The 70,980-nt window shown below is 42.4% G+C and overlaps 3 protein-coding genes and 1 long non-coding RNA gene across 4 annotated transcripts; 2 read left to right on the top strand and 2 right to left on the bottom strand.

Moving 5' to 3' along the window:
* Positions 1 to 15,211: 15,211 nt before the first annotated feature.
* Positions 15,212 to 16,064, bottom strand: LOC128782403 (uncharacterized). The gene is made up of 2 exons (XR_008428765.1): positions 15,986 to 16,064; positions 15,212 to 15,465 (listed from the first exon to the last, which is right to left on the bottom strand). It is a non-coding gene; the product is annotated as an uncharacterized LOC128782403 (long non-coding RNA).
* Positions 16,065 to 16,643: 579 nt separating this feature from the next.
* On the top strand, positions 16,644 to 23,658 carry XPA (XPA, DNA damage recognition and repair factor). The gene is made up of 6 exons (XM_053932053.1): positions 16,644 to 16,905; positions 17,263 to 17,391; positions 19,472 to 19,577; positions 21,157 to 21,322; positions 21,960 to 22,077; positions 23,430 to 23,658. Exons 1-6 carry the CDS (start codon positions 16,734 to 16,736, stop codon positions 23,576 to 23,578), a joined length of 840 nt encoding a protein of 279 aa, XP_053788028.1. The 5' UTR covers positions 16,644 to 16,733; the 3' UTR covers positions 23,579 to 23,658.
* Positions 23,659 to 28,194: 4,536 nt separating this feature from the next.
* Positions 28,195 to 58,515, bottom strand: NCBP1 (nuclear cap binding protein subunit 1). Its single transcript, XM_053931810.1, has 23 exons — positions 58,188 to 58,515; positions 57,985 to 58,070; positions 57,194 to 57,294; positions 55,955 to 56,111; positions 54,809 to 54,916; positions 54,168 to 54,289; positions 53,607 to 53,676; positions 52,729 to 52,944; positions 52,073 to 52,170; positions 50,877 to 50,940; positions 48,589 to 48,699; positions 48,104 to 48,168; positions 47,256 to 47,318; positions 45,890 to 45,964; positions 44,672 to 44,775; positions 43,705 to 43,827; positions 42,435 to 42,537; positions 41,006 to 41,099; positions 38,431 to 38,534; positions 37,686 to 37,800; positions 32,029 to 32,172; positions 31,512 to 31,625; positions 28,195 to 30,624 (listed from the first exon to the last, which is right to left on the bottom strand). Exons 1-23 carry the CDS (start codon positions 58,219 to 58,221, stop codon positions 30,511 to 30,513), a joined length of 2,385 nt encoding a protein of 794 aa, XP_053787785.1. The 5' UTR covers positions 58,222 to 58,515; the 3' UTR covers positions 28,195 to 30,510.
* TSTD2 (thiosulfate sulfurtransferase like domain containing 2) lies at positions 58,474 to 70,100 on the top strand. Its single transcript, XM_053931811.1, has 9 exons — positions 58,474 to 58,580; positions 58,670 to 58,992; positions 59,848 to 59,956; positions 61,588 to 61,713; positions 63,730 to 63,835; positions 65,147 to 65,265; positions 65,887 to 66,045; positions 66,974 to 67,112; positions 68,458 to 70,100. The coding sequence occupies exons 1-9, from the start codon at positions 58,479 to 58,481 to the stop codon at positions 68,715 to 68,717; spliced, it is 1,443 nt and encodes a 480-aa protein (XP_053787786.1). The 5' UTR covers positions 58,474 to 58,478; the 3' UTR covers positions 68,718 to 70,100.
* The last annotated feature ends 880 nt before the right edge of the window (positions 70,101 to 70,980 follow it).

Below are 70,980 nucleotides of genomic sequence, written 5' to 3'. Positions count from 1 at the left end.
GATTGTTCTGAGTTTCCCAAAGGTGCTCCCAGACCTGGGTATTGTCTGGGAGTGTCTGTGCCAAAGCAGTGGCAAACACAGGGAGTGGACACCACACAGAAGCAGTGGTGGTGATATAGTCAGGCCAGAACCCAGGTCCTGCACTGCCTCACACTACACTGTAAAACACCTGTACCCTGCAAAGTGAGGCTGATTGTCCCTTCCTCCACCCCAGCAATCTCCACAGACTAAAAACGTGGCAGAACTGCTACCACACATGGTCAGATACATACTCATACAGTTGTAGAGGGTGCATTAATAGTATCTCCCTGTACCAGTCAGCTTTCCTCCAGCTCTGAGAGTCTGGGCCATCTACTGAGCCATCTACCCCAGTGTTTAATCTCATGGCATGTGTTTCAATTGTTGAAAGGAGAAGCAGCTTTGTCCTGCCATGACTTTGAGAGAAGGTTAATCTCCAATGACTCAGTGATCAAGAAAACAAATTGATTCCCCCAGTGGGCATGCATTTGCTACAAGGAATAACAAGGGAGCACAAAACCTCTGTCCATCCTTTGTGTTTGTTAAAACACTTCCTTTGATATGCAGCCACTGGAAGAAGCTCTCATATGTAGAGGATCCCCTGCAGGATTGGGGGAAAGTTAAAGGAAAGCACAGAGCTTGTATTTAGGTGAAGTTTTGGGTCAGAAAGCAAAACTGGGGGATGGGAAGGGACAGGTACTGGGGATTTAAGGCCAAAGCAGCATACCTGCAAGTCTTTTTTTATCACAGGTGAGGTATATCTATTTCACTACAGAATAGCCCTATTGTTGTATGTGTACCTAAAGTGTCACCATAATGGCTGCACCTTGAATTGTGGGGGTAACTCCTGGGCAAAGACACCAGAGAAAATGGTTTGAGAAAATTATTTACATAAAAATTTGCCCTTTGCTGCTTTCTGGGCTATTCTTAAAGCAGCGTTTTTCATTGCCAGCAGTATTTTATGACTTTGAAGGAGAAATTATTCCAACAGAAAGAAAGGATAATTCTGTAAAAAGCCCAGGACATCTTACTAGCATAACATTCCTAGTAGAAAATAACAGACTACTGCATCTGTTCTCCTCCTGCCCCCCTGAGTGCCCATGGCTTACTTTAGGACAGTAAGGTCTGCACAAAGAGCAGCTCTTGCCTTGAGTGCCACAAGCCCCACAAAATAAGCTTCTGAATTCTGGGCTGTGCCAGGAAAAATGGGGGCTGACTCCTAGTCAAGTCCAAAACCATGTATTTACAAATATTTAAGAAATGCTGAAAGGAGATAGAAAATCCTGCCAGCCTTCACCCATCTAAAAGTTGAGTGCTTTTCAGCCTGAGCTTAATTTTGACACTCTTCACCAAACATTGTGTCCCCCCCTCAGTGATTTCCTTTGCAGAAGACAGCTCAGTAAAATAGCTCCATTTCTTTCCAGGATGTCTGAGAAGCCATTTTCTAATAGTAAAACTGACAGATTCATATGCTTTAATAACTGTGGTATTACCTTGACCTGAATTGCTTTCAGGGCTTGAGGATTCTGCTGTGACCCTCATACATGAAACTGCTTGCAGAGGGAATGACTCCAGTGTTTGTTACCTGCTATGGGGCCTCCAGGGTCCATTGCAAGCTGCTGCAAGAACTCTCTTCTCCTGCCAGATGTTTCTGTAGCAGCCTTCACTTCATGGGTCACATCACCTCTAAAGGGCCTTTTCTACTTTCTAGTCTTACTAGTCCCACTGTAGAGTAGCTCTCATAGGTGCCCCTGCCTTAGGGGCCACCACCAAAATACCCTGAATCGTCTCCCCTCCCAATGGCAAATGAGTGAGTTTTCAGAAGCCATCTTCAGCAGTACCTCTTGACCATTTTAAGCAAGAAAGAAAAGAGGGAAATTAAATAAAAGGTGCAGTTTTTTTGTCAAAAGTGCTCTCATAATACAATTTCTCCTCCTTGGGGCAGGGGGAGGGTCTCTGTTTCCAAGTGCATCTCAGCAGGCAGAAAATCAGGCAACATGTAAATGGTCACAACACCACTGGGAACTTCACTGAAGATGCCTAAAGGACCATGGCCTGGACAAAGGATAAGCTGACAGTGGTGCTGGTAAAGTCTTTTCCAGGTCATCATTTTTGTCTACATCACTGAGAAATCTTCAGACAACCAGAGAAAACTTTACATAAACAATCAGCAAAGATCCAGTTCTCTCCTCCTTGCTAAAAGTATCTAAACACACTTTTAAATCTCTTCTTTCACATGCCTCTCACAATGCCAATGGAGTATTATTTAACCTTTATCTCCCTGGCCCAGAAAGGAGATGGAAGAACCAGAAAAGGACAGAAATATGTTGGGAGGATAATGAGAAGTAAGAAACAGCCAACTACATCAAGACATGTTGGTCTAGAAAAGATGACTAGCATGAAAACAGATCCCCTCAGCACTGAGAGGCAAGGAGAAGGTCAACAGCCAGTAAGTACTCGTGTGTCTCTCAGTACAAGAATAAAGAGGCAACAAATGAAACCAGCAGACGGCAGCTTCACATCAAGCCAGAGGATTAATTTCTTCTTCCCACACACAATCCAGCTGTGTGACCCATTATTGCTAGTTATTGTAGATCCAGTGGTCTTGCCTGGATTTATAACCCACAAGATAAATTCACAGAAAGAGATGGACAAAGTAACAAGAAAAGACAAAATCCACCAAAGCAAATATTGCTGTGATAAGGAGGATCCAGAAAACAGTAAGGAAGAGCATGAGACCCTCTCGTGGGCCAGCCAGCCACGGTGAACCATTCACTGAGAATTACACTTAGCTGGATTGTGTATTTAGCTTGTCTGCTGGTTTAATTTGTTTCCTCTTTATTCTTGTTGCCCCCCTTTATTATCCCTGTGCATTATTAATTACTGCCGTCACTGAAAACTGGCAATGGTAACTTCCAATCAGCACATTGCCTCGTGCCTTCTAAGGAAAATGTGTCTTGCCTTCACATCACCTGCTGACAGCTCCTGACTGGAGGCTTACTTACTCTTGATTGTGTTAAAGAGATGTTCTCGGCTCAGTCCATTCTGCAAAACATATTTTGCTTAGCATGGAAAGGAGACATCTGAGGAGGGGCCTAGTTACAGCTTCCCACTGCCTGTAGGGCATTACAGGGAGGGTAAATCCAGACTCTTTTCAGAGGTGACCAGTCACAGCATAGAGGGCCCTGCAGAAGGGGCACAACTTGCAAAAGGGTTTGGACGTGAGGAGAAAACTTTCCTTGAGAGCAGTGCAGCCCTGGGACAAGCTGCAGAAAGATGGTGGGAATCTCTGTCCTTGAAAGGACCAAGCACTCAACAGATGAGGGCCTGAGCTCCCTGATCTAGTGTAAGCCCTGTAGTGAGCCCTGCTGGGCACTTAGGCTTGTATTGAACACTTCCAGAAGATGTCTCCTGACACAAATCTCTGTCAGATTTTGGGAACCATATTCCATCCAGCATCACCAGCCTTGCAAGACAGAATTGGTCATCCATGCTTAATCAAAAACATAGGTGCTATTGACAAAAACAATGGTGCTATTGACAGGGGAACAACATTCTCCATGTGTGATCATGACAGCAATTCACAGACTTCATGGGTGGTTCAGTGCTTGGCCATCACCTCCATGACTCACACAGAACCTCTTCGCTGCTGCCTGGCTTGGAGTACAGGAAAGGATCTGCACAAGGGAGGAGCTGTACCTGGCACATATGCTGAAGTACCATCACAGACACTTTTCTGACTGTCTCATTGAAGAATTGTGTGTAGTAGTGATTCCCACAAATGTCACAGGGGTTGCCTGGTCCATGGTAAGGGCAGGAAGCCATTAAAAATCATCTGTGGGTTACTGTATGTAGCAGCCTTCATGTGGTGGCCTCTGGGGAATACTTTAAAGTTTTAAAGAAAACAGAAGCCATCTCTCTTGTGTCTAATTAAACAAAAGCATCACTACCAGTTCTCCACAAGCTCAGTGGGTACAGGTACACCAGACTGTACAGCATCATTTCCACTGCCCTGAGGAACTGTGGCCCAGACAACAGGCTGTTGTCCTACATGGAATCAGGTGGAAAGAAAATGGTTCACTTTACCCCTAAGGGAGAGAAACAGACAACTCCAGTGATTCAGCTCTTCCTAAGACACAAATCCAAATAATTTGTAGCAGACTCCCATGGACTCTGTGTAATAATCCCATGGACAGTTTAAAAGACCAGCTTTGATGAGAAGCCTGGATTTTTGCATGGCTGCAAGAAGTGAGCAAATTCATCACTTTAGAGAGATGCTTGTTGGAGCTAACAAGAGGTATGGTATGCTCATAAGACTCAGATCTGCAGCTTAGCTGAATCTCTTCATAAAATGTCCTCTACCTTCTCAGTAATAACAACAATATTACTTTTCCATCTCTCTTTCTCCCCCTTCTGTCTGTAATTTGCTCTTCCTGGTGGAAGAGAAAGGAAGTGTAAATTATTGCAACACTGACAAGTCCTGAACAGCATCTTCTGTCACTACCAGTAAACCTTAGGAAGTAGAACAGACCTCTGACAGGACTTTGAGGAATGTGGAGATGCCATCCATGTGCTTCTTTACCAACTGAAAACTGTAAGCATGAAAGCAATTCAAAACCTATCTGTCTTTTTCTGTCTTTCTTATTTCCCCAGTTTCTGGCATATCTCAGGTATTTACTAAACAAATTCACAATTCTTCAGCAATGAATGTACTGAGATGGGCCAGATCTAACTACTCAAGCAGGCACACTAAGGTACATTTGCTGTGTCCTTTAGCAACAAAGAAACTCAAATCACTTGCTCTTCCTGTGCAGCTGGAAGGCCCAGAAGTAATTCAAACTGATCTAGCAATGTGTAGACTACAGCCTCACAATGGTGGTCAAATGTTGTTATCTTGTGAAAGATTCTTTACATGGTTGTGGCTGGAGACAAAATGCCTCAAGCAGATATCTGACACAGGATTTTTTCATCCTCAATCGGACTCTTGGTTGGGAGTAATAACATAATAAACACTAACACTTTTTTATATGGCTCCCCTTTTTCTACCAGATGATGTCTCAACGCATTCATGTTGTGCAGCAGTTCCACAGCGAGCACTACATACACACCCTGGGTTTACTGAGCACACACAGGAAGATTTTACATGTGTGCCAAGAACACACAGGACTGTCTGAGCAGAAGCAGCTGACCCACAGCAATCATGAACCAAGGTTTTGCAGCTTCGAGGTAATTTTAGATTCACTGGTTGTACAAGAAAAAATAGGTCTGCATATGTCATGGTTGCCTTTCAGGATGCACGCATATTGACTGTGCCTTCAGAAATTATTGTTGCATTACACAGCACTACTCTTCCAACAGTCTACCAGACACTCACAAATCCTGGAAAAAACAGCCCAGATTCTGTTTTTTGGCCTGCACAAAATTTTTGCATGGGAAAAGGAGACTTGATCAGGGATCCTAGTTCTACAGACACTCTCCATATACTGAGGTCTCCAAAAAGGCTACATTTTAAACTCACATTAAACTCATACTGGGTGGTTGTCTGTGTCTCCTCATAAGCTGGACTACATACTGCTAATCGACCGAGCTGCTGTATGAAGAGAGACAAATGACACAGGACAATCCACCATGGAGCCACTTTCCCTAGAAGATGATAGAAGGTTGTGGTGTCTCCCTCACTGGAGATACTCAAGAACTGTGCAGATGTAATCCTGTGTCATGTGCTCTGGGATGACCCTGCCTGAGCAGGGATGTTGGACCAGACAAGGTTGCTTCCTTGCAACCTGACCCATTCTGTGGTTCTGTGATGTTAATGTAAGGATTACAAGTGCTTTAGGCTCCTGTGAACCAGCAGGAGGATACCCAGTTGAGGCTCTGTTTAACTGATTAGTTCCTTGTTTCTGACAGGTATCCAGAGATTTTTACTAGAACTGTGCCCCTAATCTTTTATGTGGTCTTGTACTGTCTTGCCAGCAGCTGTCTTCACTGGCTGTGTCAGACACTCCCAACACAGAAGTCACTGAAGAGAGATCACTGGCAGCTGGAGAACACTGAATTATGTGCCCATGACTTCTGCAAGTCTTCTGTGCTGACAAAGTTACAGAAGGATACACCTTACAAAGTTTTTTTTTACATTAAGATTACATTATTTGCCCTGTGGCATGCACAGAAAGGATGCATATTGTTCATCTGTTTGCCTACCTTTTTAAATGCCAGTAGGAAGGTCTGGGAAACATGCTTCAACAAACAAGAGCAAAAACAGACATAAATTACGGATCTGGATGAATGAATGGACATTTTGGAGGAGCATCAGGTCAGCAGAGCCATCTCTAATGTGGCAGAGTGACTCTGTGCTGACTATCCCTAGCCCAGCCATGGCCATAGGCACAGCATAGGTCCCAGCCCAGGTACTCTGACGCTGCTGGAAGTCCCCTGGTAAGCATGGGACAGAGCCTGCAATGCATTGCCATGCTGGGTGGCAGTTCTAAAGCACAGAGAAGCCATGGACTTCTGACTCCAGAGTGACATAGCTATGGTTTGGGTTAATTCAGCAGTGCAGCAGCTTTCACCTCAGTTGCTGTTCTCTCAGGGCTGACTCCTTTCAGTTTTATAGAAACAGAGGAAAGAAGCTGGCAGTCTCATTCAAAACTGCACAGTGTGACTTACAGCAGGAGTAAGCCTCATCAGTTTCAACTTCTGCAGAGGCAAAAATCTCTTCTTTTAGTCTTGATCTTTTGTCAGCAGCATGAACACACAGAAAACTCAACGTTGCTGCCATTATTTGAATCTATTGTTCTTTGAAGGCAGATTCTGATGAACAGGTTTTAAAAAGAAAAAGAAAGAAAGAAAAAAAAAAAAAAAAGAAAGAAAGGAAACAGCCCAAAGGTCTGTCAATTGTGCAAAATGCATTCCTGCACCGCAAGGTAGGTGGTCTGCTTGGAAGTTGTTAGGATTTCAGTACAAATTGCCACAAAAGATTAGTGATGTGTGCGTAAATACAGCAGTCTGATGGCCACATTTGAATCGCAGTGGCTTACCTGTGTATTGAATGATTAATACAAGTACTCCACTAACTGGCCGTCAAGTGGGAAGCGCCACTTCATTGAAAGTGGCACTCTAACATCGCATCCACTCTCTGTCAGGAATTTAAGTGGCATTTTAAAACTGAGGTGAATACGCTCTCATTTCCCACACACAGAAACAGGTGCATAAAGCTCACAAAAAAATTATATATTCTGGGAGTGGAAAACGAGGTGTCTTTCAAGACGGAGCAGCAAGTTAATTGTCCATCTTTAATGACTGAATTACTAACAAGATGTAAAACCAAATCAAGCCCTTTTTCAGTAGGTCGTTCAGTGCACAAACATGGCTGAAGTATTTGCAGTACCAAACATGGAAATTCCTTTTCTTTTTTGGAAAACAACTGGACATCACGAAAATGTCTTTTCATTTGGAAATTGACTTTTGTATCAAACACAAAACGTTTTACTATGTACTTTGTAGGTGTGAGAGTTATAACTAAAGTAAACAAAAATTCTCGCTATTCTTGCAGCTGTGTTAATGCAAAAAACACACATGAAAGGGAAGCTCAAGATCCTGTCTGGTTTAGCTTCCAGTTAGAGGAAAATGTATTTAGGTGGGGATTATATGACCAAGCATTATGGCTGGTTTCAAATAATTTAAGTAGATTCCACTTATGACTAATTCATTTGATTTTTTTGTGTTAAAATTAGTTGTCCCATTGGCTCTGAGAATTGAAGTCCAACAGCATTCACGGAACAGTAATTAAGAGCACCCTCTTGTGGTCATTATTACGGATGTTAATTAAACCTTTTATGATAAGCTGTTAATGTATCTGCTCTCTCATGCCAATACGCTACCCAGAAATAGTAAAATACGCACATGAATGTGCTGTACATGATTTTTTCTATATCCGCCCAAGAGATGCAACTGCAAGGTTTTATCTTGCTTATTCACCAAAAGTTGTATGCTTTTTAATAAAAATATTTTAACATTTCATGCAGCTTAGAGCACAGTAATTCCTTTATTTGTGATTTTCAAAACTGGCAAGGAAACTCCCAGAAAGGATACAAAAAATGATAGAGCAGTAACTTTGGTCTCCATTCCAGAGAACTTAGCAAAAACTATAACAGAGGATGGAATTAACGTACAGCTGCATGAAGACAATCTGTTGAGAAGGAAGCAATGTGGCTATTGTAAAAGTGAGTCATGATTGATTGATCTTTACAGAACTGTTGCAGTTCTCTGAAGCAATCATGGAACATGTAGACTTTCCATTTAATCATAACTTTTCTCAAGATGCCTAAGTATGGAATTTACTCTAATACAGAAATTAATGTCTGATAGCCATTAAACATAAAACACAGTCAGAACAAAAGTACTAGGTGGGAATATTTGAGCATATTATGGCGGCTACAGTCAAGTTAGCTTTGGTTAGACTATATGAGAACTATGACATAAGAAACTGTCAAAGGTAAGGGACAGATGGAAATAGTCTTTATGAAAGTGGATTAGGAAGAGAATCTTGAATCTCAAGTAGCCAGCAATCACGCTTCGTCTGCATTTAATTTTCAAGCACACCCCCTAGACATGGACTACACCTCAAGAATTTGCCATATAATATTAGTATTGTACTGGTCTTAATTTAATCATTATGTTGTATGATTAAATTAGTAACAAAAGTTCTTGCTACCTGCTACCATGACAGCTATTTACTATATGACCTGCTACCATGACATACTATTTACTGAGTGAGTCCTCTGGAATTTGTCACATAAACGTATGAGTCAAGAGAACTGATGTACCATATGAGGAAATTTGCAACCAGGATTCTGCCTCAGTTAAGACAATTTTATGTTGTAATAGATTACTGCAATGTGCAGTTCTGAGCAATCACTTTGGGGAAAGTAAGAAAGAGCAAGGAAGCAAGTTTCACGGTATGAAGTCAATTAACGGAATGATGAAACAAAGAAAGAAAGTATTCAAATTATCAGTGTATTAGAGAAGAAACAGAGGTTGTGCTACACAGCACTAAAATGTTCCATTTTCTTCCAAGAAGACTATTTCTATCGACACCAGGAGGCACACACGCAGAAAATAAAGGCATTGGGATTGCACATCCAAATACTTTTGAATATATTATGAGAAATTGCATTGCTCAGAGAAGAGATGGGGTGGCTAGTACAGACAAACAGTCCAAGACCATGGATGTTTGGAGTGATTTGTACAGGCACTTTCCGATTTTGGTAGACACCAAGGTAAAAGTTAATTAATCTGTGAAATGTTCCTGAGACTTCATCAACTCTGCTTTTCTTGCTTTCTCAGAAAAGTGAAGGAACAAAAAAAAAAAGCTGAAACTAATAAAAATATCTCAAACATAAGCTATGAAAATGTGCAACATTCAGAAGAAAAAATGCACCCCCAAAACTAGAAAAAGAAGTTAAAAATGGGATTTGAGGAAGATCCAAACCTTGACAGATGAAAATCCAAGCTGATTGAGTTTAACCATGCTGATACACCACAGAGAGACCTAGAGCAGCTGCAGACTCATGAACAAGTAACATATCCCTCTGGCATGGGCCTGTTATAAGTGGTACATCAGTTGCAGTGGCTAGCAGCTGAGTGTGTCAGGTCTTCAGTCAGGGAATAGTCAGGTGCTAGATAGGATGCTTTCCTAGACAGGTGAGGATGCTTCCACTCAGCAGTAAAGAATTTCATTGCCTCCACATTCAAAGAGGATGCTGAAAACTGGAAACTGTGACCACTGCTGTAAAGGAAACTCTCACTGAGCAAAAATCAACAAAGTGCAGTCTCTGGCAACAGAAGTGTCATGTCACTAGATCATTAACTACATTCCAAAATCACTTAACTAGATTCCAGATCTAGTCAGGAAGAGAAAAAACTCTTTCCCCCCCTCCTCTTATTTTTCATCACAAACGACTTCCCATGCTCTAGGCATATCATGGTCTTTCAAGGAAAATAAAAAAGAGGGTTACAGTAAATGGCAAAGCTCAGTGTACCTATGCTACAAAGAGAACAAATTCGAAAAAAAGTTTAATTTGCACAGCTTAGCCAGAAACATTTGGATAAAGTGGAAGTAACATAGGAAGGCAGTATATGCCAAACCTGTAAGAAAGAAGCGAGTGGCATCATGAATTCTTTTTATATTCTTTCACTCATAAACAGTTTCAATTTAATCAGAGATACTAAAATCTTTGGAATCCTTTCTTCCCTGTACCAAGAGAGAAATCAGTTAACATCACATGTTAAATTGCTATGGTCACTGCTCCTCTTTCTCGCAAGACAAAGCCAAGTTTTCACATTGAGGGGGGGAAAAAGCAATAAAGACTTAGACAACAAAATCAACCCACTGAATTAATCCAGGTAGCAAGACCCTGATCAGAAACTATTTTCTGATCATGTTGAGAAGATACATTCAGATTATGTTCAAGAATCAAATTCTGTGGATGGCACAGTCCCTCAGAAGCACCTCCCACTGGTCATGCACTCCTAGGGGGCTCAAGACATGTGTTGGCTTCATATTTCTCTCACAGGTAGGTTGGTATGAACCTAGAATGCAGAGTCACTAAGATCAATTCCACATTATCCTTCTCCTATCATGCTTCAAAGAGCTGAAATGGTCACAGCTCCTGGTAATGTCTGTCCTGAAAAGCAAGACTGGGGCCTGGAGGCACATATGGACAGCACTGTGAGATGAACTTATCATGTGTTTGCAGCTAACATTGATAAAACAAACTGGAGAGAGAGATCTGATCAAACCTGTGGACAATGGCATCAAAATGTTTTGCAGAGATTTGCAAGGACCGGAAAAGACACATCTGATTAAACCCTGGTAACTGCGACATGATTTTCTTGCTACAGCAGAATTTGTTAGCTGTTTTATGGTCTTCTATTCCAGGCACTCTGCACACAGGAACAAGTCAAGCTGACTTGGAGAAATAGTAAAAAAAATCTCTTTATATTATGGCTTGGGAAAAAAAAAAGGTATAATACACTGCACAATATAAAGTGGAAATTTTTAAGAATTTTAAATACTTACATTCCCCATCTCCTTAAATACTTCAGAAGGCCCGAATTTTGAACTTCTCTCCAGAACACTCAGCCTTTCATCATCAGTACCACTAAAGCTCATGTCTTTGAGACTATTATGTAGATGACGTACCTATTTTTTGTCTCAGAAATGCCCGAGATGCTCTTAATAGAACAAAAAAGTGATTAAAGCATTCAGCAAAGTTTCTTGATGTTTCTAAGTTGCAACAGGAAAGGTTCTTGCAAGGATTAGATAACTATCCATATAGAAATACTAGGTGGGAGAATAAATCTGTCAATACAGAGATCCCTTTTACATCATATGTGACTATTCCTTGTACACTTGGGAAAAAGGCCCCAAAACCTGAATAGCTCAACTTTATGACAGCTCAGACAGATCCTCAAACCCATTTCTATAAAATCTCCTCTGCCAGCCACTGGTGGAGCAAGAAAAATATCCTAATATCTTAGTTTCAGAAAAAAATACATGTTTTCCTACAGTTTTTTTTGTCCTTTGTATTGAAGATATCAAATCACCAAAGGCTGCCATACCACAGTTACAGAACTTGTTTGCTGTTTTGCTAGTTTCCCACTCTTTATGTGCATGGAAGAGAAAGATGGCTTTTTCTGGTAAGATACTGGAAGAGGATTTCTCTTTCTGGATTGCCAATCAATAGCAAAAGTGTGTAGTCAGCTTTGTAGCAATCTCTGAAACAGTAAACAGCAGTTTTTCATTGTGTGGCCATCAACATTTTCCTGTTCACAGATATGAAATTAACATTTTGTATTGCTATTAAAAGCCAACATATTAAAGTCCTATTCAGGAATAAAACAGAAAATTCTTGTACAATGCTAGCAAATAAAAGATATTTACATTGTAATTTCAAATTCTGTCATCTCCTCTAATGAGAAAATGATAACAAACTTGCATTAAGATCTCCTGTCAGAGAACAATCCCAATTTTTGTCTCTAAAGCACTTTGATTCTTGCCTGTTTGTTTCAGATGTGTTGCTTAGGCATTCAACACATTATATGTTTTCTCCATTACCTATCTCTTCAACCAAGATTGCATACATCAATTGGAGTATGATAAATGGAGCATGAAGACAGGCCACATTACTATGAAAATCCTCTCCTACAGGTAGTGAGCAAAGGAGAAAATCTCAGAGAGATGCCAAACCTAATTTACTCTGTATGTCCTATTCTGTCCAACATGATGATTCAGTGCGTATCCCTGATCCATGAGCTATGGCATAGGTGAATTCAGAAAGAAAGCATACAAATCCAAGCAGGTACACTATCTGGTTTTAACAAGTTTACTTTGCTTTTCACCAAGAAGCCAACAATATTTCTCTATTTATTTATTAAACATAAGAAATAGGTGTATCAAACTAAAACACAATGGAAACAAAATCACAAAAGGCATGGTATTTTTTGACCTACGTTCCTTAGGATGCAATTGAACTGTTCTCTCCCATTCAAAAAGCATTTGAATTCACTGGACAAAATCCAAAGCCTTAGTCATGCTCAGAGGCAGCAGCCCAACAACATGCGTGAATTGGCCAGTCAGCTTCTGGCTACTGAATTAGAATGTGTCTAAAATTGATGCCATCACATGAACCGTCAAACAGAGGGAAAGGGATAGGTGGGAGAGAAGTAAAGAGATTTTTGTTCACAGCTGCTCCTTCAAAAGATAAACTCATTGAAAAAGTAAGACTTAGGTCTGTTTCTCATGGAACCAGTATTTTCTACTAAGGAAGAACAAAAGGGTGGTTTGGTTGTAGGTATGCAACTGCAATGCAGCTGTCCTCAAAGATTTTGAGGACACACAGAAAGAAGTATATAATGAGGCAAAATAGAAATACATGCCCAGCAGCTGCTCCTTAAGTAACTCCTGGTCTAGATGAACGGTGAATTTGGTTAGAAAGACGTCATTGCACAGGCTTATTGCTATAATGTGGCTCAGTGTGATCCTCCATGAATACAGAGGAAGAGGTGTACTGCCTCGGATGAAGAATCCATTCAGTCCAACATCCTGTTTCCACCACAGGCCACAAGCAAACGTCAAAGGAAGAGGAAAAGCAAGGCAAATATATGATATCTTCTCTGCAACACTCCCACAGCTACCAACTGCTTTCAGCTCAGGGAATTTCCTGAGCATGAGGGGGTGTTCATTCATTAACTCTCAACACAGTCCTCTTCCAAATACTTGGTCCACCTTCCCTGCACCCTAGAGAAACAGCCTGTATTCAGCATGCCATTCAGAAAGGCACTGAATGAAGAACCATCTCCTCTTGCTTATTTAGCCTTGGGCTCCTGCTACTGCAAATCTGATGGTTTGTACTCAGAAAGTCAGCACGCACCCACCCTCTACAAGTTACATAGGATGTGATGGGCCTCATGCATCCTCCCTCTTTGGTGAGAACTCCAAACCTCAATTGCCCCTTTCAAGGGACACCAAGTCAGACAACCGATCATCCTTGTCATTCTTTTCTAGTTCCAACATTTTCTTTTTAAGAAGCAGGAAACACAACAGGGAACAGTACTCAAGGTGTGAACTCACCACAGATTTCTGGAGTGCTATAAATGTGTTCCTGGTTTTGTTCTCTGTCCCTTTTCTTTAAATGTGCCTTTCTTTTCCAAACACAATGATGGCATTCATGCAGGGCATACATACTTAAATCTCACTACTAAGTAGCAGCAACTAATTCAGGTATTCCTACCTTTTATGTAAAGATATGACTAGTTATGACATGACCTTACATTTATCTACTCTGTATTTAATCTACTTTTTCACTGCCTAATCACCCACAATTCCTTACAGATGACCCTCACCCCCTGCTAACTTAAAAAGGTTTTGCACAGTCAGAAAACATTCTTGTCTTGCCACTCACTGTTTCCTCCATGGGAGTGATGAATTGTGAAGCACTGCTCAGCTGCCTCCTTGCACTCAAATCCTCATTGATGACGGTCTCTGTGGCTATGAAATAATGCACATCTGCGCTTGACAATTAATGACAGCCTATCTTCTAATACATGGCTACCAGCAGCCAAGTACTTGATACTACTTGGCATACAGAACCTGAAAAACTGTTTAAAAGACAGATACCATTATAATTATTATCTCATGTGCACGCATTAAGCCACATGTGTTTAATATTAAGTACAAATATTACTGCATGACCAGAGCAAGGCATATGGGATAGTTTGTAGCTCCTTGCTAATATACAACTCTTAGTTTTATTACCTTCTCTTGGCGATGAAAATTAGGAGTATTGTATTCGATTCATTCTGGTCAGAAGCAGAGCTGGGAAGAATATTCTGCTTTGATTGCCCTGTCAGACTGCTTCTGAGAAAAAGCCAAACATCTCTAGTACATACTTCTAAAACAGTTTTACTTCATAATTAACACTTGCATAGATAGTTGTGGACCACAGCCAATTTTATTTGAACACCTTGCCTCTGAATTTGCTTTTGTTTATGTATTCTGATTTCCTTTTAATCCTAATTCCAGTTTGGTTGCATAACGATAATGTCCTTTTGCCCTTAAAACCCTTACACAGGATCTCAAATTTGGCTTTGCTTTAAGGCAGTTTTGGTTTATGAATGATACAGAACTATTGTTACCCCACAAGCACAACTCAGTTCACTCCTCCCTAAATGTCTGCTCCTACAAAACAAGGAAGAAGAGACACCAGAATAGCATAAGGAATCCAAACCTACGTGTGTTTGCTTTTCAAGCAAACATTTCCATTTCCAAGGCATCTAGTAAACACTTTTCCTCTATCTTTTTTTAATTTCACTTGTTTCTACTGTGTTTATTACTCTGTTTGGAACTCCACTGTCAGTAAGTCAGTCCAAACAAGGGAGTAATGAGGTTGGAGAAATGTATGCTCATACTGTATAATTGCATAAGCTGCTTCCTGTATGCTGGGGTTACAATTTGCATTTTCATCTATTAAATACCTTGTATTCTAGATCCTTCTCTCTGACTGTAAAAAGTATTTGGACATCTCCACTGTGGCACTCTTCCAACTTTATACAAACACTGGAAAGCAATCTCGCTGAAAGCAGACGGTTTAGTATGACTTGGTTATTAATTTTTAAGGAAGAGGTTCTGTGATCTGTGACAAGAGAAGTATTTTAATTGACGGGAGGAGCTACCTACCACTCATGCAAGTATTAGAACCACTTAAAATGTCTTCATCTGCATTTCTGTACATATGTGTATCTGTGTATATATATATGGAGATAGATATATATAAATATATATGGAGATATATATAAATTTCCCAGAAGCAGGATGTTCTTTTCTCAGCGTTCATAGCACACTCTGCTGGCTGTTGTCGAAAGTTAATGCCAAGCGAGGACGACAAGCTAGAAAGAAATAAAATATTTTAGGACACAGGAGAAACACAATCCATACAGGTAATTACCGCCAGCATTTGAACGGAGAGGCACAAGGGACATATTCTGGGATCAGCAAGGAAGGGTTGGCAGGAAACTAGTTTAGTTTCACGGAAGAAAGCAAGCTTTTCTTTTTTTTTTTTTTTGGGGGGGGGGGGGCTGTGTATGGGGGGGAGGGAAGGAAGGCTTCTCCCTGTGCTGAGGTCATCCCGTTTCAGCATGGAGGTAGGGAGCACGCATCTGTGCCGGTGCCTCCATTTCCGTTCCCTCAAGGACAGGGCAGGGAGTGCCTGACGGGCGGGCGAGGATCACTGGCTGCTCGGCGTTAAGTGGCTTTATATGAAAGTGGCTTAGAGCCACATTAGCATGACAAAGCCATTTGCGCGTCCCTCGTCAGTAAGGGAGGCTGCGGCCTCCATTTATCCTCCCTTGCATGGAACACGCGAAACCATTAAGGGCAGGACGGGGATTTTGTTAGGAAAGCGCTTACTGCCCGTGCCGAGCGAGGCTGGCACCACGACGGGCTGCGCACAGTAGGAGCAGGGAGTGCGGAGAGTGCTCCAGCAGTTTTCAGAGCAGAAAACGTGGCCGGGGCCGTTTCCGGCCAAGAACCAGCCTCGCGCAGGGCTGCGGCGGGGCCGGGCCGGGCGGACAAAAGGGGCATTGCTGGGTGACGCTGCTGAGGAATTCCTGCCGGGCAGGGCAAGATTTATGGCTTTTTTTTTTTTTTTTTTTTTTTCCACGGGGCCGCTCGGGCCCTAGGCGGGGGACGGTGCGGAAAGCGCAGGGTCATCGTCGGCTCCCCTCCCCCAGTCCGTCCCCTCCCCGGTCCCGCGGTCCCTGTCCCAGTCCTGGTCCCGGCACAGCCGCCCCCCCGGGCCGAAACCGGCCCCCACCCCGGCCCGCGCGCGCCCCCCGTCCCCCACCCCCCGCGCGCCACGCAGGCCGCGGGCCCCGCCCCGCCGCCAGGCCGCGCGCCCCCCCTTCCCCTCCCCCCCTCGCGCGCCCTCCCGGCGCGCCCCGCGCGGCGGCGGAGGGGCGGGGTCCCCGCCCTGGCGGCTCGCGGGGAGGGGCGGGGCGGTAGCTGCGCGCCTGCGCGGGCGGCCTCGCCCCTTCTGTGGCCACCCCCGCTCCCCGCCCTGCGCAGGCGCAGTGCGGCGGCGGCTCGGCGAGGGGAAGGGCGAGAGCGGCTGCCGGAGCGGGGGGGACCACTGGGCTCCGTCGCTCCCGCCGCCGCCATGGCGGGTGCGGCCCCGGCCCACGAGCAAGACCACGAACAGAAGGTTTCGGCAGCGGCGGGCGAGCGGCCGCACCTCTCAGCGGCGGCGCTGGTGAAGATCGAGCGGAACCGGCAGCGGGCGCTGGCACTGCGGCAGGCACGGCTGGCGGCCCGGCCCTACCCTGCCGCAGGTCGGATGGCGGCGACGGCGGAACGGGCGAGTCCCCGCGCCCTTTTTTCTTTTTTTTTAGGGGGGAGGTTTCGAGAGGGGAAAGATGTGGGGAAAGAGGGGCGCCGCCGGCCGTGGGGCGGAGGGGGGGGGTGCGGTAGGGTGGCTTGGAACGGGGTGGGGTTGGGGGGAGAATCCGCCGCGGCGCGCGAGGAGCCCCCCTCCCCCCACATGTGTGGGGGAGGGGGGGGCTCTCGCACGCGCGCGCTCTCCGCGCGGCCCCCCGCCTCGCGCGCGCGGCGCGGTGGGGGCCGCCGCGCGCGCCCCCTGCTGGCGGCGGCGCTTTAACGCAGCGCCCGCCTCGTTTGTGCTCCCGCAGGCGGCGGCGCGCGGGCGCGGGCCCTCCCCAAGGTCGTGGACACGGGAGGGGGATTCTTCCTGGAGGAGGAGGAGAAGAACGAGGAGAAGGAAGAGTGCGCCGCCGGCGAGAAGATCGTACACCCGCCCGGTAATTAAGAAAAAAAACCTGTAGGGAGCAGCGGGGGTTCAGCGGGGAGGCGGCGGGAGGAGGCGGCGCCGCGTGCGCGGGGCTGGCAGGGGAGGGCAGGAAGGCGCGGGGGCGACAGTGAGCCGGCTCCGGCCGCGCCAGCGGGGCGGGATGGATGGGCGCCTTTTTTTTTTTCTTTTTTTTTCCCGGGCTTTTTTTACTCTCCTTTCTTACCCTATTTTTCTTTCTTTTTTTCCTTTTTCTCTCTTTTTTTTTTCCTTTGTTTAATTGTTGCCACCCCTTTTCCTCCTTCATACGTTTTTCTGGATGTGCTCGATTAGTGGCGCGTCCGATTCTTTTCAGCATTAAATCGGCTATAGCAAATGCGCGGCAATTAAAAATGAAGAATTTTAAGCTGCGGAAGTGGGACACAGCCAGTGCCCTTGGGTATAGCGCATTTTAATTTTTTTTTCTCCCTATAAACGTTATTTTCATTATTTCTTTCGGGGAATTTAAATTTTAAGACCGACATGAGGGTAAATTTTCGCGGTTTCGTCGGTTGTGGGAATTTTGAGATATATGTGGTTTGTGCCAAGACCGGAGCGCTGCTGCAGTGCCAGCTTTTATCGTTATAAAACGTGCTGGCGCCAAGTTACTGATCGTTCGGTGGAGGATTTCAGCACATTGCCTTGCGATATTCTCCCCCCCCCCCCCCCCAAAAAAAAAGCAAATGGAGAAGTAAGGGTCCCAGAATAGATCGACTTTCTTCTCTGGGATTGTCTTTGTCTTGCTTTGTTCTGCGTGAATCAGCTGCGGGGCTGTTGGTGCAGTGTATCTCTTTGTTAGAAATGAGCACCAGATTTGATTAACAGTGTAAACAATTAGCAGCCCTACTTCTTTTGATGGGCTAATGTTTAACAATAAATTAAAGTAGATCTGGGATGCCTTTACACTGGGCGTATTTTTTGCTGTGTAATTCATAACGTCATTGTCTTAATAAAATGTCTTCGTGTTCGGGAGCACTGCCTTAAATGATGGAATGTGATGTAAGAGTATGAAATGACCGTGAAGTATTGAGCATCCGGCTGTCGCTAGTAGGACTGAATTTACATAAAATGTCGTCTTTGCTGGATCGGATCTGCTATAAATGCAAACGCAATTAAAATATATGGTGCTGCATGTTAACCATTAATCTTCTGCTTCAGGTGTTCCTGAAATTTCACAGCACTGCCTTGCTTTCAGATTTCAAAACTGTATAGAAATGTTAATTTTCTGATAAAATTCCAATGTTACCGTTCAAGGAATGTTCCATATAGCTGTTGTTCCCCAAATCGGTGTTTCTTGGTGTCCTATGGAACATAAAAGCAGATGGTGATGACGCTGGAGGTGATCCACCCATTGAGGATGCGGCCAGAAGCAGTGGCTGGCGCTGACATGAGTCTGGGCTTGGAGCAGTGCTGAGAGGGCTTGGGGAGAGGATTGTAGTGGAGCTCCATCCCCATTCCACTCCTAGCAGCTCTCTGGCCATCCACCTCCGTTTCTGCCAGCTGGAACGGACAAGAACCTTGCCAACTGCCCCAGGCTTCCACTGAGCTCGTTTAGGGAGAGGCAGGTGTGGCTGAGCTAAGGAGAAAACTGGAGCAGAGCTGAGAACACTATGATGCCAGCGCAGCTCCTGTAGTTTCCTGCTCTAGCCACCCTCTTCAAACGGAATCCCTTCTCTGCTTCCTCCTGCTTCTGTCTGCATGTCCTCTATAAATCAGGGCATATTTTGGGAGGGTCAGAACAGAGGAAGTGGAAGGAGAAGATTGAAGCTCTTTACGGGAGGAATGTGGAGAATTTTTTTAACAATGGCTAAGTTAAATATACATTTAAATGTTGAAGTACTTAATGCTGAACTTGAAGAGAAAATATTCCAACAGACATGGAATTGTGTGGTAACGGGTTTGAATTTGTACTGTATTGTTCTGAAAAGCTTTGATAGAGTGAAACTAGTTTGTAATGTCCTTATGTGAATTCTAGTAAAATTGCCTGTAATACCAAATTCTAGATGCTTGTTTTTATCATTGTAGTACCTTTAAAAAATATTTCTTCCCATTAGCACCCGTACTAGAATTTGACTATCTCATCTGTGGAGACTGTGGCAAAGAATTCATGGACTCCTACCTTATGCAGCACTTTGATTGGGCAACATGTGATAATTGCAGGTATTACAAATAATCAGAAGAGAGAAACACTATTTTACATAAAGATTGCTGTCTATAGTTCAATGAGTTACAGTCATTTAAAGAGACTGTCAGCAGAGAGACATATTTCAGTAACTTTGAAAAAATGTAAATGAAAGTTGACTGATACCCTGTGCAAGTTCCATTATGGAATTGAATCACAGATTGTCTCATAAGCCTGCCTTAGGATAGGGGACATAAGTGGATTTTCATACAACATTATGGAAATAGGATGTCATGAGAGCAGTTGGTGTGTTTGTCAGTGTGAAAATTTATGTCTGGCTGCAGACTAGAACCATTTGAAAACATGATGCAACACAACCGCTCTCTGAAATGGAGCAGGGGTTAGGAGAGTGTGGTCCTGGTGTTTTAACTCAAGTGAAGCTGGTACTTTGGTCAGCATGGGTGTGCTGGAAGCACAGCAGCCAAAGGGCAGAGCCCCCATGGGAGGTTACTGGTTGGCCTGCAAGCAGGAGTTTGACCTTGAGAGGAGAGCAAGCTCTTATCTTTTAACCCAGAAAACACTCCAAAAGCCATCAAGATAACAAGGGCAACGAAACCAACTGCAGCAGCCAGCTTCCCGTGTGTGTAAGAATGAATTGGGTGAATGAAAAAAAATAACCAGGAGTTTGTTCTGGGGGCCTACCCATTTGCAGCAGGGAGTGGTTAGGGGTGTGCACGTGGTGTAGGCAATTCGCAGTCATATTGGGAGCAAAGTTCTGTTTCAGAAGTTACAGCGGGTAGGAAAAGCATGTTACGGACAGGACATAAGAGTCTTTGGAATCTTGGGTCTAAGCTCTTGTAGCTGATAGCTGGAGTGTCCTTGGTGCATTAGCTGTAACTGAGCTTTGAATTCTAGTAAAGCTACATTTACAGCAGTACTTCCTTGATGGCTGTTGTTAGCACTTAGTGTTTGGCAGATAGTTTGGCTCAAATGATTCAAGTTGTACTTCAGTCAGGATTGTGTAAATGTAATTTTTTCCCTTAACTCATAAATGCTGCTGTGGTTACAGAGTTTTTCATTATCTATCTGGTAAAGGCTGCAGAGCCTTTATTTTATGGTTTTTCTGCCTACTATCTTGCATTATAGAAAGAAGTGGTCTGTGTTGCTAATCAGATTCTGAGATCTAGAAACATATGGAGTGTGTATATTCTCAGGTGATCTGACCTGTCTCACATTACACATTCTTTCTGCCTTGACCATGTGAGACTCATACTTCGGTCCTCTTGGACTGCATCTGAGTTAGGTGAATACCTGAAATTATTCATATTCATTTTAAGTTTCAAGTATTTCTTGTAAGAAAATAGAAGAAAAGCCTTTCTAGAAGAGCAGGCTTCTCAGTCTGTGTTTGCTGAAATGGGGGAAATTTTTAAACAATTTCAGTAAATCTAGTCTGGAGTTTAGTTAGGCTGTTGGAATCCAAAGTTATTTGCATGCATAAAAAACTGAGGGTGTTAGGGCTACCTGTATTTCAGGAATGTTAGAAGGGATGGGGACTTAGATGTTAATAACCTGTGGTTTTAGGGTGTAGCTTTCTCATCATTATTTTACATCTTGCAGAGATGTTGAAGATAAACATAAGCTTATTACAAGGACAGAAGCAAAAGAAGACTATCTGCTTAAAGACTGTGACTTAGACAAGAGGGAACCAGTACTCAGATTCATTGTGAAGAAAAACCCTCATAATTCACGATGGGGTGAAATGAAACTTTATTTAAAACTACAGGTATAGAAACTTAATCTGTTTCAGACCTTTTTTTACCTTCATACAGCTTTGGTCGTCAGTTGGTGCCTGAATGGTTTTGTCAAAGCTAAGTGTGTTATGTGTAGCTTGTTGTAGTTAAATGCTTGCAGTCCAAGTTGTGAAAATGGCTGGTTTTGAGAGCATTTTAAAGATGTTAATTGAGCAGAACTTTAGTGGGTTGCACAATTACAAGTCACAAAGCACATGGCCCTTCAGTTTTACTCTGAAGTGCATGGGGCAGCTGTAGCTGTGCGTGGTCCTTTGTAGCTGTGTTCACAGCTTTGCCTGCAGAGGTGGCAGGAAAGGCAAGTGGATTTCCCAGGGCTCTTGTTATTTCTTGTTTGATGCTTCTTGGGAATCATACTGCTGTAGTAAAATATGGGCAAAATTGGAGCTGGGTTTAAGTTTTCCTAAGTTGCATCCAGCTGATACTAATAACCAGTGTTGCCTCTTCTTGTGGAAGGAGTGCAGTCTTCTGAGTCAACAGCAGAGACAGGTGGGAGGTAGTGGAAGATTGGTTAGTTTATGTGTGTATAGAGAAAAATTAAATTTGTAAGTTAGAATAGTTCACTTTTATCATTTCAGGGAGGAAAAAAAGGCATTTATGTCCATCCTGTAGGTAATCAAGCGTTCACTTGAAGTCTGGGGTAGCGAAGAAGCATTGCAAGAAGCAAAGGTGCTCCGGCGTGATAGCAGAGAGAAGATGAAACAGAAGAAGTTTGACAAGAAAGTTAAAGGTAAAACATTAAAATTACATCAGTACCTAAAGGGAAGTACAGTTCTGTTTAAACCTCTGCATCTGAATAAATTACTAAGAAAATATTCAATGTGGTAAAATGGAGGTTTTCAAGACGGAGGGTGAGCCTGGAGCAGTCTAGTGTGACCTCATAGCTGACTATTTTGGGCAGTGTTGAACTGCAGGACTTGAGGTCCCTTCCAGCTTGAATTCCCCTGTTGTCCTCTGGACATGATGTGACAAATCAATTAGAATGGTTCATTATAATGCTCTTAAAATTTTTGGGTATGACCCAGAATGTGCCATGGGTTACTTTTGACTTGTGTAAGACAGGGATTTGTGTGGCAGTGGGTTATACTTCTGTGATAACCTTCAGTTGGAATGACTGTAATGAAAACGGGTTTTCCTGTTGTTCACAGTATTCTTAGAGGTTGTCTTTATTGCAAATTGCTCTATGGGTTTTTTCTCTAATAAATTAGTATTTAGAGGAGTATTTGACGGGTGGGAACCTTTTGTACCACCTATAGCATCCATACTTTGCTTGGGGGTAGTGTTTACAAGGGCGGAAAGCTCATGCTGGCTGTACTAGGGTTGTCTGCAGGAGGCAGAACTTGGGACTGCACAAATAACCCCTGTCTGGGCCATTGATGTTGTGCGCACAGAAGGACTGGCAGCAGACTGTAGCCAAGATGCCAGAGTTCAGTGCAAGTACAGGCCTTAACGTGACAAAGTTTGCAGCCTGAATGGCTTGGCTCAAAATGTGACCACATTTTGCTGTTCAGTATTCTCGCCACCTGCTTGCAACATCCGGATAGTATCTTGGGCCCTGCTGCCAGCTTGTGTGCTCTAGAGAACCTGCAGATTTCACTCCAGATGCTGCAGAGGCAACTCATATTATTGGGCATAAAGCTTAGAGAATGCCAAGTCATTTGGGAGGCTTACTGTGACCTGAATGAAAATTACTCTTTCTTGGCCATGTAAAATAAATGAGGTGTTCTATAAAAACATTTCCTTTACATTCCACTGACCCCTTTTGGATGCCTTTGGATGCCTTTGTGGATGTTTTGTGTGAAAAGGCAGCAAGCAATACATCCTTAGTCTAGATGGAAAAGCTTTGCCTATGAGTTCCCGTGACAGTGTAGTTCTTGGCCTTTAAAATACGCAAACAAGGTGAGGACTGCAAGGCAAGTCAGAGCTTGTTCTTGCAAGAGCAGATTCTTTCCCAGGCCTTGTGGAAGACAGGCAGCAAGCATGTTGTTATCTGTAGGCCTCAGGAAGCTGGTTAGCTTGAGTTTCATTGAACACTATTTAAAATTTATTAAAATCTTAGAATTTTCTTGTATTTTTTACCAGAACTACGCCGTGCCGTGAGGAGTAGCTTGTGGAAGAAAGAAGCCAGTATCCACGAACATGAATATGGACCAGAAGAAAATATTGATGAAGATACATATAAAAAGACATGCACTGTATGTGGCCATGAATTAACTTATGAGAAGATGTAGTGTTAACCTATTTTTAAATTTTACTTTGTTTTTAACAGTATTTTGTATTAAAGTCAAATAAATGCTAATTATAAACAAGCTGTTGCCAAATTCTATGAAGCATTGTATTTTTCAGTTGCAAGAAGCTCTGTGAAGAACACTAGGCTTTGGCCTTTAAGCTAGATCTGAGGGTAGAATATAGCAACAGTTCAACAACTGGTATCTTCTTGGTCAAAAGATAAGTTTGTATCATTGTACTTGATGCACTGAAAAATCAAGGTGAACTTCCCAGAGCTTTTCTGCATCCATCGGGAGGAAGGCTCCTTATTTTCTACCTAACTGTTGTCTCGTTTTCAGTTACCAGTTACCTGGTCATGGGCACACAGAGGGCTGATAGAGCACCATTTCTGGTGGTGGGAGGCCATATAATGAGGCAGGTTCTCCTTTCACTCAGATACACAACTCCGTAAAGGAGAATTCTCTTTTAAAAGGAAAGCTGCCTGCTTCCTTGAGAGGTTCTGACATATCTCTACTGTATTTTTCAGGATAGATCCTTAGGTGTATTCTCTACATCTTTTTTTTCTTTCTTTTTCTTGCCAACTTTTGAAGCAGAATCCAAGGCAAGGGTCAAGACCTGTCCTTGGGGCAAGAGTGAAGTGGTATTCCATGGCAGAGCTCTTTTAAATGCACTTGAATGATGTTTGCTTTCAGTAGAGTGAATTTACTTAAAAGTTTACATTTTAAATTCTCATTCTTGCAGCTGTTGGAGAATGCATGTGGCAATTATTGAAGTGAAGGAACATGTTTGAAGTAAAGGATCATGTGTGGTTCTACATTTATTTACCATTGTAAATATGACAGATTCCAGGGAAGTTTCTGGAGACTTCCTTTCTGAGCCTTGGACACTGTAGCTGTGCAGAACTAAAATTTTCAGTAGGAAAACTATGACATATTTGCTGGTCTGGAAATGTGTTGCGATGACTCCCATGGCTGGAGTGCTGCAATGATGGTCATAAGCTCTTCAGAAGGGACAGGCGGGCAGTGAGGTGGCTCTGTACATTAGGGAGAGTTTTGACTGTACAGAGCTCAAGGGCAGTGATTATAAGGTTGGGTGCCAGTGGGTAAAGATCAGGGAAAGGCCAACGAAGCAGACATCCCAGGGGGAGTCTGTTACAGACCACCCAGACAGGATAAAGGGGCAAATGAAATGTTCTATAAGAAGCTGACTGGTGTTTCACAACCACTAGCCCTTGTTCTTGTGGGACATTTTAATTTGTGCGATGTCTGCTGAAAACATCAGCAGGGGAGAGGTGGCAGTCTAGGAGGTTTCCTGGAGTGTTCAGAAGACAAAGGACAGCTGGCAAGTGAGCTGTTGCAGTAGCTAGGAAGGGTGTAACCCAGTTCAGGAAGTTACCCTGTAGTGCCTCACACCATACACAGGGGTGGGTGGCACAAGGGGGTCCTTTCTAGTCAGAGTAACACCAGGTTTCATGAGGTGGGCATTGGCATGTGAATTGATCATCTTTCCTGTGCACCATAAATATCAGTATTGATAGTGTTCACTTCTTACCTCACTGCTATTTCCAGTAAATTGTTCTTATCTCAATCCTTGATTTGTACCTTTTGTGCCTCTAATTCTCATCTACTTCCTACTGGGATGAGTTGAGCAAGTTGTGCATGGTTTGGAGTGTTTCAGTAGAAATGCTAAATTGGGGAACACCATTCCTAATCTACAACATGAGCATATCAGGGGCAGTGGCCTCGTAGATCTGCTGTTTGTGAACAGAGAAGGGCTGGTGTGAGATGTGGTTGGAGGCTGTCTTGGGCATAGTGACCATGAAATTATAGAGTTTTCAACCCTTGGTAAGTAAGGAACAGGGTCAACAAAACTTCTGCCTTGGCTTTCTGGAGGGTGGGCCTATTCAGAACACTGGTTCAGAGAGTCCCTTGGAAAACAGTCCTTAATAACAAAGGGGTCCCATGAAGACTGGCCATGCTTTAAAGAGGAAATCTTGAAAGGCAGAGGAGCAGACTGTCCCTATGTGTTGGATGATGAGCTGTCGTGGAGGAAGACCAACCTGGTCTTCCTGTTCCTCCTGGCTGAACAGGATGCTTCTGCTGTTACTCAGGGAAAAGAGGTTATGACCCTTAAAGAAGGGACAGACAACTCAAGAAGGGTACAAGGATGATGGTAGGTCATGTAGTGAGAAAATTATAAAGGTGAAAGCTCAGTTGGAACTCAATCTGGCCACCACTGTGAAATATAAAGTGTTTTTATAAATACTTTAACAAAAGGAGGGTCTAGGAGAATCTCCATTGGTTATTGGATGTGTGGGAGGCCATTGCTATTAAGGACAAGGAAAAGGTTGAGGTACTTGGGTTCTTTGCCTCAGCCTTTAACAGAAAGACCAGTTATCCTCAGAGCAGCCAGACCCTGAGCTGGTCTGGCTCAGGTATAGGGAGCAGCACTGACCTCCTGTAATCCAGGAGGAAGTAGTTAGTGACCTGTTAGTTAGTGACCCATTAGACCCAAGTCCATGGGCCCAGATGGGATTCACCCAAGGGCACTGAGGGAGCTGGCAGGAGAGCTCCCTAAGCTGCTCTGCATTGTTTGCATCAGTCCTGGATAACCAGGGAGGTCTGGGTTGAGTGGGTTAGCCAGTGTGATGCCCTTCTACAAGAACGGATGGAAGGAGGATCCAGGGATCTACAGGCCTGTCAGCCTCTGTAGTGGAATGGAATAGATCATCTTGAGTGTGATCACACAGCATATGCAGGAAAACCAGGGGATTGGGCCCAGCCAACACAGTTTTGGGAAAGGCAGGTCTTGCCTGACCAACCTGATGTCCTTTTATGACCAGGTGATCTCCCCAGAGGGTGAGGGAAAGGCTGTGGATGTTGTCTACCTAGAGCTGAGCAAAGCCTTTGACACCATCTCCCACAGCACACTCCTGGAAAAGCTGGCAGCCTATGGCTTGGACAGGAGCGCTCTTTGCTGGGTTAGAAACTGGCTGTACAGTCAGGCCCAGAGAATGGAGGTGAATGGTGTCACATCCAGCTGGGGGCTGGTCACTAGTGGTGTTCCTCAGGAATTAGTATTTGGCCCAATCCTGTTTAAAATCTTTATTGAAGATCTGTGTGAAATAGACTGTGCTCTCAGCATAATTCATTGATGACAGCAACCTGTGGGAATGTTGACCTGCTGGAGGGCAGGAAGGCTCTGCAGAGGGATCTGGACAGGCTGGATCAATGGGCCAAGGGCAAAGGAGTGAGGTTCAATAAGGCCAAGTGTCAGGTCCTGCCCCTGGGTTGCAACAACCCTTTGCAGGCTGGGGCGGGGTGGCTGTGAAGAGGCCCAGTGGAAAAGAGCCTACAGGTGCTGGCCAGCATCCATCTGGGAGTGTGCCCAGGTGTCCAAGAAGGCCAATGGTATCCTGGCCTGTATCAGCAATAGTGTGACCAGCCTGGCACTGGTGATGCCACACCTTGAGATTTGTGTCCTGTTCGGGGCTCCAATTCAGGAAGAACATTGAGGTGCTGGAGTGTGCCCAGAGATGATAGAGCTGGTGAAGAGCCCGGGAGCAGCTGAGGGAACAGGGCTTGCTCAGCCTGGAGAAAAGGAGGCTCAGGGGAGACCTTCTGCTGTCTACAACTCTCTGAAAGGGGGCTGTAGCCAGGTGGGGGTCAGTCTCTCCTCCCAGGCAACCAGTGACAGGACAAGAGGATATGTGGCCTCAAGCTGCACCAGGGGAGGCTTAAGTCAGATATCAGGAACATTTCTTTACAGGAGTGACTGGATATTGGAATAGGCTTCCCAGGGAGGTGGTGGAGTCACCATGCCTGGAAGTGTTCAAGGAAAGACTGGACGCTGCCATGCAATGGTCTAGCTGACCTGGTGATGTTGGGTAAGTTAGATTTGATGACCTCAGAGGTCTTTTCCAACCTAACTCTGTGGTCTTGTTAGAGGAGACAAGGTGCTCGGGAAGGGCACATGATGCTTCCAATAATAGGTCATCACTTCTTCAATGTCCTCCTCTGCAACTATGTGTAACCTGCCGGCCCACCAAGTAGAGAAGGATTTAAGGCCTTGCAAGACCTAAGAACATGGCATGGGGACTTGGCTAGAGGAGGGAGGGAGGTCCCAGCAGGGCTTTTGGAGGTAGTTCTCCTTGTCATGGTTTCACAACTCAGTGTTGTCTTGGGTTCTTAAACTCCTCTCCAAGGCAGATGGGGGTGGGTGGTCACTGACTACTGCCCTTCTGTGGGCATGCTGGAGCATCCACCCCACCCCACAGCAAGCACCAGCCCACACCCTCCTGACCTCCTGCAGCAGCACTTCCCCTTCCCAGAGGACCATGGAGAGGAAGAATTTATACATCAGCAGCTCCTTGCACCTAGTAGCACATATGCTTGCCTCTCATGGCTGCAGGTAGGGGAGCGTGTTAGACCAGCTATAGTTCAAGGAAGTGAAGGCTTGTGTGTTAAGTCAAGGTATCAGCACTGGGAAACCAAACTGCCAGGGTACCAGTGCTGGGAAACAAAAGTGCTTCACAGCCCTTTGCTTTAACACCAGCATAACTCAGCATGACTACTTTGCTTCAGTGTCCCCCAAAGAGATTGGACAAACACTCTCAGCAGCAACCTGCTTCACCTTCATTTATTTTTGTCTTTATGTGTGCATTTTTTTCCAACCACACCTCATTTCTACAGCATCTTTACACTATCCACCACTTCATATTTCAGCAGTTCCAAGTTTCTCCAGTTAGCTCCTGGTATCACTACATAAGCGTATCCAGCCCATTTCCCAGTCAAGTCAGGTGTACACCATTAGACCTAAAAGAAGGTGAAGGTGTCCAACAGACTCAAGAAATGCAATCAAATTCCATGCTCAAAGCTTGGCATGATTGGAAGTTAAATCAATTTTGAAAGACATTGCTATTTGGTTTTAAAACACAGGATTACACTCAAGCATTTGCAACTGTATCCCCAACATCAGTATTTGTCAAGGCTCAAAGGAAGTTACAGGTTTGCAAGTTCTAACTGCATTACCAGTTTTACAGAAGTCACATTTATAGTCAGAACCCTCGCCATTAGTTAATATCAGAACTTATACTGACCCAAGCCAGTGAAAAAATACTATTAAACTCCTATTAAAACCTTTAAAGTATTAAATGTGTCCTAAAAATAAAAAAAACTACAGGAAACCATATTTGATTACTCAAGAACATTAACATAGAAAGATCTGAAGCATAAGTCTGTGCAGGACTGACAAAATCCTTGCATAAAGCAAATTTACAACAAATAACAATACACCCTGAAAGAATGGTGGAGGTGGGAAATCAGTCAAGTCAGAAAGGGCAAGCAGAAAAAGTAAAGTAACAGATCTACATCTATGAGGATATATAGGATTGCTACAGGCCACACACAAAAATTAGATGAACAGTCAAAGCAAAATGTTCAATTTTTTACCCTCCTTGCTTAGTCAGGAGGTCACTGGTCAATGTACAGATGAAATGCATTTCTAGGTATAATACCTAAAAAATAATTTGTACAGGAACAAAATTACTCAAAGCATGTAATTTCCTAAGCTAAAACTAAACAGCACTGGGTATGAAATTCTTTAAAATATTCACCTGCAAAATGAAGAGACCAGCTTGGAAGCCCCCTGCACACTGACAGACCTGAGCACTTAAGGCGGCGTCTCTGCTGTTCACCGCTGCTCACTGTAGTACAGAACACTCTGGTTTGGCCCTTATGTACCTCACGTTACTGGCCTAACTCAAAACTAAGCCTGCTCTACTTTCAGTTGTGTTCTCCTCAGTCTAAGCCTCCTGTAATGTACCACTTAATTCGGCATTAAAACACTTCCTGAAGACATGGGAGCAACGTGCTGCTGTCACGTTTAAAAGTGAGGGAAGTGTAGCAGATGCAATAGTTGTTGCCAAGCCAGATGAGGGCAAGAGCACTTGGTTCATGCACTGTCACTAAGCAGAAAGATTTCTGACATTCTGCATCCCAGCGCAAATGCGACAGTCTAATGAGTTACAGGCTGAAAGAAAAAAACAAGCTCATCACTGTCTGGGGCATCTGGGGCTGGAGTTCCCAACACCCAGGTAAGGTTTGCAGCATGGAAGTCAGAAGTTTGTTCCACTCCAACTCTTGCTTACTGTCTCTATTTATCAGTGAAGATTCTACCAAGAGCAGTTCACGATTTCTTGACCACAATGCAAAAAGAATTGCATTCTTCAGAAGTGGTCCATTAAGTTTATCTACTGTTTATAGATACTGTAAGAAGACACTAGACAATACATTTAAAAAACATATTTCAATTGTATTTTATGTTCTTTTAAACTGTGAAAATCTATCTGGCTTGGTAATAAAACAGATTTGTATGCTCTATGCTACTTTGAAAACGTGTTTCACATGCCCAAAGTTAAGACAGTTTTCCTATGTCATATACTAAAGAACTTATCCCACTGCTCACTGAGAAGGTGCTTCCCCTTTCATACTCACAAAACACTACGAATTGATCCTCATTTCTGCAATTAATTTGATTTAAGGGACATGCAGAGGTAACAAATTCAATTGCTTGGGGTTGGCTTTTTTTGTTGTGAGGTTAGAAATATTTTGGGGGGAGGAGTGTGTCTGATTTTTATTTTTATATAGGCAAGAGGGGAGAAATAAAATTACTATAATGAAGAGTCAAACTAAATTAAAAGACAACAAAAAGAATACTTTACTTCACAAATATCCCCTATTAGTCATATCTTTTAAGGCTTACAATGCTTACACAGTTTGGTTTTTTAAGAACACTCTATTGTTTTATATAGGAGCACATGAAAGCCAGTTTTAGTAAAAAAAAATTCTTCCATCCCCATGTTAAGTTTTGCCATTAAAAAAAACCTAAGTATCACTAAAGTCCTGCAGACAAGACTCTGTCCACGGATGATCCCTCAGGCCTGCAGAGCACAGAACTGCTGAAACACAGCCAGAATGTGGTGGTCCAGTTCAGCTGTAAACAGGAGGTTCTCTAGCGTTACCATGTACTGCTGGATTATCTGGTGGTGCTGACAGATAAAAAAAAAACAAAAACAAACCTGATATGTTTACTGTTTTTACATTTATATCAGAATAGGCAGAGAAGTCAAGATATGTAAGAACCACAAATGTTCTCATCTGAATTGTTTAGCACATCTAACTTCCACAACGTAGCAGTCATGGATAAGAAAAACAATGTAGAGGCACTGCTGACTGCAAGAATGAAGCATGCGCTGAAATCCTGCCTCGTGCTTCCTGTAACTCCTCATTCATGGAACCTGAGTTGTGTGCAGGACACAATGCTACTGCAGGTATCTTAGGAGAATCATGGTATTTCCTTTCCTCTGAAGACACATCTACTACCAGGGAAGGATTCATCCCGAGGGAGAATTACACCACCACTCCCATTCTTCAACACATCTTGTGCTCACATAGGTATAACCTCTGATAACTAATCAGTTTCATCCAGCCATCTGTGCTTATTAACAGATTTAATACAGAGCCAAATATTCAAAAATCATGTTTAATAGATATTTACGCACCTAACTAAAAGGAATCCTGCAATATTTTAATTCACCTATTTAAAACATGTCTATTTTAGCATTTTTGTTTGTTCACAACTTTGCCCTTACTAAAAACACACAGTTAAGTGGAAGTCTGTGAAATTCATAACCACACCTTGAAATATTTTTGCAGTATGCTTACAGTGAGGATATTCTCCACTCAGGATCAGTCACTCCACCAGACTGTGGCAGAAATTTGGCCAGAGCCAGAGAGCTGTGACCTGGCCCCACACGAGCCTCTAGGGAAAATGTGCTGCTGCCACCTACTGCTACTCTCGTGGAGACTGAGCCCTCAGCTTTCCTAATTAAGCACGGCCTGTCAACACCCTTCCAAACTGAGAAATGAAACTTACCTGCAGGAAGATCTGCTGCAACCTCTCTATACAGCTCTTGTACCAGGGTGTAAATACATCAATTCCACCTGTCTCACAGCGCACTAAGTGCTCCGTTAACAACATAATGAAACGCTGTAGTAGAGGAGAAAAAACCCAAACTTATTCAGGCTCATAAAATTAAAGAAGAATCCTAACCTAAGGTAAGAGGATCTGGGTGTCAAAAGCTTTGAACAGCACTGTGAGAATAATTATTTGCTTGGCAAATACTGAATTTAGTATGAAAATAAACCAGTTACCTTCTGGTTGTTCAGGAAATTGTGTCCTCTCCTTCTAAGCAGTTGAAACTCATCAGATCCTGCTCCAAAGCAGTCTTTGCAGAGGGATGATCTTAACTGACTCTAACCCATGGTAAAGTCATCAACCCCTTCCCATATTCTTATTCCAAGAAAATGCCCAAGATAGTAGTGATGCTGAAGGGTTTGTAAATCAAGTAACTTCAAAACCTAAACAGAGAAGAGACTTTGACCATCATTACCTGGAATATAACAAGAAAGAGATTCTTCTGCTCACTCTGGGCTGACTCTACTTTTTCCTGCAAGCGCTCTATCTGCTCTTCCAGTGGTCCATCTTCCCGATCAGTGCTTCGGTCATCATCGTCATCATCATCATCACTGTCCCGCTGCAAATGACAACAACACAGGACTTAACCAGTAATTTGGCAGGTGTGGATATAATTTAATACTCTCCATTTCCACATGTGAAAAAGTCTGCAGGACAACTGAAGACCAGCACATAATTCTGGATAAAAATTCAGAAGGAAAAATGCTAATATGGAAAAGCCCTGAAAAAAAAATTATTACCAAGATTTCAGAGAAACTAGAGCAAGCATAGAGATTCATCAGAATTAAGGTGTTTTCCTCCAGGAAGGTGCTGTGGCTGACAGCCCAGATGAGGTGTCCCTACACCAGGGCATGCAGCATGGGCAACAAACAGGAGGAGCTGTAAGCCACTGTGCTGCTGGATAGTTATAATGTTGTTGTCACTCCTGAAACTCGGTGGATGGATCCTATGACTGGAGTGTGACAAACAGCTGCCACCAGGCTGTTCAGAAGGGGCATGGGAATAAGAGACACAGAGGGATTGCCCTCTACATCAAGAGTTAGATCCAGTGTGAAGAGTCTCTGAAGACCAGCCATGAGCAAGTGTGAAGCTGGTGGGTGACAATCCCACCTGAGGCAGCAAAGGGAGCCTTTGGTTGGTGTCTGTGACTGGTTCTCTGTGGCAAGCACATTTCTCTCTCTCTCAGGATTTTTTATTGAGGTGCACAGAGAGAGATGAGGGAGAAAACAATTTCTATTTCTGCTCCTTGTTTTTCTCTTGTGGAATGTGTTTAGAGAATTGTTTACCCAGAGTGAGCGCTTGGTTAGACCACGGTGGATTGTTTGGGCCTGATGGCCAATCGGATCCACCTGTGTCTGGACTCTGGAGAACAGGGTCACGAGTTGTGAGTTAGTTAGATATGATAGTTAAAGAAAGTAGCATGTAGTATTTAGTATCCTCTCTTTTATATAGCATATTAATGTATTATAATATAATTATAATAAAGCAATCATTCAGCCTTCTAGAATGGAGTTAGACATCATTATTCTTCCCATTAGGTTCACCGACATCTACAACAGTTCTCGACCAAGCAGAGATCGCTGATGGAGCCTTCTTGCTCCAGCTGCAGGAGGCACCACGCTCATGGGCTCTGGTACTGCTGGGGCACTTCAATCACCCCTGCATATGCTGGAGAAGTAGCTGTAGGCAATCCTTGAGATTCCTGGAATGCATGGAAGATAAATTCCTGACCCAGGAAACAGACAGCCCTAGAATAGGGGAGGTGTCACTGGATCTGTTGGTCACCAGTACAAGGGGGCTAATGGGGAATGTCAAGCTAGGAGGCAGTGATCATGCCTTGGTGCAATTCACAGTCCTGAGGGATATGGGTCGGGAAAGGAGTCAAGAGAGGCCCCTGAACTTTAGAAAAGCAGACTTTCAGCTTTTCAGGGACATAGTCAATGAGACTGCTTAGGAGACTGCCCTCAGGGACAAAGGAGAAGAACAGAGCTGGCAAGTCTCCACAAGAGAGCAAGAGCTTGCAATTCCCAGGAGCAAGGAATCAGACAAGGCAGGAGACTGACATGGCTCAGCAGGGCACTGCTGGTCAAACTAAAATGAAAGAAGCAAATGCAGAAACAGTGGCAACAAGAACATGTAACCTGGGAAGAGCATAGTAGGGGTGGGGTGGGGAAGGCCAAGACAAAGCTGGAACTGAACCTGGCACGGGACACAAAGGAAGGTATGCAAGCCAGAAAAGGGAAGTCAAAGAAGGTGTGTCCCCTGACAGACAATGCTGGAACACTGAGAAGAAGGCTGAGGAACTCAAGCTTCTTCAAAAGACCTTCTTTTGCTGCCATCTTCAATGGTAACGCCTCTTCCTGCATCTCTTGAGCGGACGAACAGCAGGATGGGGACTGGGGGAGTAAAGTCTCTCCCACACTAGGTAAAAATCAGGTTCATGGCCACCTGAAGAACCTAAAAGTCTACAGGAGCCAATGAGATGCATCCTAGAATCCTAAGGCAACCAGCTGATGTAGTTGCCAAACCACTGTCCATGACATTTGAAAAGTTGTGGCTATCAGGTGAAGTCCCAGGAGACTGGAAAAGGGAAAACATTGTACCCATCTTTAAAAACAGAAGAAAGGAGGACTCCTAGAACAACTGACCTGTGAGCATCACCTCTGTGCCTGGGAAGATCACGGAACAGATCTTGCTGGAAGCTGTGCTAAAGCACATGGAGGACAGGAGGTGATTTGGGACAGCCAGCATGGCTTTACCAAGGGCAAGTCCTGCCTGACCAACCTGCAGGCCTTCTATGATGGAGTGACTCCGCTAGTGGACAAGGGAGGGGCAGCAGATGTCATTTATCAGGACTTTGACATGGTCCTCCACAACATCCTTCTCTCCAAATTAGAGAGAGATGGATATTCGATTGGTGAACTGTTACATGGGTAAGAAATTGGCGGCATCCAGAGGGTAGTGGTCAACATATCTGAGTCCCAGTCAGTGGGACATCAGTGATCAGTGGTATTGCCCAGGGGTCTGTACTGGGACTAGTGTTATCTTGATTAATGACAGACAAAGGGGTAGAGTACACCCTCATCAAGTTTGCCGATGACACCAAACTGAGTGGTGCTGCTGACACTTCTGAAGGACAAGATGCCATCCAGAGGGATCTGGACGAGCTCACAAAGGGGTCCACAAGAGTCCCATGAGGTTTAATAAGACCAAGTTCAGGGTGTTGCACCTTGGTCAGGACAACCCCCAGCAACAGGGGGAGAGCAGCCCTGTGAGAAGGCCTTGGGGGTGCTGGTGGGTGAGAGGCTGGACATGACCCAGCCATGGGCACTCCCAGCCCAGAAAGCCGAACATGTCCTGGGCTGCATCCAAAGCAGCATGGGAGGGAGGGAATTCTGCCCCTCTGCTCTGCTCTGGTGAGAGCCCACCTGGAGCCCTGCATCCAGCTCTGGAGTCCCAGCACAGGAAGGTCATGGACCTGTTGGAGTGAGTCCAGAGCAGAGACACCAAGATGATCAGAGGGATGAAGCATCCCTCTTACGAGGGAAAGGCCGAGAGAATTGGGTTTGTTCAGCCTGGAGCAGAGGAGGTTCTGAAGTGATCTAATTGCAGCTTTCCAATATCTGAAGGAAGACTCCAAGAAAGAAGGAGTAATTACAAGAGCATGCAGTGGTAGAACAAGGATGAATGGCCTTAAACTGAAAGACAGTAGGTTTAGATAAGAAATAGGGAAGAAACTTTTTACTGTGAGAGTGTTGAGGCACTGGAACAGGTTGCCCAGAGAAGCTGAGGATGCCCCATCCCTGAGACTGTTCAAGGCCAGACGGGATGGAGCTCTGAGCAAGCTAGTCTAGTGGAAGATGTCCCTGCCCATGGCAAGGGCTTAAGACTAGGTGATCTTTGAGGTCCCTTCCAACCCAGGCCATTCTATGATTTCATGGTTTATTTAAGGGAAACACAGTGAAAGGTAATACACCTTCTAACTTTATCATTACATGGTAATGAACAACTTTATTTTTAAAAACAATCTGGCATAGATTTTTTCAAATTGTATCTACTGCACCAAGACAGGTAATTCATTAAATAAAGAGTTCTGAAATCTCAGTGCTTTAAAAAATAATGCACCTGGTGCAAATTCTCTCCTGCACTTGGTGCAAGAACTCAAATGAATCCAGCTGGTTAGCACAACACGAAGGCTGAAGACTGGAGCAAGTGTTTTGAAGTGGGGACTCCCTGTATTCATGATAAAAAAGGCTGCTCTCAAGACTAGAAAGGTCCAGCACAGAAACTGATCTACTAACTAGGAACATAGCATGCTTCACTGCATCAAAAACAACACAACACCACCACCACCCACAAAATACACCTAAGAACCAGCTCAGGTGATCAAGTCTTAAACAAGACTACAAGGCATATAGGAGGAAAGACAGGATCTGATGGATTATGGTAAATTCAATCACAAGACACTGCTTTAGTATCATATAGTTGTTTCTGTGCAAAGACATACATAAATTACGAGCTCAAAACTTTAAAAATATCTATAAAAGAAGCATGTGTAACTTGGGATAAATGTGTTAACTCACCTACAACATAGGAAATGAAGTTCACAACTGCAAGACAGTTATAGCTCTGAATCAGTATAAAAAATGAAAACTTACCAGAGTAACTGAGAATTTAATTTTATTCTCTCTATAGGAACTTGCCTTTTTCCCATCTACAGAGATTTTTCTGAACTCAAAACACTGAAGGACCACTGAAGACAAAGCATGCAAGCCTTGGACTCATTCCATGGTAAGGGAACAGCCTTCATGCTGGAGAAATCAAAACTTGATGGCATACTTTCTCTAAAAGGAATGGTCATGCAGCAGAGCAACAGCCTGCAGTACTCACTGTTGCATACAAATGTTTCTTCCTGGCACAATACTCATTTAAAGTACTAAGTAATAAAGAGCTGCAGCAAGAGACAAGGACAGAAATTAAAACACTGGTATATTTAGAGATGCCAGAGAAGCTCTTTGCCTCACAGTAAGATCAATGACTGCACCTAAGTCTTCCATAATCACAGGCATTTATTAACTGCTCATCAATGTAGACTGAGGAGGTAAGCAGGATGGCTGCTGCTGTGAGTGAAGGAAACAAGATTAAGGGGCTGAGATGAACCAACACTGGCAAGCCAAGAGTTATTAGTGATCTCTCAACAGAAGCTTCTGAACAAATGACTGACTTGAGCTTCCTTCAAAAAACATCAGCAAGCTCTGTGTCACATTTTGACACTCAACTCATTCAAAATGTTGGAGCTAGTTAAGGGTTTTATGCAGGTAAACACACATACAGACCTCAAAGAAACCTAGAAGTTCTCTACTGCTTTCTGCAATTCAGCATATTTATAAACTGACTTCAGTACTGCATTCAGCCAAACTTCCTTGGGCCCTATCTTTTCCAGCTGCCACAGAAGACACTCCATTTTACTGGCCCACTTGAGACAACAGAACACAACAGCAGCTACTTCCTCATCAGTTTGCTGTATTTAATAATGCAAGATCATGCAACCATATTCAGGAAAATAAGCTGGAAGAAAGAAGTGCCATGTCAGTGTCAGAATCCAGCAGCATCCATCAGAAGAATAGTAACAGCCAACTTCTTAATTGCAAATAGCTGTTTCTGTGCACTTCTGTGTGGAAGCCACAAGAGCACTCTTTAACAGAACTTACTATGAATAATTTGTAACTGTTCTTACTATTCTCTAATAAGGTAACTGGAATCCAGATTAGAAGGCAAGTGGAAGACATGTTCATATTGGAAGAGAAACTTGTGAGAGAGAACTTGAACAGATCAAATACGTATGCACTCCCTTAGAAGATTTTACTAAATTCTTAAATTACAGCTAGGACCAAGAAATGCATCTGATTTTTGATGTCTCAGTGCTACAGATGATACAGCTAACCACATCTCTGCAGACATGCTTCCTGAAGAATCCTATGTTTTCAGTCCTTCCCAAAACCAACTGTGTGTCTGTACATCAGCATGCAGGCTTGTATAACTTGGTTTAAAATTTACAAACAAATTACTCACTCTTTTGTGCTGCCTGGCCAATCTTGCTTTGGTCTCCTCCAGTTCTTTGTGAATCTTCAGGACATGCTTATTCATCTTACGAATTGTGGAATGTAAGATCTCCCAGACATAAAACCTAGGAAAGACACACAGCTCAAAACACCACATTACACACTACTTGAAAATAGGAAACTAACTATAGTTTCTTAACAGAAAAATATAAGTGGATGAGTTAAAAAAATCTACATATGATTTAAGGGGACATCTACCAGAGTGAATGAAGACTTAGGAAAACATCAATCAGTTCGTGCCTATTTGTTGTAGTACACTTCAGAGTCAGAATTTTATTTCATGTACACACTTCAAGAGCATTAACGTCAAACTTAACTCCTTAGATTGAACAGTTCTTCTGATCTCAATATGCAATGCACCAGTGGTGGTACAAGTTACGTACCAATCCCAAGGGCCAGGACTGTGCCCAGCCAGCAGCAATACAACACACAGCAACAGATTCTGTCTAGGAACAGCTCCACTTCAGCACTTTAGATACTACTAGCAAAATAACATGCTAGTGGCAATATTGCACTGTCAACTGTTTATTCATACCCCAACTCAGAAAGAAAAACATTTAAACATATTTTGTAGAAAGGGCAAAAACCTAATTGTACCTTATTCCACTACTGAGTTTTCAAAGATTGAACTATGTACTGGCAAATTAAAGTAGAAAATCAAAGACAAATAACAACCCAAACCAAGTTCTTGTTACCTGGTAAAATCATGTGCCAGCTCTGAAGAAAATATCCAGTTCGCTACTGCAGCACAGTCAACAATTTGCGTCCGAATCATCTTGTCCACAAGCACAGCAATCATCTGTATTTTGTGAAAGACAATACACACAAAATCTGTGTAAAATACTCCATCCTCAGATAAAACCAGAGATGATTCGATGCAACTCTACAGCAGTGGTATTACTGACTATTTTCAAATACTTTAACGAACTGGGTAGTCTAGCTAAAACATTTCAAATGAGGGGATCTGTATCAATTACATAAAGCATTCTAATTTTGTTAACAACTACACCTACTTCTCAACGTATCACTCTTTTTTAGCACATATACTCCCATACAAAGGCAAAAAATACAAAAATCCAAGTTGGAACTGAGGCCTTGAGAGACATGAGCGCTAGTATTTGACATCAAAGTACTCCAACCAGAGCACATATACCTGTCAGATCACCATAATGAAGGAGCTGCTGTTAGCCTACTCTCCCTGAACTGCAACAGCCCTCAAACATGACAGTAAACTTAACTTTACAGGGCCCATTAACTTCAGGACAGAACGAATGAGCATCGTGGAGTCAGTGGCAAGGCTTACTTGCTACAGGCACTGCCATGATCCTGAGGGAGTTGCAAACCATCTAGCAGGCAACTGCAGAGAAGAGTTACTGACTAAAGAAGATGCAAGCTGTTCAGAAAAAAGGGCTTATCTTAGTTACTCATGTGATTGAATGCCACAGTATTGAAGAACCACAGCCTGCACTGTATTTATCCTTACAACCACCTGTTGTCATATAAGGAAATGTAACAAAGCTCCTTTTAAGGAAGGAAAATTAAAATAACTGAATGAATCATACAGAGGACTCAGCACTCAACTTTCAAGTCCTAGGATAATATCCTATGCTCTATTTATCTTTCTGCATTGCCAGGAAGGATTTCTAATTGCTTAGCCTGGTCTTCCAAAGAACACACATCTAGGATTTTGAGAAAATACTTAATCTCACTGTTAAAGTTTCTCTTTATGAAGTCACCAGCCTGCTTTAAAGTCCAGGGACTACTGACTCTTGCTATTAATCACTACTTGCAGCACAGACCACTCATTAGTGCTTTAAGCATATAAGCATTGTTGGTCTGAAATAAATCAAAGGATGTTCCCATTACATAGGAGTAGGGCGAACAGTCCGAAAATGGACTCTGGACAAGTGCCCTGCTGTTAAGGCACCATTCCTTCCATGTGACAAGGAGGTTGAGGACTTGGGAATAAGAAAAAAGCATTTGATCAGAAGCAAAGAACACAGAACTGCAGTAAAAGCAAGAGAAGGAAAGTTCCATGATTAAGTAGAACAGCAAACAGACTTTCCTAAGTTTTGCACTTGAGATTTTTGAAAGGGATCTTGATTTATTATTAAAAAATTAACATAACTATTTAGTCTGGGTTTGAAACCTCCATCTCAGTTTGGTAATGATGTGATACAAAGGAATGAAGAAGAAGGTGATACAGATATTACACTGCAGAATGAAATTTCTTCTCATTCAGTTAAATGGCAGAAAAAGTAGGTCAGTCTGTAAATGTCAGATTTTCAAGATCAGTAAACTGGGTAATAAGTAAAATATATTTTTTTTAAATCCTTCTTTTATGATGTCTTTAAGAGCGGTAACAGCTTGCATAGGTATCTTCTAGGTGCTCATATTTCCACTAGAGAATGGACCACAGGTCTAGTAGCAGATGCAAGGATTACTCCTTGTTCTTAGTGGCATCACCTCCCATAGTCTGGCCTGTGCAACTGAGACGTACAGTTCACTTTCCAGCAACATAAACAAACCAGCAAGGAATACAATTAGTAACTAATGCAGGCAAAGTTCCTCATTGATTTCTACTCATAGAAAAATGACAGCTGAGGTAAAACACAATTACCGTGAAGAAACTGAACAGCTTAAACAACTGAGACATCTTTTGTAGGTCTTTTAGGGTGTTATCTCCTCTGGCTCAAGAGTGAACATTATCACAGCAGTGTCAGACCAATCTGTTCTGAACAGCCTCTACTGCAGCTCTACTCACCCTGCCCACACACAACAGTGACTCCAGCATGAGCTCTGTGCAATAACTGGACAGCTTCCACTAGCAATTGATGGGGGGAAAGAAAAAAAAAAGCCTAAAATCCCTAGGCTTCTACATTTCTAGGACTGTGGCCTGTTTTAGATATGAGATCTACATCTTATGTAAATTTACATATTTATGTTGCTTTCCAACTTTGAATAAAACCATGGTTTCAGCAAAAGTTATTCTCTTGTTCAACAACCAGCACAGTATGAATCTGAGTCTTAATGACACTCCTTGCCCTTTCACAGTGAACTCTTGAGAAAGAAGCAGCACCACTGATGGTATATATTTTATGTCCAGCCTTCATTTCAGTAATAGCAACACTAAATACAATCTAAACTTTCATTAGAGTGACAATAGACAAGTTCTTTTTAAAGGATATAATACAAACAGTACATTTTTTATTCACATATGACCTCTGTGAGCTAAAACTCACAAAGACCCTTGACATTGCAGCTTCTTACCTGTGGATGATTCTTCCAAACCTCATACACAACTCTCAGAACATGAAGCTTCCCCTCATCACTTTCAGCAAGTGTTTTGAAGACTTCATGAAACCTTTTAATAGAAGTAAGTAGTCAATGGATAGGCTGGGACCAGGTCAAAAGAGCAGCAGATATACAGCAAGTGGTTTACATTGGCCAAAAGAAAATAATGTGACTATCTACAGCATTTCTTAGACAACTGTTTCCTGGAAAATATTACCATCCTGAGCTAAAATAGTCTACAAAGAAATTATATCTCCCAACAGCAACTTACATGCTAGTGGTGAACCTACTTCCTGAAGCTAGGCTACATTTCTCAGGCTCTCAAAAGCAGGAGGCACTTTTCTGCTTCATGTGCTTATCTGTACACAGCTGAACCAAAATTTGCTGCCTTTTTAGCCTCAGACCTTCCTCTTAATATGTTTCTCCAAATTAGGATAAGTGTCTGAAGTGCCTCTTTTCCAAGGAGAGGCTGCAAAAAGCATCTATTTTAGCAGTTACTCTGACTGCTACACTGCATTCATAACCCAGCTTATTGTAATATAACTATAAAGCACAAGAGGCTCTTCTTGATCTCTTGGCTGCCACTGCTGTTGTGCAGCAGAGCAAATACCACGGTCTAAGTATTTGAATCACCCTGCCTCTTTTACTCATGGCTGCAGGTTACTACCTGCAGCTTCTTATCAACATTGCCTCTGTAGAGCTGCCAGGTGCATGATTTTGTAGTAGTTTTATCTATCTTTAGGGACAGATAGAAAAACAACTCATTAAGATGCATGTGACTACCTTTCATATAACAAAACCACTTAAAATCAACTCCAAAACACAAAGGATTAAAAATGGCATTCTAATTTTGCTAAAAATGGTGCAATAAATTCTTTGCAGTTCCAGCATATCTTTAAGGGATGAACTCTAAGGTCTTTTAGGTTGGATTTTACTCTGCTTTGGTACACAGAAGAAATGAACAGCAGACTGTTTTGAAGTTTCATGTTCTCTTTTTCTTTCCTTTTTTAAATACAAATATAATTGTCCTAGATTCATATTCATAGTACAAGATATTGTGATGGCAGCTACCCATTCATTGAAATGTAGGGAGAATCCCTTTTTCTTTCCCATAATTAGCAAATAAGCAATACAAAAATGAAGTAATTTTCCAAACCTTCCATCACATGACTGCAATGTATACACAGCTGTTAATTCCATTCATAATGTATAATACATCTGTATGTATAATCTAGGATTTACACTACCATTTCTTCAGTAAGCAATGTCATTAGCTCTCCTAGTCATATTGCTTTGTGGAGTACCAACACTGCTGAAGCTTGCACTCCACTTCTTTTATCATGCATTTCACTGTCAGAATTAAACTGTTCTGTGAGCCCCAAAATAATGCACATATTATACTTACTTTGCAAGGGCGCTGAAGGAGTGGCTAAAAGACTTTGCAGCTAGATGGAGCAGAGTCTGAACAAAGACTTCTATTTTCAGAGGGTTGAAAGTAAATCCTTCACCTGCAAGTTATTTGAAGTTGACACTAATAAATACTTCAAGTAAAGCATGTAAACTACTCATACAGCTGTAGAGGTAACTTATGGTTTTAGCTCACTTCACAGGAGTTCCATCAACAGAGTTCTGCAGGGCTGAGCAAGGAGCTAGTAAAGACTCCCACAAGATGTACAGTTACAGTCTGCAATTTTGCCATGGAGAAGATGTGCAGAAAGCTTCTTCAGGAATTCTATCAGACACAGCCACCCCACCAACATGTGACAGCACTGATGGCAGCACAGAAAGTCAGCAAAGGAAACTGCAGCTGTGCACCAAGATGAGGGCCTGGGAAGGCCATAAAGACAGAGGTGTGGGTGAGGAGGGCGGAAGGTAAGGATTATTAACATACAGAGGCCGACCATTTAGGATATAGGAGAAAGGTCCACCAGGCATGTACAGCAAATATGGCTACTATGGTGAGTGGTGTCCAGTGCTCTCCTGCAGCTGAAGACAGGCAGAAGGAAGAGCATTAATTAGTGGGTAATGCCCAAAGCAAATCAGGAAACATGACAGTGCATCCAAGGGAAAAAAAAAAAAATCCACCACATCATGGTTGCTCTCTGCCTGTGTAGCTGAACCCTTGTAAAGACTACAAAAACAATGAAGCATTTGCCATTGTTTAGGTAACTTCTAACTCTCTCACACCACTCACTCCATAAAACACTCAGGCTTTAGGAATGAGTGCTGCCTGTGGCTGCAAAGCTAATGGGAATGTGAGCAGTCCCACCATGAGTTTTCATCTGTGGAACATGCCAGCCAGCAGGCTGGCTGTATAATGTATTGTGGGACTGCCCTGAGGGGAGGGAAACTTTTAGGGCAGAAGCACTGAATTTAAGAACTGCCCTTGCAGCTGAAAGCAAAGGGGATATTAAGTTCTTTTATTCCATCAATAATTGCAAGAAAACACACCTCAAGCACCAGGTCATCTCTATTAGGAAAAAAAGGCAGGCCTCTGCATGTAAGATGTTTACAAAAAAACTAGGAGTGGTGTATTTACTACTAAATTGAAACCAGCTACTAGAAGGAAAAGCATACAGGTCTGTGAACCAACACATTCAGCTCCAAAGCACAGCAGATCAGTCTACACACAGAATAAATGACAGCTTGTTAAAGCCTAACAGCTTGTATCTTACCATCATCATCATCCTGGTTTGGATTAGGTACATCTTTTAAAATGCTGAAGATTTCATCATTGCTGGCCTTATTTTTAATTGCAATTGTTAAACAGAGTGCTACAGTATATCCAGGAAGAGACCCTGAACAAAACCAAAATGAGGTCAAAAATATGGAAAGGAAAGTAAATGAGCACTTTTAACACAAGTCTGCCCCACAGAGAAACAAGTACCCCTCCCAGCTACACCTAAAACTTGGTGTTTCCAATATCAGTGTCAACCTCAATATGCCATAAAATTGATCAACACATTTTCTGCTCTTCATCTTATATTCAAAATTTGGAATAGAACTTTTAGACCTGAGCTCAGGCAATCACGTTTCTCACCAAATCTCTACTTCAGTTTCCACCAGGTTTCTAAAAATACAATACTTCCTTGTTTTTCCTCACTGTATCTTTGATGATGACACTTTTATGCTTAGGACTGTATTTACACTGAGCAATAAAAGGAATAATAAGGTCCCTCCCTACCTCAGTCTTTATGGTATCTGTCCATTTTATATGCTCATTAAATCAAATTTACTAGTAAAATATTCTAGTGCTTCATGAAGTTCAAAAAATAATTTCTCATTATCACTTCAGATGCTGATTTCCATAGTATTTGCTCAAACAGGTGAAATAGATGAATTGTCCAATTTTAGACTTCTGGCAAATAATACTGCACAACACCACAGCCATATCAGCAATAGTAGCTTGATGTATCTGGATTTTCTTTGCTTCATAAGTAGCAGACAGAATTTTATTAGAGAGATCCAGGCTTAATATATATTAATTGCTCATGTGAAGCATATTTACCCATACAAAAATCATGTATATTTATTTGATCTGTATTCTTTTTCATGAAGACAACTCATATTACAGTCAATCTAGTGTGCTCCCTTGCTCTGAAATACTTCTTCAACTTGACCACTAGTAATTTTAATACTTACTATTGCTCTCATCTCCGTATTTGTAAATGCACACTGGATTAGCAGGACTGAGGACAGAAAAACTTGCAGGAACGATGTCTATTATTCGCTGATGGTAGGAGAGTCTGGAAATAACAAGTTCCACAGCAGTAGAATTAAAAAGGGAGTAACACCACAGCTAATAACTCCTTTATAATGTTTTTTTCTTGTATTTAAGGTCCATAGAACAAGATTCAGGATACCTATACAACAGAATGGTAGTTTCTGCTGGGTAGTAAGAGCTAATAAACTAAACTTACTATATATATTTTATATTTTAGTATATGCTTTCTATTTTAACTCTGTGAAGCTAGAATTCCATCTTCATACAATTAATTTGCCTTGTGAAAAAGCTGCCTGGTAAGAAATTTTTATGCAAAAACCTGCGATGTGCTGCAGAAAGCTAGTAAGATCTCAGTATTCAAAGCAGGAAAAATATTAAACCAGACATCTTCATTTTACTTTCCAGGTTCATTCACTCCCACAAAAACTTAATTTGCTATCAGAGTTTTCAATGAAATGGAAGAGTGCCACAGAAAAAAATGCATTTGCTGTGCAGCACAACACTTTCACACTCTGGATATGGAATTCACCCAAACCTTGATTATTTTCATGTAAGATGCTGAATAACATAGGCTTTTTCAACATTTTGCTCTTTCTCTCTCATATACCACCTTCATCTCAACAATTTTATGCCCAGACTACTCATCAGAACTACTGACTATGTAGTCTTCTTGGGTTTGGAGATTTTGTTTGTTTAGGCACTTGTTGATTAATTTAAAGTAAATTAACATCAGAGGCACCTAGAAAAATCAAGAGTAGATTCTCCATTTTTGGTACAATTAATGGTCAGTTCCCTCTATTTCTGTGAAGGCTGAATAGTTTCCAAGAATGTAGCCTAAGTTCTCTTTCTTCCCATGCCTATGATGAAACATGTCTTTATATAACTATGGTGTGCATGGATAGCTCACTACTGTCTGCATTACCTGTTTCTCCCTCTCTTTAAAGCAGTGTCCTACAGCAGGTAAACCAGATTAAAAAGCATACAAACAACAGATCCATCTTTTACCTGAAAATTAATTGTAAGAACAGATGTGCCCAAGACAAGAGTCAAGTTAAAAGAGTCAAGTTAAAAGTTAAAAGTTTCAGCATTTATATGAAACTTTGCCTGGAATACAACTATGGAAAGATCTTACTTACCTCATGCACTTTTCCAAAACTTCTCTCACAAATTTGGGTTTGGGTTTTTCAAGGTCCTGAGTAAGACAATCTGACCTATCAAAGGACAGAATACAATGGCTTTTAGCAAAAGCATTTAGTCTTTTTAGTCTCTTTTTGGCTTGGTCTGATAGTACAAAACAATCAGAGTCTGAAGACAATGGGGGTGCTGGACCATTGGAGTGTAGGCAATTTAAAGCCATTGAGGTAAGTTAATCGCTACTTCCTTATTGGCATTACTGGAATCTCATCTCTCTGTGATAAAATTTTCAAGTAACCTCCCTTCCTCCATCATATTAAAAATAATTTGTGGCTATGGTTAGCTGGCTTTCCCTTTCCTTAGGAAAGGAACCTTGAGTGATTTCATAGTCTGTTTCTCCCTCAGCTCTTCTGGCTGATTTCAAATGCATTACAGTTAAGAAAAGCCTGAAATACAGTTACTTGCAAGATTTGTGAAAAATGGCACCTTGTGAGCAAGATCCACAAAAGCACTGCCATCAAGGAACATCCAGGCAACTTAAAATTACCTCTTTGAAGACTGCTGCCTGGTCAGTCAACATGGATGCATACCAGGATAGTCACCAAGCACTCAACTCCACAAGAGGACAGTGCAAGAAAACTTAAGTAAAGCCAGAACCCTATCAGAAGGGTGAACCCCTCTCCACAAGGACTCTCAGGCAGATCACCTACAGAAAGCAGGTACAGTCACAGGCTGTGGAAACTACTCTATGGAGGACTTGGCCTCAAGGGAATCTCCCTTGCCTGGAATGGAAATTTCAGGGAACCTGTGCTCAGACATGAATGGGCTACAGAGAACTCCTGCTACAGATGCAGGTTCAAAATGTGACACAGTAAGAACAGATGGCTGGGAAAGCTCTGATGGAACTTCAGGCACTAGGATTTGGCAGGTGGGAAAAAGACCACAAGGTCTCAAGAATAAAAGTTATTATGAAAGGTTTACGGTGGGGCAGAGAGCAAAACAACAGAATGAGTTCAGGATACAAAGAGTAAGCACAACTATTAAGTAAAGAAAAGGTAAGAGGAGACATTTTCAAAAGTTTGTGAGCAACTGACAGAAAGTGCAGGACAAATTATAGTGATCACATTTCTGCTTTCCCTCTTTAAGGAATGCATAGACTGGCTTGAGATATACCACAAAGTTCACCAGTGATTGAAGAGATTACCAAGATAATCTACCACTGAGTGCTGGTGGACAGATAACAAAAGGTCTCTGATAAGCTAGAGGAAAGCCATTAACAGGGCCACCACATTGTAACACTTTCTGGATGTGTTTGAAACGTTAAGGTTTTAGCAATATCAGGTTTGAATCCAAAGGATAGAGGCTTACCAGTCTTCCCAGCTCCAACGGAACTGAAAGTTGCTCAAGTGGTGTGAAAACCAGTTAATAAATCTTAATTAAAAAAAAACAAAAAAACAAAAAAAACAAAACAAAAAAAACCAAAACAAACAAACAAACAAACAAAAAAATCTGTTAAATGTGAGAAGTGCAGGAAAACTTTTAGTTGAACTTTTCTTATAAATGCATTCTACTTTTCCAAGATGAGCCTAAAGTCTTTAAGCTATTACAGCATTAAACAGGCATTTATGTTGACAGATACAAAAGACTGTTTGGAGAGTCATAAGGAAGATTTTATGGACAAATAGCCTGTCATGCATTTCACGTGAAGAGATGAAATATTTAACTACCAATTAAAATGTAAATTTACTGTGAATACACAACTTTCACATTTTTAATGAGTCACTAAACACTCCTACTCAATGCAGAGTTCACTGAAAGTTCACTAAAAGCACCACCATTCTCCTCCTCTGGGTGGCACACATGCCATTAACTTCTCTTCCAAGTCACATCCCCTACCACCAGGGAGCATGCACAGTGTGTAGCAGAGTCCTACACAACCATGAACAATTCTGAACATGGAAAAGTTGCCACCCATCTTAACTGTCCTGCATAGACAGCTGGACTTGTGGCCTGCAGGGGAACGTTCCTGGGAGGAGAGGCAAGCAGTAAATCCTCTCCACCTTCTCTGTAGATCACTCAAAGCCAGAGCTCACAAAATATTTTGAATAACATCAGGTAGCTCTAACAAGGCTTCCTGGCTACTCTTTCCACAGCCTCTGTTTTCTTCTCTACTGGATATCGAGGAATGTTTTCCACCATGTCCAAAACCTATTTACCTGTCCACACATGTTGTATTCATTGTGTCCAAACGCATGTAGAGCATTTCTGTGGCTTGTGCAAGCTTAAAGTTTCTTATTAAGGTTTACAAAAAAGAAGTAGGGTAGCTCAGATATTTTTCCTTTCCGATTTTTAATAGAATGTCATCAACTTTCTGTACTGAAAGCTCCCTGAGCCTACTGCAAAATCAGGTAAACCAAGTAAATCCACAGTCGAAAAAGCAATGAATATTGTGAGTTCCACCCTCTAATCCCAACCTGTTCTTCCATTATGGCAACAAGACTGTTGACTTCTTCCGGAAGGACAGAATTCACATCATGCAACAAGCAATGCAAGTGTTACAGGAAACGTTTCTTGCAGACACTGTGAAATATTAATACTGTAAAATATCAATAGTATTTATTACTGTCCCATCAGTAATAACAAAACAAACAAAATAAAGACTGCATTTCATAAATGCTCCTCAGGAGCACAGAAAGGATACAACTTGTGGTAAGGAGCCAGGCTGAAGTTTGCACAGCTCAATCAGCAGCGTTGTGTACATGACTTCAATATGTGGTGGAGATGGCAGTTGAAACAACTCTGCAAATATTACCTATAGGAGAGGAGATCACAGAATAAGAGCACAGTCCTATGTGAACTGCACAACTCCCAGCTTCTCAATAGTGGCCATCAATCTTAAATAATTACATATCCCAGACGACCTATATTTTTCTATCAAATGCACATTCCAGAAAAAAGAGGAAGAACCAATAAGAGGCAGTTGTAACACATCACTGTACTAATACAGTCCACTTTAACTGCTCTTACCATTTCGTACAACACCAGCATTATACATCTATTATGTTTAATAAACATATCATGTATCTGTAGAAATGGGCATAGTTATAATATGCCCTAATGCAGTGATACCACATGGTCTGAGAAATGCAGAAATAATCTGATCTTGTTGAGTAGTAAACAATGAAGCCTAAGCATTTAGTATGAAAAGAATATTTGCATTAAAATTATATTTTTATCTTTTCCATTGTGCCCTCTTTTCTCCTATACAAAACAAATAAATAAAGTCACAACTTTAAACGGAGAATTACAACCAGCATTTCATACAACAAAAACATATGCTCACTACCCCTTGGAAAAACCCTTCTAAGAAATATGAAAATAATATTGCAGTCAGCTTTTATGTTTTTATTTTAAAGTTTCCCTATAATAACAGCATGTCAACCTCTGAGTGCTAGAAAAAAAAATCTTTACTGTACAACATCCACCTCTGAGTTTCTGCTTATTTTGTATTCCACTCTCAACTAAATTTAAATTACATCAAAAGAGTCGGGAAACTTTGATTCATTGTGGTTGATCAGTTTCCTCTTTAAATTTCTGAATAAAGCTTAAAGAAGCCCTTTTTTTTTTTTTTTTTTTTTAAGAAAAGTCCTACTTGTATAAGAAATCAACATCATTTATAGATTTCAAAATCATCACATGAAAACACATCAGCTGGGACTTTTTTTCCTAAGGAAGGACTTGAACACGTGAAGAGACTGTAAGATGCTGAGGAACCTTCCTGTGTTAGCATAATTTGGACATTTTGCTCAGACAGATATAGCCAAAAGGTAGGGAGAACTCTGTTGGGCAGACGATGCCTTCATTTTTCAAGATAGGAAATAACAACTGGACAATCAATTGCATTCTGAAACTTAGTGAAATTTCACAAGGAAAAAAGAGAACTTTTACAGTGTTAGTCATAGAATTTGTACACTTTTAGTTTTTTCAACACTTTTTACAACACTTCAAGATACTGGAGGTAAAATCACTGCATATACTTCAATGTTAAGGCATAAAATTATTCCTAATTTTAGCACTGTTTAACATAATAAATTTAATACTGTTCTGAATTCCAAGTAAAAAAAAAGAACAGAGGTGACCAAAACTCATGCAATTTCACAGCAATCAAAATATTTGGCATTTTGGTGGCAAAAGGAATTCTCAATCCCACTTCAAGATCAATATTCTACTTGGGATTATTTCTTGTCCTAATTAGCTCTGAAAATCATACTTCTAATTACTTCTTCATAAAGCCTTTATACAACAAGTTGCTTTTACTGTACTCTGTTAATTCCTCTGAGTTTTTGATGAAAATTTTCAAGTGGCTCTGCAACTTGAAAACACTTTTCGATGAAGGCAGTAAAAGAAGATCTGTCCTGCTCTGCTGGTACATGTAACAGTTATCTAAAATTCTCTAATAAGGAGAATGTCCCAGAGGAAATATGTTGCTACTTTGCTAACAGTTCTTTTCAGGGCTAGTAGGACAAAATAATTTAGAAGATCCAAACATAAGATCATGCAGAACGGCTGAGTCTAACTGGAAATCATCAAGACAAAAGCCCCCTGCATAATGCAGGGTCACCTAGAGCAGGCTGCTTAGGGCTGTGTCCTACTAGGTTTTGAACTTCTGCAACTCTTCCAGTCCTTGATCACCTTTGTATTAAAAATAGATTTTTCTTATATTTGAGTTCCTTGAATTTCAGTTTGTGTACATTTCCTCTTGTATTTAAGTTTAAAATGGAATGCACCAAGTTAAAATGACAACAAAAGCAGAAGACTATCACTCAACTCTACATATCTTGCTCATTTAAAAGCTGCTGGTTTAACTTAACAAAATTCTGGTTGATTCCCAAATCAAACTGTAATTTAAGGAATTTATAATGGAACTAACAGGCATGTGTTACTCATGAAATAATGGAGCACCAAAGAGGTGATCTATAAAATCCATACCTCTACTATATGGTAGTTCAAAGGGATCTTGTTATTTCCTGGATAGCTCAACAGCTGTGCAGCACTGTAAAACCACAAGACACATTAAATTCAAACATAACACAGCAAATGTGATATAAAAATCAAGCAAGAGAATTAAAGAAAATAAAACCAGCACCGAATAATTCAATAATCCTTCCAAAATCTGTTATTCAACCCTCAGAGCACTGAAGAAAAGAAATAGCACAAGGACTCATTAGTACTGCCTAAACTACGTTATGTAACAACGTACTCTCTGTGCAGCAGTAACATCCCTTGAACGCTATCCTGCTACCCACAATGGTCATTATCACCAATCATTTACGCAAAGCAAACCACTACCTCTGGCAAAGCTTCTATCTCTCTTGGTCTTTTACTTTTCTCTGAAAATTAATGAAGACTATCCCAGTAATGGCAACAACACCAAATTTCTAGTTTCTGCTGGATCAAACAGCTGCAACCTGCAGCTGCAATGCAAAACTTTATCACATGCCATCACCAAAAACATTATTTCTGCCCATTTCATGCATATTATTCAGTGTTTTCTAGTTTTCATACAGAAGTGTGACAGTTGTGGCAAACCATCTTGGTTATCAATTACCCACATCAGATACTGTTTGGGCAGAAATGAAGAAAAGTGCCCTGACTGCCTCCTGGCACAGATGAATTGAAACTGATGAAATCTGGCCCTGCAGTGACTCCTCAGAGTGAACTCAATTACGTCTGGCATGTGATTCCCACAGGAAGCTCAACAAGGTGTCCATAAACACCAATGCTCAGTCAGCTGCAGATGAACCAGCTCCATGCTCACTGCCCCAGCTAATCAGCATTCCAGGAAGAACAACACAGCCACATCTTCCAGAGAGGTCTCATGAGGAACAAGGCGTGTCTGCATATTTTTGCAGCACATGCCTTTATTACCAAGGGATTCCCTTTCCAAGAAACCACTGCCCTCTGCATTACACAGACTCTCTGTTATCTGGATGTTATGGACACACAGTATTCTGGGCAACACTTTCAGCACAGGTAAATGTAGTGAATAAACTTTCACCACCAACTTCAGGAAACATCTGATGTGGAGCTCTTGCCTAACCAGTGCAGGACATATCCCCGCTGGCACTAAAGCCATGGTAGCATTTAAAAAGTGCCATAGCCCCCCAGTACTAAACTCCTCCTACCAAGTCTTTCTCTCTTTCCAGTGAGATTTGATGATGCAGTGGAGGTTCTCCTCTATTACAAATCTCTCAACAGAGTGGCTGCCAGGCATGACAGGACCCTGGTAAAAGAAAGTGAAGACTCATGAAGATCACTGCTAATGCAGTGGTAACACAGGCAACAAGCTTTCTTAGATACATTTACAGGTAGAAAAAAGTACTCCAACATCCACATAAACACCATGAGGTCTCAACTGCCCTATATCCTTCAGGACTGAAAAGCTGGTATGACACATTTACACACAAACCTCGGAGTCACCCATGTTTAAAACAAAATGAAAAGTGGGATTCATTAAAGAAGAACCAAATTAGAGAACATGATTCTAAGTTCACAGAGGATCTGCTTCTTCCTTTGCTTTGTGGAATCACTGGGGAAAAAAAAAAACAAACCAGCTAAGCTAGACTAGAATAAAGCCATAGAGTGGAAAGAATACACACTCGCGGTCTTCTTCACTGCAAAAACCAGAGGCCCGTAAGCGAAGGTAAAAGGCAGCAGACTCTGTTTTGCTGCTGGCATTTCAACCACTCACTGTCCTGGGAGAGACATCACATTTTCACCAATACTGCCCCAGGAACCTAACTGTGAAATCCACTCACCATTCCCCACAGCAATCACCTACCTCAGGGTCATCCGTGTAGTCAAACATCCTAAAAATAACCCTTGGCATCGGGTATACAGAATCTTCAGTGTGAGGTGGGGGTGTGAAGGGAGGCAGATTGTGTTGCAGTGCCTCACAGAGAACACTGTCAAAAGCCAAGTAGGGTCTCAGGATATGCCGCTCCTGCCAACGGTCTTTTTTCAATTTCTGAATCTGACACCAAAGGCAGTCTAAATACTGAAGGGAAAGGTGAGAAACATTAGGTCTGCTGAATCTCTGAACAAAAAGCGCAGTTTCCCTGAACTATCGGAAATGTATAAACTACATACTACACCCAGAAAAAAAACAAGGTTTCTTAAACTGCTGATTCAGTAAACCAACAAATAATTTAAGAACTCTAAATGCCAGAACTATTCCTAAGTCCATACAGTTTTGTGTCAGTAAAATTTAACTCCTGGCAATTTTTTAAATTACCAGGCACCAACAGGCAACTCAGGAGCTCCAGAGAAACTACAGCAATGAACAGTCACTACTCTTTGGTAGTATTAAGAGTCACAATATCCCAGCATGCTCAGTTTCACACAAGAAGTCTTTTTAACATGAAGCCCTGTAACCTGAAGTTCAAAATCAAACACTACAATTTACTTCATAACTTTTCCTCAGGGGCTTGCAGCAAACAACAGAATTCCCTCCTTCTTACTCAACTCAACCTCTTATTTTGGCCCAATACTTGGAAATGAGATCCCCACACAGAACTTGTTGGGATCAATGGCAAACAGCAGACAAATCAAAGCATTCATACTCTTAGAGATGCCTTTTAATTTCATCATAAAAGAACACCTTAGTAAAAAAAATATTTTTCCATCTTTCTGAAGGAATGAAGTGTAAAGTCTAATCACCTCTTCTTGTGGATGTGGTTTGTCAGCAGTCCACACTTGCAGCATGGGTACATGAATCTTCTGGCGGCGTCTGTTTAAACAGGAGAGAAAATCTGACCTTTAACAGACTAATTTAGGGCAGCAGTTTTGTTTTTATTGTGAGTGTGCTACTATTTATTCTCTTCAGCTGATGAAGACTACAGTGGATAAAAATCAGGCTTGTGATACTTAAAATGTCTCCATTATCGTATCTTGACAACACTGACTTGAAGCATCTAGACAGAAAGCAAGGACACTGCACAGCACTAATGCAACAATCTATCTGTATTAACAGCACACTCACAACTCCAGCTGCTTCAGCATGAGCAGAACAAGACCTTAAACACACTCTAGAACTAGACAAGACCGTAAAACTTTTCAAATTAGAAAAGCTCTCCACCTACTGCATATTTAGGGCTTTGTTCCTCCCACAAAACGGTTCCCACCTAAAACTTTAGAATACTTTAAAGTGAGCAATAATCAACACTATTACTTCACACTTAAATAGATACCAAAGAGTGTTTCTAACCAGTTACAACTTACTTCAGATAACTTTCTGCCTGAGACAAGAGACGATCCATTTCAGCATCCTTCTTCTCATATAACTCCTTTCCGACCCAAGGCAAAGATGACAGAAATGCAAACATATACCAGTCACATCGCACCTATAGGAAGGTAATAAAGCAAAACCTGAGTATACCAGTAAGCTTCAGCAGATTTTATACACACACATTTTAATTTAAAACATCAGCAAGTTGTTTTGGGGGAATGTAAAGACCAGCAGTTGCAGACTGGATAGGCAAGGCACGAGAAAAAATATTAATGCTTGAAAAGTATAATTTTTTACTTGAACTGTGTTAGGCAGATTTAAAAAATGGGATAAATGGCATCACTTTCAAAGCGATATTGTCGGTACAGCAGAAAAGCTAGGCACACTCTGCAATTGCTAGAGTAAGGTAAAATAAATTCAATTTGGCCACTTCACTATAAAGGACCATACTTTCTTACTGTACACATATTTCCCAGTTGCCACAGGCTCCTTTTACTAATGCTCAGGAAACTGTATGTGTCAATCCATTTAGGTTGCTGTCCCTAAACCCTCCCTCTTCTAAGCTCAAGGACAGAACAAACAGTACAGATGAACTGTGAAATAGGTCCAGGGAGTCTACAGATCTTTTCCTTACTTGGGGTACGTCCTCCTCCTGTGTCACACTCACAAAGTTCTCAAACATAGCTACCATTGAAGGTGCAGCTATTACATGGCAATTCACGAGATCGGACAGAAAACGTACCTAAAGAAGAGAAAAAAAACCATTCTAAATGAATACTTTTTAAACTGGCTGAACAAGAACAAATAAAATTACTGAAATTATTAAAACAAACCACCAATAAAAGCATAATACTCATTCAGTACCACAAAGGCTGAAATACTGCACACTGTACAGACTCACCTTGCAATGACAAGCATCATATGTGCTGCCTAACATATTTTTCACTAAAATGTCCTTAATCCCTCCCACTGCAATAACATCGTAAGGATAACCTTCCTAATTAAGGAATGGTGGGAAACATGCAAACTGATACTACAGAAGAAAACCGTTGTACTTCTCTCTATTCTATAGAGTATCAGCTAACAAAAATAACAGCAAGTTCTAGCAATAGATCTTATTAGCAAAAGTGTCCTACAGTTGACTGAACATCAGTCTCTTGACTAGAATCTTAATTTTCACCAGTGGGATTCAGAAGGTGAGGAACTTGGCAGTGGGCTTCTAAATCAGACACTGCTGAAGTTCTAATAGCTTACAGCAGACAAAATCTATAAGCAGTATGGATGGAGCAAATGATTTCAAAAACAGGCAGCACTTAAAACTGTTTGATATTTACCCCTTATCAGAAGAATGAAACCAGCCATCAAAAATAGCTTTTAAGAACTACAGTGTTCATTTTCTTTTAATTTTTTTCCACAGGAGCAACAAGATTGTCATGTACCTCTGAATACAAGGGAAGTGCATTGACTTTTTTTCTTATCTTTTACATTTGACTGAAGAACAAGCAGTGAAAAGCACCTCTGTTTAACACATTTAATTTTTCACTGTGAAAAAGATACCGTTGGAAGTAAATTTTGCAAATGTAATACAACTCCTCGGCCCTGAAAAAGTAAATACTTCTCACATAACACACATTTCCTCTTGGAATATTTACAGTGCACTGCATATTGATGGCAAAAGACACTAAAACACACATTGCAAGGTCCAGCTCTTCTGTAACAAAAAGGTGAAAAGAGGAAAGAAAAGGACATGAAACAAACAGACAACTAAAACTCCACTTACTAAATGCACAGCTTCATTATACATGTTTACTTTCAGACATTCTTTAAGCTGACGAATCATGGCTTCTACAAATTCCCCGCCAAAATTGTAGTTCCTGGCATTCAGCAAGCCCACCAATGTCGTGTAAACAGTAAGCTTTTCTGGTAGCAGACGTGCACTGACACAGAAAAAGAAATAATGTGTTAGTTATTTATTCATCATGTGCCAGTTGGCCACTGCATAGCATCTTAGAATCTGCTTGTTGTAAATTAAACTTGCCTCATAAGGAAATCAGAAAAGACAGCTACTATCACCTTCTAGTACTAAAATATTTTGCTTTTCATTTATATCTAATTGCTGAGTATACCAGAGGGTTGGACAAATACTATTAGTGACAGAATTTATTGCAAGAATGCAAGAAGTTGTTTTAAGTTCGCAATTAATAGTAATGTTACACAGCATAGGGAAGGCCAGGTCCTACTGTAAAAAAGTAATTTACCCTCTATCATTTTTGTAAGCAGGTAAGTATACTATAAGCAGCGTCTTCCTGCTGCCAGGGAAGGAAGCACACTACTTACCTTTTATTCAAAATATTGCTACAAAATAGACTTTAAGTATCTGCAAAATATTAGCATCGGCTATATAGTCCGCACCACACCCTTCCTTCGGACTTGTCTTACCTCCTGCAACAGACCCTGCACAACCCCTCCCTCAGCACCACTCAGGGACCCTGACATGGCACCTCTGCTCCTGCACTTTGCTAGGGAGAGGAAAGAGAGCTGGCAGCCACCAGAGAGCCTGGTTTCTGCTCCTCCCGTTCCCAGTTCTTCCCCTCTAGCAAATGTACTTACAAAGACATGAGCACATGACTGCCAAGGAAGCTGTGAGAAAACATCACAGATGACACAGGTAGCTGTTAGCAGCCACTTTGGTGGTCTTAAGCATTTCATGTGAAACAGGATTTTACCCAGCATTGCTGTGTTCCTACAGCTACTGCAGACCAGTTCTAATGTTTCCTCTACCTGCTTCAAACCTTTATACACATTTCGAGTCAAAGCAATGTAAAGAGCTATTTTTCTTGAATTACACCCAATACATAATGAGCTTGTTCCTCTGTTTCTTTAGTTTGTAGTAAGGCAAACTCTATGCTATGACAGCAATCAGGAACTAAAGCTATTCATGGCCTTTAAACTACCATTAACACTAAACTTATAAACAACGAAAGCACATCCCATATTCCCAGACCATCTCAATACGTACACAGTACACAGTATTCTTAGTATCTTGCTTTTGTAATTTGGCAGATCAGCTTCCAAAACACCAGCTAGACCCTCCAGGTTGCTCTCCAAAGATGAATTACTCTAAAATGAAAAAAAAAAAAAAAAAAAAAGTTTCATCAACCAGGCAAAACGAACTAGTCCAGCTCTCACATGTAAGACAATGACAAGAGCATCCTCTCATGTCGCCTCATTTTTCAGGGCAACAATCCGCTTCCATCAGCAGCGAAGATCTGGTCTCGCTTGCCTAAGATGAGCTGCACCTGACCGCCAAGCTCCCCTGCTAGGAACTTCAGCATTCCCCAGGGTTGGCAGATGTAACATCACCTCAGGAGCATCCCGAGCAGCCGAGCATTGATTAACAACACAGCACAAAGCTGAAAAACACCTTGTTTCTCAGAGCATCATCATCTATTGTTCTGCCACCCCTTCCTCCATCAGCCCCACTGTCAGGACTGGAAACTTGTGCCGCAGGAAGACCAGTAAATTCTTTCACACCCTTCGCACGTTAGAATCATCAGCACCATCTTTAGATACAATAGTAACTATTCTCTGGCCGTTTATCGCTGATTGTGAAGCACCACGGTACGATTTAAGCACTTACCCGCCACAGCACGTGGCTTACCAAAAAACCGGCAATTTTCCATCCGTCTCATAAAATAAGCATTTTTTTGAGGGTCGCTACATAGACGAAGTGCTCCCATACCGCTCACGGGAAGGGGAGAGGGCGAAGGGAAACAAGGCTTTAATTCCCCGAGCAGCCGGCTCACCTACCTTCTCTCCCACCCTGCAGATGAGTGACTCGAGCCTCTCCTCAATTTCCGACGGCTCGGACGTCCTCCGCCTCTTGTGGGGCTGTCCTGCTCCAACAACACAGCGAGCACAGCGTTACCGACGCCGCAGAAACCCTGCCGCTCCTCCATCCCGCCCAATCCACCCTCCCTGTCGGGCCACCTCGAGGGGGACGCGGGGCTCACCATCGCTGTCGTCGCTGTGCCGCCGCCGCGACATGGCAAGGAGCGGCGGAGAGGAGCAGTCGGGAGGAGCGGTGTCGAGCTGTGAGGAGCGCTGCGGAGCTCCGGGAAGCACTGGGCCGAGACACCTCGCGCGGGCCGAGCAAGCGCGCTGCTTCCCCGCCCGCGGCCGCGCTATTTCCGGGGCGGGTATAGCCTGTCCCGCCCACTTCCCGGAGGAACCCGAGCCTTTCCGGGGCAGGGACGAAGAGAGAAGGAGGAGGAGAGCGAGCGCTTCCCGGTGGAGCGGCGGAGATGGTGCCGGGCGAGGCGACGCTGCCCGGGCCGGGCTCGCCGCGGGGCAGCGCCGAGGGGGCCGCGGCGGGCAGGAAGGAGCGCGCGGCCGCCCGCAGGAAGGTGGGTCGGTGCCGGGCGCGGGGCCGCGCCGGGCCTGGGCCGGGCAGCGCTGTAACCTCGGTAACGCGGACGCTTACGGTGTGTTCCAGGCCTTTTCCCTGTTCGTCAAAGCCAAGGAGGTGCCGGCCGCGTCGCGGTGTCCCGGTGGCGGAGAGGGCGTGCGGTGGCGGTGCTGCCGGCAGGCGTTCGAGGAGCTGCCCGGCATCCACAGGCACGTGGCTCTGCACCACTCCGGAGACGTCGGGCGGCAGGCGGGGCTCGGTGCGGGGCCAGCAGAGGCCGCAGGCAGCCCCGCGGGCGGCCCGGCCCCGGCGGGCAGCACGGCCCGGCTGAGCGGGCACTCTTGGAGCAGCCCGGAGATCTCCTGGGCGCTCCCGGACACGAGCCATGTCAGCCATGGTGATCTGACGAGGTAAGGCAGCTCCTCGCCGCACTGAAGCTCCGGGACTGGGGTATTTGGCTTTACATGATTGTCTGTCAATGGTACTTATGAGAAGTAGTTCTTAAGCCACACTTCTAAGGTATAGGAGGAGTCTTCCCCAGTATTCTAGATTTTCAGATTCTTTGGGTAGCCTTTATATAAACAGTTAGATCCCTTGCAGTTTTTAATCGTGGTTTCAACTATCATCCTGTACTGTCAAAGCAGGTCTGTAGAGGTGTTGCTTGACAGCTTGGATCTGTAAGGAAGGACCACAACAGAGAAGGGCAGAACAGCAGCATATGCTCTGCACGGGTTCCTTTCTGCTGTTCGTTCAGGTTCCTGAAGGGCTCATTTAGTTATGAAGAAGGTTCACAAAAACACTTCTGACTGTGACAGAGTTCAGTTTGTGCTGCACAGAATGTGGGAATGTGCAATCTCACAAAAAACTTAGGCTTTTTAAATTTAGACAGCTCAAGAGTTTTCAAGTGACATTTTGGTAAAGTGAGCCAAATGGCTTGCTTGTTCGCAAAAAAGCCAGCAATTCTTGTGTTCTATGTGTGGGGAGAGCATATGGTAGGCCACTGGAAGTGAGAGTACAAAGTTCACTTTGTAACTAGTCCTGAGGATTAGAAGTGTGGGAGCTTTTTTTGGTTAACATCCCTTCTATTTGAAATAAATAAAACCCAGTACTGCTAATCCCTCTAAAGTTTGTTTGAGGTTTTTTTTTCTCTGCACATTTGCCAAAAGAAAATTGTCTGCTTTTTGAATGGTCACTGCTAATAGTATAATTTTGTTCTTTCTTAACATTCTTTTTCTATTTGCTTACCTTTGCCATGCTGTGGACAGCCACGTGGGAGATGTACTTCTCTATTACTGTTACTGTGAGGTGAGGGATCCAGAGAAACTCTGTGCTTGGCAAAAGGCTTTGTGTCAGCATCTACATCTCACTGGCAAGGTAAGGTTTGAAGCAATGGTTCTATTCTTAAGGAAAAAGGCCCACATCTTTATTTACTGCGGAATGATGGGTTATATGGAGAACCACGTGTGTTTTGCACCAGAAGGTGCTAGTCTGTTATGATCCCATTAAGAGAGGCACTCTGACTTGGTAAGGTATCTTTTAGAATTCTGTTTAAGAGCTATCACAACAAAGAAAAGAATTTACAGTTAATCTTAAATCCTTTTTAATGCAGGGAACCTGGGTTGTGTGGCATTGAGTGAGCTTCACAGGCAGCACACTGTGCAGACCCTGTCCTTGCAAGGGTTACCCCATTTCCATCAGTTTTACACATGGAAACAGGAAAATGAGTCTTTTTATCACTCCTGCAGTCAACCAGAAAGGATATTCATATGAGAAATTCGTGATGCATTTTTCTATATAGGCAAGGTGATTTAATCACCGGTGTCAGCAGAGAGCTGTGTGCAGGTGTCTCAGTTAGCATTAGCAGGCTGGGTGTATCCTGTGGCTGAAGGGCACATGCAGCACAACGCAACCTGAGGGCCAAGCTGGAGGGATAACATGGGTCTGGGCCTGCTTCATGCACTGGTCACCTATACCCTCCCTCTTCAGTGCACATTGGGCTTCCATGCAGAGTGGCTACACCAAGCTGTAAGCCATACTGTTGGGAATTAGGTGAGAGCAGCCAACACCTTAGACCACACCATAATGTAGCAGTTCTCTTTCCTGCACAGTCTGTTATCTTCATTCCTGGCAGGCTAGACTAACAACATGAGTTGCTTGTGTAGCTGGCCTCTGGATGCTGTGGGAGAAGGTGAATTTTAGTCTCATAAAGGTGATGTTCCTAGGCTATCTGTGGGGAGAAGGAGGGCAATGTGGAGCAGGAGGCTCCTTTTATCTGTGACTTGACTTCTTAAATAGCTTCTTGCTCTCTGCAAGTGGTACATCAACACAGGCCTGGGGGTGAAGTGTTGTCATAGATGCACTTCTTTTTCTGCTCAGCTGTCTTCCCTGGTAGCTGGTGTTTTGCTTGAGTTTCTTTTATTTTTTTTCCCGTCTCATTGCCAAGACAGATACAGCATTTACCTTCCCAATCAGTTGGTTTTTTCCTTGCTTCTTATATTCAGTCTTTCCCCCTTCCCCCCACCCCCATGTCAGAGCTTTTGTTCATTTGTCAGTGCTGGAGATAAAATGACTCATCCAAAAAATTAATATTAGATACGATGTTATGCATATTCACATTTTCTTTTTTAGCTGTGTGAGTCATGCAGCACAAGCCTATTGTTCTTTCTGAGGCAACTTCCAGTGGGAATTCTAATGCTGACTGCAGGATTTGCAGACAGCAATTTCTCTGTTTATACAGCGTTTCTCTGCTTATTGAATGGATTTCTCTGACTGTCCTGGTGGGATTATTTTAAAATGGCTGAGAAATGGTTACTGGATTGTTGAGGGTTTTTTTCCTGTTTATGTTCAACTTCAGACTAACCATATTTTCCTTCCTTATTCAGTAGTCTCTTTTCTGAACATACTCCTGTGCCTGCCCTTTGTCACCCAGTCATATTTTTGCCAATTTCACTGTGATCTCTTGCTGTAACTAAGGCTCAGCCTCATCTTCTCCTCTTGCCTTCTAGGTACGAGTTGCTTCAGAAGGGATTAATGGGACAGTTGGTGGAAGCAAAGTAGCTACCAGTCTTTACATTAAAGTTATGCTTTCCCAGCCTCTGTTCAAAAACATTTTGTGTCAAGAGGATTTCAAGGTATGAAAAAAAATTACATAGATATTGTTAATGCAAGTACTTTAATTTTCAAGAAATAAGTAGATTCCTTCTTGACAGCATTACTTCTACTGTAGCAGTTCTGCTCCCCTACCACTTAGACCTAAGTTGGTGGATCTTAACTGTACTGAAAATCTTTGCTCGTTTTTACCAGAATTGGGAGTTTCCACGGGCAATGATAGTCACTGCTACAAGCTTTGTCAGCTATGGGTGCAGCTGCAAAGCCCCCAAATACAGGTGAGTGAGGGAGTGTGCCTAAGCCCCACCATTCTGCAACAAGCACTTACTGCAGACTGAGCAGGCATCATGACATACACTTAGCCCAGCAAAGTGTTTGCACACTGTCCTCTTCACCCTGCTTTGACTGGAAGCAGTACTACTGGTTTAGGTTCATGCAGGTTTTGGTGTCCATATATGTGCATTGTCAGTTCCATGGATTGGATATCTTCCAGAGAAAACACATGGGGACTGTCAAGAGGTTTCTTCCTACTCCACTTAGTGCCTGGCTGGAGCGTACCTACTGATTGGTGTTGTCACATGATGAGGGCAACAGTGGCTGGTGCACTGTATGGCATTCTGGTAGGCTTTGGCTACCAACTGCTGTAAGTTCTGGTTTCTCTGCAAGGAAGGAAAGCTGCTGCTTAAGCAGCAGCTCTTCTTCACACAGTTTTATTTGCAGGGAGTGCTATTATTTTTTCATAAGCAACTAGATCAAAGGAACTTGCAAAACTCAAATTCCATGCTGAGGTGCAGTGATGATTCAGTCTTAGTTTTATAAGTGTCTGTTATGCTTGGCTGAATTTCAAGAGTAGTTGTGTTAGTTCCAGTCATATGTAGATACAAAAAAAAAAACACAAAAAAAAACCAAAAAAACCAAAAAAAAAAACAAACAAAAAAAAAAAAAACCAAACAAAAAAAAAACAAAAAACACAACAAAAAAAAAAAAAAAAAAAAAAAAAAAAAAAAAAAAAAAACAAAAAAAAAAAAAAAAAAACCAAAAACAGGGATGGAATTTTAACCTTGACCTTGGCAAAACCTTCAACCTTGCATGATCTCTCTGGGCATCAGTGTTCATGCATTAGTGGAATATAGTGTTTGCTGTCTCACAGTTCCTCCTGAATGTTGTATGCCCAAGTGAGTGAGCTTTCAGGTTGCTGTGCCATGAAGACATGGGATAGAGGAGTGAGAACCGTGCTTGGGGCTATCAACATATCCAGTGGCCACTACAGTTCCTGCAGCCTGATTTCCATAATAGTTGGAACACTGCTGCACAGCACTGCACTTTTCTTTGAGTGTTTATATACTTGATGATGCCTAAGCCATGTTTGAGGCTCAGCCCTGCAGAAATTCTCACTCCCTGTAGGCTGCAGTGGGGGTGCCTAACAAAAAAAGGGCTTACCAGGACTTCCGAAGGGGAAATCCCACGATTCAGTTTGAGGGGAAGGGGAGGTGCCAGCCTCCAGTTTTAACAAATCTTGTGCCTGGCTGACCTCCCATACATCTCTGTCACACGCATGAACACTGCAGTTCCTATGACACACGTCACGACTGGAGGCAGAGCTGTGCTTGTGTCCAGTGCCAAAGGGATGCAGAGAACTGCAGGGCCTACATGTGGCAACATGATCCACTACTGGAGGACATTATTTAACATTCCTGTCAAGATCAGCATGCTTTTGTAGGGGCCTCAACTTGCTCACTATAAGTGCTAGTAACATATTGCTGAGGTTTGGTATGTATCCCTGCACTTCCAACCAAATGCTGTCTGTCTCACCTGCAGTCATTGGGCCTAAGAACACCTGTCTTCCAGGTTGTATTAGGGGTCCACTGCCTAAACTTCAGGATTTAGAGTGTGGAGTTCAGCAGGAAAGGCATTTCTTTACCTCAGCCACAAAGATATTTTCATATTCTAATGATCTGTAGAATTAAAGTGAGTGGGTAATTTTAATTTTGACATCAGGCGAATTTTGGTGAATTGTTTTTTTATGTTTGATTTCCTAGAGCAGCGCAGGAGGAGCTCAGTGTTTCCCAGACCTTAGAGTTGGGGTATTCAAAGAAATTGTACCTATGGGCATTGATCCAAAGATAGTGTCTTATAAGGAAACTGGTAAGTTTATGAAAATGAAAATGAAAAATAAAGCCTCTCACCCAAGTGAGAGGTGAGTGAAGAGTAAAATCCTTCATCAAAAATGATTCCCTTTGCACAATGGCCAGGACACAGGAGAAATAGATACAGAAATTGATATCTTACTGGTAGTCAAAAGCTACTGGTGCAGAGAATTTGCTGGCCTAGATTTTGGCTAGCCAAGTGTATAGCTGCCTCAGAAAACTTCAGAATTAACTTCAGGTTTTGTGGAAGAGTTCAGATGACATGGAGCCTTGTTGTGGGGTAGGGACTGCTGACTTGGCTTCACTTGTTTTGGAGCCAACAGCCATGCTCCTGCCTTTTGCACTAAGCAGATCCAAGTTCTGCATGAACTCCATCTGACTGCATTTGTTTTGTGCTAACTGTAGCTGCTTAGTGTGGATTACACCTGATAAGGTGTTCCTGGCTGTGGATTTGCTTTAAGGATGCTTACATAGGTGGTAAGCAGGAGCACAGCAAATAGCAATTAACAGAGCAGCTTTGGGCTTTTTTTTCCACCAAGAGGTTTTGTTGGTGCCGAACTTCTACAGCATCTTTTTGTGAATTTGGAAGAGGATTATTTTTTGTTCCCATTTTTTGGTAGTTTGTGGGCTGTATGTTTGGTTATTTCTTTTCTTTTTTGCCCTTTTTCCTCCTCTTTTGTAGCATTTTATGGAGATAATTCCTATTGCTCTGGCAGGTTACTTGTAGGGATAGTTTTTAATAAAGTAAAGGATATTGCTGGTGGAGCTTTTTAGTTTTTCAGTAGATTAAGAGTCCTAAGCCCTGAAAATTGAGAGACTTTATGTAAATTGAAGTTGTACTGAAAGTAATACATGCTTATGGAAATTTTCTATTGTTATCAAGAAGAGGTTAATTTAAAAAGTTGTATTTCTACACCTCCAAGTTTAATGATGTGAGCAAAGAGAAGTGGCACATGTGACTCCCTCTTCTACAGCTGTAAGAGTAGCCAAGGGGATGCAACAAAGATCATAGAGATAAGTCTGTCTGCTGCTTCTTCCATCGTATGGAAGAGAGCTGTATTTTCTTTCATTTGCTAGTAGAAAGCCAAACATGGATAATCTGATTGAGTTGGGATGAAATGTCTGTGAACAATCACAAAAAAGTTTTGTTTGGAAATCTGAGGAGAATCTGGAACACTCATGTATCTCATTCATGACATTGTTTCATAGCTCTGCTTCTCACTTTTCTCGCTTTTCTTTCTTCCCCCTCCCTTTTTTTTTTTTTCTCCCTTGTTTATTTGTTTGTTTGTTTTGTTTTGTTTTGTTAAAGGAATCCATTTATCCCCTCAGGAATTTCATAGAGAAGTAGAACAGTATTTGTCTCAGGCCACTCAAGGACAAAGCGATACCATCTTGCTGGACTGTAGGAACTTCTATGAAAGTAAAATAGTAAGTGCTGCTTGCCTGCTTCTTTGCAGGTGCTGGGGTGAAGTATTTACGATTGTAAGGGTGTAACCTTATTGTTAGAAGGGATTACATACTCCAGATTGACTATAATGTGTACAGAGTGCAGTTTAGTAATGAATATTAGACACAAGCAGCAGAGGACCTGCCCAGCAACTCAGGATGGAGCCTGCCCGGGCAAATGCTTATACAGTGTGGGGCAGTTAGAAAATAAAGAGGTCCAAACAACATGAGCATGAATGTTCGAAGCAGCATAATTTGTAGGGATGTTTTTTAGCAATTTTTGTCTTGTCCCATCTGTCAAAAAGAAAGGGGCATCCTGCTGTCACAACTACCACCCCTCATGCACTATTGTGGTTTGTCCTCTCTCTGACAGTTCGGCTTAGCTCTCTCTTCTTTCCATGAGGAGACTTGCTGTGTCCAGAATCCTCCTACAGATTTTAACATATGTTTTGATGCATAAATGCAGCTGAGGAGCTGCCTAAAACAGCTGCAGTGAGCTGAATATTCCAGCCCAAAGGTTTGTTACTTCCTCTAGTTTGAGGCACAGACCGTACCAGTAACAGTACTTGTAACCAGTTGTGTGGCCATTTGTTGTAATTGCAGGGACATTTCCAGGGCTGTCTGGCTCCAGATATCAGGAAGTTCAGCTATTTTCCAAGCTACGTAGATGAAAACCTGGAGCTTTTTAAAGACAAGCGTGTCCTAATGTACTGCACAGGAGGGATTCGTTGTGAAAGAGGCTCTGCTTACCTCAGGAGCAAGGTAAGATGTCATTTTGAGGGCACAAGTGTCTGGGAGTTGAGACTGCTTTAAGGGCACCTATCTTTTTCTTGCTGGTGAATTCTTAGCATGCACAAACTGCAGAATGCTCAGGTGGGGAAATAAATGCCTCTGAAATGTGCTTGTCTCACACTGTCTGTCAAAGACCTGGTAGTTGAGTGTGGCTCAGTATGACCTGTGTGGACTAGTTTCACAGCAGTGAAAATAATTACATGACCCATTTACTGAGAAGAGATATTTGTAGGACTGTTTTAGGAGGGCTTGAAAATACTCTGCAGTGTTTCAACAGACTGCCTAGGTTATGCTCTGTGGTCATTACTGCACATCTTGACATCTTGAGCATCTCACAGCGGTGAAAATTAGCCAGTCAATGCTTTCCCCAGAACTAAATCCAGCACAGTGCATTGTTCTAATTGTGTTCTGAGATTTCCATCCCACTCTTCTCCTGGATCCTTCTCTCAAGGATCAAGGGAACAGAACACAAAAGTTCAATAGAGATTTAAACCTTGGGGTTCTTTTTTCCACTGTATCAATGTGAACCCTGCAAAATTCTGCTTCTACTAACTCTTAACTAAACAAATACTGAATAACAAGCAGCAGTTCATGGAGATGCAAAAGCATTTGATCTGTGATGCAGCAAACCTTCCTCAGGTGAGGAGGTTACCAGCTTCTTTTGAATGTAACATTAAATAAAGTTGGGTTCATTCCAACAAGCCAGCATTGTGGAGCTGCCCAGTAGTCCCTGGTGGCACTGCCTAGAGTTGTGGCTGCACATGGTGCCATCTGATTGTCACTGAGAGGCTGCTGCTTTTCACTGACCCCTGGCATTTACAGCATTTGCTTTGGGAACTCTGGCACACCACCACTGCTGTGGTCTCCTTCAGCTTTTCTGCTAATATGCTTTAAACAGGCAGTGTGCAGAGAGGTTTACCAGCTAAAAGGTGGAATTCACAAGTACCTAGAAGAGTTTCCAGATGGATTCTACAGGGGGAAGCTGTTTGTATTTGATGATCGTTACGCCATTTGTTCCAATGAAGATATCATCTCAGGTAGGACTAGATAATGTAAGTGCAGAAGACTGGGAAGCTATTGCAATCATTTCCAGAGGTGTGCAGGATAGGGACAGCCAAACTGGCCTGCGTAATTCTTCCTCATACATGGTTTGATCTTGTAGTGCTGTCATTTCTCATGATGACTATCAACACTATATGTAAACATGTACATGTGCTTTAACATTTTAAACAGAAATGAGAGGAAAGGGGATCACTAACAAGAGTTCACTAAAACTGGAGCAGTAGAAGGAAGTATCCCCTGCAGAACAGCTCTGTTACGAGCCATCTGCACCTATGGAGACATATGTCCAGCACTACAGCTGTTGTTACCACCTGGTTGCCCACAGTGCTGAACAGACTGTGGTTGGCCAAGTGACCAAAGTCTTAAATAGTTCTCCTGCTACCAGCAGTCCTCTGCTCCAGCAGTCTCACAGAATATCAAAAAAGACTTCCAGGTATTGGGAGAGTAGTGGCACTATGCTCTGCAGCACTTTGTTATTTTCATGCTTAAGAAATTCTATATACAATGGAATTTCAGGGGCCTCTAGCTGAAATTTTTAAGAACATTGTCTGATCTTCTGGCTGGGATTGCTCTTCAATTACTGCAGATTAAGTAATCTCCTATTTTGCTATCAGTTGCCAGATAAAAGTAGCTGGAATTTGGCTCTAGCCCTTTTTTTAAAGAAACAGTGCTGTTTTTTACTCTGATTTGTTAGCTTTTCAAGAACCTCCCATTTCTCCTCTGCATTTACTCTATACATCTTGAAGGGGCCTGACTTGGTATGGAAACAGAACATACTCTGGATACATCACAGCCATCCCTACAGAAGTTTGAAGGGGAAGTGCTGTGATATGCACCTTCTTGGTACAGCTAAAACTGGGCTGTAGCTTTCAGTTAAAGAGTTAAAACCCATAATGGTCTGGAAGTACTCTACCAGGACTGCAAATGTCTGCACAAGCCATTGTTTGTAGATAGAAGGAAATTCCATGTCATCCCCTTCCTCAGCAGGTGACATTCCTGCATTCTGGCTTAGTTGCCACCTGCATGTCCTCCTTCTTCTCTTGTCAGTAAGAATCTCTGTATCTGTCTATTCAGAACTAGAGAAAGCACTAGTGAGCTACTCTCCTCTTTTCCAGAGGGAAAACTGTCTTAAGTATGTCAAAAAATATGTTCTAAAATGAACTAGATTCTAGAAGATCAAGCTAAACAGGAATTAAAAACCTGCAAGACAATAGCCATTAAAATGAGAGCTGGCAGCCCCATGGTGCCTTGGCAAGCTTTCTGCAAGGGAACAGCCAGAGCAGTATGGGTGTTAACTTTTTCTTTTCCTCCTCCCTCCAGCATGCAGATACTGTGGGGTGCTGTGGGACCAGTATAAATTTTGTTCCAGTCAGCACTGCCGGCAGCTTGTCCTGACATGTCCAGGTTGTTGCAACAAAGGTCTTACAGCTTGCTGTCCTGTTTGTCAAGAGAAGGAGCTCAAGGTGACTTCAAGGGCTTCAGGACAGATACTTAAGGAAGAATGTGAGTGTACAAGGAGACGGCCAAGGGTACCAATTGAACATGTCTCACCAAGGATGCTGGACACAGGAAAAGATTAAGCTGTTTAATTTGTTAATCTGGCATGTGCTCATGTAAAGGGCTTCTGTAATCAGATCTCTATCTGTTAATCAGTTAGGTTTGGAAATTATGAAAATATGTTGGCTTGCAAAGTCATGTTCATATGCTGCCTTTAGACATAGAATGCCCGGAAAACCATTACTTGCCTGTAAATTACCAGAGTGCCCGATCCATCACCAGCACTACAGGATTCCTCTCTCTGGGTACAGTCTTGTAGTGTGGCCTTTACCATGGGGATTTTGAAGCAGAGTATCTGCAATGTCACAGAGCTGCTCACAATTCTAAAGAAACTGAAGGAATTCAAGAACAATTCCATTTTTTTCTTCCTGCATGGAGATCAACCTGTCTGACCTCTCCAAGGATCATGCATCTGCTTCAATAGCTTGTAGTAAGGTGTGCAAACAGCAGATTTATTAATTTGGTGTGGGTATGTGACCAGTTATATCCTGAAGATATATTCCACATGCTCACTATCAACCTGCATCTTGCTTTATAGCAGTGAGAAGCAAGGCAAAGTTATCTGAAATTACTGGCTTAACTCTCCTGTAAAACTGGCTGAAGGCAGCATAAGGAGCTGGAGCAAAGTCCTAGAGATACTGTTTGCCTAGCCATACTTATGCGACCTGTAGGATGAAAGCAACCCCAACCTTCTTTCCAGTGCTCAGTCTCCCTGGGAACTGTTTTTTCCCCTCAGCTTGTCAGTGTATGAAATAGGCAGGGCTCAGCTCTCCTTGCACAAAAAGTGACAGCTTGAAGCATGTTGAAACAAGCACACAAAGAGGGGAGCACAGAGACTGTCAAAATACCAGCATCATGGCACTGGAAGTGATGTGTGTGTGCATAAGTGTCAGCAACAGCTATGAGGAGACTGCAAGATCCTTTATCCAAGTTAAATAATTCAAGTTCTGGGAAGCATTTGTGCTTTTTAAACATGAGTTGAGTTTTTAAAAAGCTGCAAGATGTTTATGCAATTTCCAGCACTTGTTAGTGGCGAAATTGTCTTTGAAGGGACCTACAGCAGATGAGCTTAAAATACTGCTCTATGTGCTGTATTGTGTGCCTGATGGTATAGAATGTACAGAAAGGATTTACAAATAGTGTGGAAGATGTGTCTTGACTGAAAAATGTCTTTGAAATTTACTGGGAACTAAACAGTAAGTCATTAGGACATCAGAGTCAGTAGGTTTGGGGTTTTTTACTGGAAAATGGTTTTAAAAGCAAGGAAATAGTGACAGGGCTATGTTATTTTCATATAGATTGTACCTTTCTCCCATGGTGCTATTAATTCAGCAAGGCCTCATTGTTGGCTTGACTAGGAAATTAAATACACGGGCATTGGTTCCATTAAAGCCATGACAAACGTTTCTTCTTGCTTCCAATATTGCTACCATGAAATCAATGGTTCACCAGCCATCCTCACAACAATTCCATTAATGAGGAAAAACCCTGGAGCTTAGGCGTATTTTCTTTGGGAATCTTTCTATTTAGTAGTAAATCTGTGAACAACCCATCCTTGAGAAGAAATTAGAAAATTCCCATCAGTAGACACCTTCAGCAGGAGTCTGAGCACTGCCAGTGTCTCCCTGGCTTCCCAGTCCCTGCTGGCTGGTTAACCTCTATGGTTTTAAGGACTGGAGTTTTTGTGAAGAAACATGCAAGCTCTATTTGCGGGTCTGGTCTAAAGCACTGATGGGGAGTGCCCCATGATCTGTCTTAGGCTAAAAAGAACATAATTTTGTAACTCAGTCTATCAGCAGGTCTGGAACACTGTAATAAATTTGTAATGCTGTTTCTGTATCACTTATCAGTACAGGATGGCAACAACTATATTTTATATGTAAATTTATGAAACATCTATGATAAATAATCTTTAGTGCTTCCATTATAATTTTTAAGTACTGCACAACACAAATACACTTCACATACTATGCTGGACATGCTTAATTCTGCAGAGATAAACACTGAAACTAGCTAGTCTGCCAATAGTAGACCTGGCTACAAGGTACAATTCTCCTGAGAGCTCCTTGCAGCTGAAGATTCTACCTCAAAGGCAGAGGGGAGCCATGATCCTCTTCTGATCCTTGCTGCACTAGGTAAGGGAGGAGAAGGACTTGAGATGTACAGATGGGAGTTCCAAAAAGCCATGTTCTCTCTGCTGCAGAGAGCAGAGAAGGGGATAAGAGACCATTTTAGCCTGCTTCTTGCAAGTTAGCCCATAAGGGGCTGTCTGTCCTGTTTTCTGCA

The sequence above is a fragment of the Vidua chalybeata genome, chromosome Z (assembly GCF_026979565.1).
Source record: "Vidua chalybeata isolate OUT-0048 chromosome Z, bVidCha1 merged haplotype, whole genome shotgun sequence".
NCBI lineage: Eukaryota > Metazoa > Chordata > Aves > Passeriformes > Viduidae > Vidua > Vidua chalybeata.
This window is presented reverse-complemented; position numbering and strand designations above follow the sequence as displayed.

Excerpts from the sequence above, each read along its gene's own strand:
- XPA (XM_053932053.1), top strand. The coding sequence starts at position 16,734 with ATGGCGGGTGCGGCCCCGGCCCACGAGCAAGACCACGAACAGAAGGTT. Across the intron at positions 16,906-17,262 it reads CCGGCCCTACCCTGCCGCAG|GCGGCGGCGCGCGGGCGCGG; the intron begins GTCGGATGGCGG and ends GTGCTCCCGCAG. Across the intron at positions 19,578-21,156 it reads GCAACATGTGATAATTGCAG|AGATGTTGAAGATAAACATA; the intron begins GTATTACAAATA and ends TACATCTTGCAG.
- NCBP1 (XM_053931810.1), bottom strand. The coding sequence starts at position 58,221 with ATGTCGCGGCGGCGGCACAGCGACGACAGCGATG. Across the intron at positions 52,945-53,606 it reads AACCACATCCACAAGAAGAG|TATTTAGACTGCCTTTGGTG; the intron begins GTGATTAGACTT and ends CTTTCCCTTCAG. Across the intron at positions 48,700-50,876 it reads TGAACTACCATATAGTAGAG|GTAATATTTGCAGAGTTGTT; the intron begins GTATGGATTTTA and ends CCTCTCCTATAG.
- TSTD2 (XM_053931811.1), top strand. The coding sequence starts at position 58,479 with ATGGTGCCGGGCGAGGCGACGCTGCCCGGGCCGGGCTCGCCGCGGGGC. Across the intron at positions 59,957-61,587 it reads ATCTACATCTCACTGGCAAG|GTACGAGTTGCTTCAGAAGG; the intron begins GTAAGGTTTGAA and ends CTTGCCTTCTAG. Across the intron at positions 66,046-66,973 it reads CTGCTTACCTCAGGAGCAAG|GCAGTGTGCAGAGAGGTTTA; the intron begins GTAAGATGTCAT and ends TGCTTTAAACAG.